A 55,806-nucleotide genomic window follows, 5' to 3' on the forward strand; every position below is an offset into this window, starting at 1 on the left:
AAAATCATTAAGTGCCTGGCCAGGCTAACTAAGAAAAAAAGACAGAGGACACAAATTACTAGTATCAGAAATGAAAGAGGGGCCATCACTATAGATCCCATGGAAATTAAAAGAATAAAGGAATACCATGAACAACTCTATGCCCACAAATTTGATAACCCAGAAGAAATAAACCAAATCTGCCAAAACTTACACAAGAAGAAAGAGATGATCTGAATAGGTCTACATCTACTAAAGAAATGCAATCAATAAATGATAACTTTCTAAAACACACATGGCCCAGATGGGTTCACTGAATTCTACCAAACATTTAAGGAAGAAACTATACCAACTCTCTCTATACAATCTCTTTCAGAGGACAGAACCAGAGGGAATACTTTGTAACTCATTCTATGAGGCTAGCATTATCCTAATACAAAAACAAAACAAAGACATTAGAAGGAAACAACAGACCAATATCACCCATGAACTAGCTGCAAAAATCCCCAACAAAATATTAGTAAATCAAATCCAAAAAAGTATAGGAAGAATTAAGCACCACAATCAAGTGGGATTTATTGCAGGTATTCAAGGTTGGTTCAACATTTGAAAATCAATTAATGTAATCTATCACATCAACAGACTAAAGAAAAATCACATGATCTATCAACAGATAGAAAAAAGCATTTGACAAAACCCAACACCCATTCATGATAAAAACTCAGTAAACTAGAAATAAAAGGGGACTTCCTCAATTTGATAAAGACCATCTACAAAAAACCTACAGCTAACATGATACTTAATGGTGAGAAACTCGAAGCTTTCCCACTAATATCAGGTATAAGGCAAGGAACGTTGCCTCTCACCACTTCTCAACACTGTACTGGAGGTCCTTGCTAATGCAGAAAAGCAAGAAACGGAAATAAAAGGTACAGATTAGGGAGGAAGACATAAAGAGATATTAAAAATAGCACTGTAAGTATGAGGAGAAATATTGAAATAAGTATCAGAATTAACAGTTAAAAGAGATCTGGTCACAGGGAAGGACACTGCCCTTTTTTTAAAAAGAAAAGTTCCCTTTGATATTGTTTGATTTCTAACTATTTACATTTATTACTGGGTAATTTTTTGAAGAGAAATGCAAAAGGAAAAATAATTGCAAGAACAAATGGAAATAATCATGGATATGTACATAAAAGCTTACTAAAAGGAACATATCTCAGCATTTTTAATGGGAAAAATGTCATAAATAACCAAATTGTCCAACAAGAGAGAACTTTGTGGGAAATTATGGTATAACCATGATAAATATAATACAGCCTTTAAAATGTAGAATTTTCAATGATATAGGAAAGTGTTTATGACATATTAAGGGGAGGAAAAGACTGTAAAACAGTAAAGACACAGAAGTAGTCAAGTGTACACACCAAAATAACAAAAAAAGTCAGAGAGCCCTTGATAGGGAATATACAACTTTTATTTTCCTTGTGCTTTTATATAATTTCCAAATCTACCAAAAGCATGTTGCTGTCGTAGTAAAATAACACAAGTTTTAAACACACACACTGAAAATCTTAGGATTTCATTATTTCCAAGTGATGGAATTGTGGATGAGCTTTATTTTCTAGTGATTTTTTTCATGCATGCATTCATTCATTCAATTGTCCATTTGTAGTAAAGACAATGCTGTGCGTTCAGCCAACCATTTGGACACTCTTCCTAGGTACATATGATGAATACATTTCACCACCTCCCTTACCATTGGCCTGGGGTTATATGGCTGGGCTCTGCCCAATGGAAATGGGGAGAAGTGTTGTGTGCCTGTCAGGGCTGGTCATAAAACTCCTGCAGTATCTACCACTCTAGCTCCTCTCCTTCCATGGCAAGTTTAAGGATTCAAAGATGGCATTCTTACAAGATGGAAAAGTCTGGGTCCCTGGGAGCCTGAAGCAATCCTGCCACATTGGAATATGATGTAATCAGACAAACACCCGCTGTCTGAAGCCACTGAGATGTTGGGGTTATTAGAGCCGTTCATCTATCCTAACGAATACAGCATTACTATTATCAGTGGGAAAACAGAAACTAAAATGCTCCTTCCAAAATACAAACCTTCAATAGCAGCCCATGGTTTATTGAATGAAGTCTTCAGGATGGCAGATAAAGTCCTCCATGCCCTGGTCCCATGCACTTCACATTCTAAAAATCTCACTGTCCCTCCGAATCACTCCCAAAGCTCTTGGAGCTATTCTTCCCCATTACAGTACTGATCACAACCGTACTGTAATTAGTAGGTTATTCATCAGTCCCTTTCACTAGATTGTGTGTCTCCTTTAAGGCAGCAGTTGTCTTTCTTCTTCACAGATGTATCTTCAACGCTTAATGCTATGTGCCAGGCAGATAAAAGATGCTCAGTAAGTATCAGTATTTGCTGAATAAACGAATAATGTGCTACTAAATGTTCAGCCCCCTGACAAATCATGAAATTTCAGAACCTGGAAGGTAGGGAAAAGCAATTCTCATTTTATCAGAATATATTCTCTTCTAAAATAAATCCTCAATCTCTGAATATCTGACTAGCTAGCCTAAAGCTCTTGAAGTCTTACTGAAATGAAACTAGAGCCAGGAATCTAATATATTTTTGGACTGGAATTGGTTCCTAGACTAAATCCTTTATGGGTCTGTGAAGCTTTAAAAATTCTGACTTCCTAAATTCGGAATTGAACTTTCTTTGTCTTAGGAATTTACAGTGAAATTACTCTTGGACATTTTAAAGGTGGTGGATTCTGAATTATTTCAGAAAGCAAGCAACCTTAGAAGTGTAAGAATCACCACTATAACTCAAAATGTTCCACTTGTGAGGGAGACATTCTCAGAAAGCACTCTATTTCATGCTCCCTGGAAACTTCAGGTTTAAGAATAGCCCTTCCATTAAATACAAAAGCATTATTTTAAAATGTAGTAAACAGCATCTTTCAAAGTTGAGTACTTTAATAGTATCCATGAAGAATGTAGTTCGTTATTTTAAAAGCTTACTTTTATTTTTTAAAAAAAATCTCTGATTTCACCCACAGTATATAAAGAACTGGACTTTCAAGAAATTGTTTCTTCTTTTACATAGATTATCTTTAGATATGAAGAACCAAATTATTCTTTGGTTTTATTATATGGGAAAAACAACACACAGTCCTTTAGTCAAACAACTTTGTGGCATTTATATTCCATTGCACAGATATGGGTTATACAAATTAGTAACACAAGTTATTTCTTAAATTCCAAACATTTTCTAAAATATTATTACAGCAGATGCCAAGGTTATTAAAACATCAAGGTGGAAATCATACTCTAAATAGTTAAATATGACACTGAAAATGCCGCACATTTTAATTAGAGGAAAATTAAAATGTGTGCTCAAATGCTCTAACAAACTAAGTAGCAGGGCAACTAACAACTACAAATAAGTCACTGTGGTCCATTTTTACGTATGCATATATGTGATTATTCTTTAGTAACCCCTTCTCTAGAAAATGCATAATTAAAACGTAAAAATCTGGTTAAATGATTTAAAGAAATTTAAGTTCTTCCTAATACCTAAGATCTATGGTGAAGTGTACTATTATTTAGGACTTCATACAACTACTAATTCAAGATAAAAGACACCACACTTAGAAAGAAGAAAAGATTTTTTTAAAGGTAATGGTTTTAATTGACTTAATGAGATGAAAAGATAGTGAAGCCCTGTTTGCTACTTACATGAAAGGAGATTTTAAAAAATAATCACTGCACAAAATACAAAGGGCGGGGTTATGCTGTGATATTTAACTTTTCTCTGTAATGTTTTTCTTGACTGTTCAAGAACAAATTAAAGTTTCCACGGCAAATTTGTTTTCAAAATGCCGAATCGTAACACAATTGCTGACTTCACGTTTCTGAATACCTGTTTGGGAGGGAAAAGTCTTTTAATTTCTGGTTCTTGAGCAATAAACATTCATATTAATCTTCACAGTTATTATTTAGACATATAGAAATATTTCACTCTATATTCCATGGACTTCTATAGTTTGATTTTTTAACACTGGAGAAAATAATTGTCTTCTCTTTTCTGAACTAAGTGTCTTAACGAATATTATTAACAATAACAATGCTATACATATAAATTTATGACCTATCGGAAATGTTCTATATCTTGACTGTGGTGGTGATTTGTTGAAACTCAGAACTACACATTTAAAAGGGTGAATTTTATTATATGTATAAGTCTGGCTTTTTAAAAAGTTACGAAGAATAAAGACAATTTTAAAATGTAAGAAATCAAGCAGTAGGTTTCAGGTGACTGATCACCCTGAGGTGAGAGAACAGCATTATTAAAAGTGCTAACAAAAAGCCAAGAAAGCACTTGTACTGGATGCCACAGTTCCAAAGAAATCACATCACAGTGTATTAGAATGGCACTTCTTACTTTCTACAGCTCTGTCACATGTACTTTCATTATTTGTACAGTAATCTGGAAAGGAAATGAAGAGATACCCTCATCCTTAATTTTTAGGTAAGAAAACAAAGGATAAGTGTTTTGGCAAAGCTACATTAGTTGTGTCAGTGCTCTTAATTCTTCAGCCAAATTCCTTTCTAACTAATCTGACTCTGATTATCTTCAACATGATCCTCAAGGCAAACTCTGCTTAGAATCCAGATCTCTAAGCATTCACCTGAAGAGCTCCTCTAGACACCCTCTGGATAAGAAGAACCCTTGCACAGTATGGCCAAACCAAGGTGCTAGGATGGAAAGTTGGACTGGGTGACTGTATGGAAAATGAGGGAACAGGATCCCCAGGCAATGCCATTTCACATTCACCTATTCTCTCTATCTGAAAAGAGTCGATTTAGAATTCAGATGATTGTTCAGAAATCTAGAGATATTACTGTGATAAAATATAGTTTTATTTTCTCACTCATGGCAAGCATACTGGCAACAATGACTAGCCTATATCTAAATCTAGTTTAACACAATGAAATGAAACAACAAACTTTTCTGCAACACTTTAACATTAAAAAGTATTACCTTTAATGGTTTCTCTGCGTTGCAGTTTGTAAGTTTCTTTGTCATGGCACAGTCGATAAATAAAGAAGCCCAGGTGATCAACGTTTTCAATGCGATCAGTGATAACCATGTGCTCATGAATCAGATATGACTGAGGCAAATAGGTCCCAGCCTACATTTGGAAAGGAATAGACATGAATATCTCAAAACATACATTAAACAGATGAAGAAAATAGACAAAACTCTTAGAGACTACAATGCAGAGCAGAGGTTGGTAAACTACTGCCCACCATCTGTTTTTATACATAAAGTTTTACTGGAAGAGTGTCATGCCATTTGTTTACCTACTGTCTGTAACATAGAATTGAATAAGTTGCAGCAGACATCTTATTTCTTGCAAGCCTACTATTTATTCTCTGGCCCTTTAGGAAAACAAATATAATTTAAGAAATTGTATTTTAATTTCAAAATATAGAATATTAAAAGGAAAAAACCCAAACTGCAAGTCTTAGTTTCTTCCTAAAATTTTTAGCTATATGTTCAGTAAGATGGGCTCCTATAAGGCTAATTTCTCAGCAGGGAATTCCAAGATGCTATAACAGCATTATTAATAAGAAATATTTGAAAATTTTATACCTTTATGTTAATAAGTAACTCCAGTAGGTTTCTGGGCGGCATAACAATGGAAGTGTTCAGAGGAATCACATAGCACTTATCCAGGTTAAGATCTAAATAGGCTGTGAGTTTCTGGGAAGAAAAAGATACATTTTCATTAGATTAATATTTGTAACACAGGCATCAACTGGATTTTTAAGAATAATTTGTACCATTAAAATGGGCTGGCTTTAGAATGTGTAACTCACTTGGCATTTCAACAAATCAAGAATTTGGTGGGATAGGAATGGAAGTAGTAATGCAACAGGAAAATTATTGCTACTAGTAAACAAAATTCTTATCAGGGGTTGTTTCTATAATAAATGACAATAATAAACTATTAAAATAAACTGCAAATAACCTATCATCCGATTAATAGATTTAGTTCCCTCACTTGTAAGCCCTAAAGCCCTCCAAGGCATCAATACATCTTATGTAAAAATTAACTTCTCTCCTGTGCATCTAGAATAGCACTAGTTACAACTATCCTTAGAGAATTGAAGTAACAGTCAATTATTAAATGATTTTCTGTGTTCTTGTGGTTCAGCTGAGAGACGCTGGTTGAGAAAGTCTGTCTCAGAGTTTTAAGGATTCAAATGAGTTAAACCAAACCATGTAAACACTCAGATTTCTAAGAGCTCAGTAAGTGTTAGCTATTATAATGTACTATTTGCTTTGGATGAGGTTTATTACCTTGAGGTAAGTAATTTTTCAAACAGGTTTATAAACACTCATCAGATGTGTATCAGGCATGAAATGTTTACAAAGCTAACTTCAATGATATGTCTGAATGTTCATCATGGCAAACTTATACACAGATGTAAAACCCAAAGGTAACATCTGAACTTCCAAATGTCTGAATCCCGATTGGAAGAAACAAAACCCTGGTTTGAAGGGACAAAAATTATTGGGAGAATTTAAATATCAACTAGATATTAAATAATACTATATTATCATGTTAATGTTCTTAGATGTGATAATGACCTGGTCATGTGGGTGAAGTCTTCGTTCTTAAGAGATAACAGCTTAAGTATCTAGGGATCAAGTGTCAAACAAGAGAAAAAGAGATGAAGAATGTAAAATTTTGGAACCAGGCAGAGGACTTGGAGTAGTCACTGTATTTTTACTTCAACTTTTCTGCATTGCGAACAATTTTCAAAAGCTGGGAGGAAATGTAGAATGAGAGCTTAAAAACAGATGAACAAAATGATGCAGAACTAAAATTACTGATTTCTGAGAATGCTACATAGAAATGGGAAAACAAATCACCTCTTATCTAAGGAAATGGGGGGCACAGAGGAAATAATAGCCATTTAGCAGCAAAGGGGGAATAGCCATAAGGTGGGCTTTAAGACATCCAAGGCAAGGGAAAAAGAGGTAAGATGGGGGAAGGCCAGGTTCACTGAGAGTCCACTTCAGATAAAGAGCCCTTCGAATGTGGACAGTTTATCTTGTAGGGCAGAAGAAACCCAAGTCCTTTTTTTCTTAAAGTAAAAACTAAACTATAAATAGAATAAATTAGCAAATACCGAAATTAAAACTACAAAAAGCATAAATTAAAGAGCTCGCATTCCTTTTACAGTTCGGGACACCTGGCTTACTTTGTTAAAGTCATGAACAATGTTGGCAGGATCACTATCTGCAAACTCTGGGACAGGCACGCTGATGAATTCAACCTCGTCTTCCTCAAAGATCTTGATGCTTTCTTCAATTGTCTGGTACTGAGCAGCTGGGGCATCTGCAGAAGGCTCATTTAAGATGACATCATCTTTGATGTACTTTATTCCACAGTAGTACACGTCATCTGGCTACAAAGAGTTTAAACACCATTTCAGCAAGTCAGCAGGAGACAGGTTTTTAAATGTAAGCATTACTTAAGCTGCCACCTCTATTTAAATAGCATTTTGCTTGCAAACTTTTACTTTTAGATGACAAGTCAGACAGTTTAATTACAGAGTTAATACATTCTTTAAGATCAGGTTTTGAAGTATTGTAAAAAAACAGCTTCAGAAGGAGAGAAGCAGTTGATTTTCTCTTTACTTTTGTGGTCGACAAGAATAGAATATAAAAGCAATTATCCATCTGGTGACAAGAAACACACAGGCCTATTCCTACCTGTAGGCATTATTTCTATAAAAGAATATATTCAGAAACTAATAATGTTTTTTCTGAAAGAACATACTTTTAAAACTTTTGATATGATTTACCGATTAAATGATTTTTCTCTTATTAGCCAAAAGAGGGACAGCTTTCCTGAAATTTCCACAGGCATAGAGGTAGTTATGATTTTTCCTTAAAATATATCATAACTAAGTAGAAAATATCAGATTACAGCAAATTATTATAAAAATTATTTTTAAGAAGTATACATATATAATAAAGACTAGGAGTAGAGAACAAAACCTTAAGGCAACAGTGGAACTGCAAATGATTTTTTCTGTATCAAATATATTTCTTGTAAAAAATTGTATTAAAAAACATGACTAGTATTTTAATAATGTCTATCAACATGCCATCATCTCAAAAAATATAGAAAATAAGCACAAAATTTATACATCTTCTGGTAGTGTTTCTTATTTTAATAAATCTATGTCAACAGTTTCTCCAAATGTCAAAATGTTAAAAAAATAAACCTACTGAATTATTGCCAAGAGAAATCTATCACAAAATAGAGACCATAAATCATAATTATAATCTGAAGAAAAATCTTATGTCTTAACCCACTGAGATTACTATTAAACACTCAAGTTATAAAGAACTTTCACCCTAAGAACTTCGACATTACTGCTGAAGTCATAGAGCTCTTAGGAGAAACCATGGACTGGGAAAGGGGCAGAGAGAAGTGGTGCCAGTATACTCTGGGCCCAGAAGCAAAAGGCTACTGTTGGGGAGCCCCACCTGGCCAGCAAGCTATAGTCTATCAACATGACATTTGTGGCTGATGTATTTATTCAACTGGCAATTGATAACACTATAGCTTAGCCACTAATTATGGTAGGAAAATGAAGGTTAGTCAACTTTGAAAAATCACCCAACAATCTATACCCTTAAGTAAGCATCATTCCAAAACTACATTATTCTGCTTTTTTGACTGTCTAATAGGCTCAGCAAACTTCTATTCAGAAGATTTTTAAACACAGCTTTAAAACAGGACCGCTAGTCTGGCTAAAGACCACAGACAAAAAGTGCAGGCTAGGACAAGTTGGGCCAATTTTCTAATACACACGAAGGCAAGGCAAAAAAGTTCTTAGCATTTTTCCACTTACTTGAAGTGCAAAGTATTTGTACAGGTAAGCCCCTCCAAGAATGACGCCTGCAAGCATAAATGCTAGCCCAAAGCACATGCACCAACACCAGGCTCTTCTCTGGCCAACTGGTACCACTTCATCTGGGTCCTAGAATATGAAAAAGACTGACGGTCAGTATCTATCTCCAGTCAAGATCACAGAAAGGTCAGGAGTGAAAGGAACTTTAAGGATTGTCATTTTATAAACAAAGAAATAAAGACCAAAGGAGTCAGGTCCCTAATAAAGATCAACTCAGGAATGATTGAGTGGTGGTGCCAGGACTCAGCACAATGCCTCTTAAGCTAAGACATCAGTCCCTTGGGAGAGTTCTGCCTTTTAATTCTCAACATCCCACCTGCTACCCATATCTCTGGGGCAATAACATATTCCATAATCTCTATTTTCTGTGCACAATTTTTGGTGATTAAAATTTCTTCTAACATTTAAAAATACAGAAAAGGCTACAACACAACTTTGTCATGCAGTATCATGGTGCTGAGCCTTGTATATTACAACTTCAGGGTATATTAGATTATTTGTAAAATTATCTGTTAGCCTGCTGCAGGTAGTTAATATTTCATACCAGGTATAAAGCCATTCCTAACAATACACAAAAAAAAGTTAAGAGGAAAATAAAGGACAGAACAAACAATATGAAACAAACTTTTTAAACAATTAGAATCTCAAAAAATAGGACAAACTTGGGGCCAGCCTAGGTGGCGCAGCAGTTAAGTTTGCAAGTTCTGCTTTGGTGGGGTGGGGTTCACCAGTGTGGATCCCAGGTGCGGACACGGCACTGCTTCACAAGCCATGCTGTGGTAGGCGTCCCACATATAAAGTAGAGGAAGTTGGGGATGGATGTGAGCTCAAGGTCAGTCTTCTTCAGCAAAAAGAGGAGGACTGGCAGTAGTTAGCTCAGGGGTAATCTTCCTCAAACAAACAAACAGGGCCTGGCCCGGTGGTCGAATGGTTAAGTTCGCGCACTCTGCTTCTGCGGGCCAGGGTTTCGCCGGTTTGAATCCTGGGTGCGGACAGGGCGCTGCTCATCAAGCCACAATGAGGCGGTGTCCCACATGCCACAGTTAGAAGGACCCACAACTAAGAATATACAACTATGTACTGGGGGGATTTGGGGAGAAAAAGGAAAAAAAATAAAATTAACAAACAAAACAGAACAAAACAAAAGCAAACAAACAGACAAAAAGTTAGGAGAAACTTATCCAGAAATAATCCTGTAAATCCACTGTCCCACCTCAAAGAATCCCAGTCTGACAAAGTTCTTCATTTTTGAGATAGAAGCAGTAGAAAAACATGAAGAAAGATTCAATATGAAAAACATTTATAAAGTCAGGAGACATACAACTTAACACAAAATTGGTAGAATTTTAATTTTGATCTCCTCAAAGAAATAATTGAGCATCAAGTGTCATCCGGGGTGATGACAGTCAGTCCTTGGGGACTGCCTTTGCCCTTCTAACTCAGTCCCTCTACTCTGTCACTTCTGAATTATAGCTCATTTCTGACTTGCGCCCAGGTTCATGTGAAAAGAGATATCAAACAAACGAGATTTGCTGCTGGTATTATATAACTAGTGGCTCAAGAAATTGTACACACAACAAAAGAAAGGTTCCAACTAACTTGAAACCAACATAATAAAATATATGCTCAAGTTAGCAGGATGCATTTACAGCCTCTCAAGTAAATGACTCTATCCTTTACTTGGAAAACTCAATATGGGATGGATTAGGGGAGAAAGTAGACTTGACCTATGCCTCCACAGATAAATAGGATATAAATAAAAAGGAAGAAAAACTGTATGAACAATGCTGGATATGAAGCAAGAATTCAGTTAGGAAAGAATGAAAGCTAACGTTATATTTTCAATTCTAAGCTGATGAATTTTAAATTGCTACTATTAGGGAAAAGCCCAATCCTAAATGTCCTAGCCAACCAAGAACAATTTAAAGCCAGAGAGTCTGTGCCTAGGTTGGCTGAGGTTTTAATGACAGAATTTAACACTGTAGAACAAACGCCTTTCAATCTGAGGACTAGCTCAAACGGGAGCCTCACACTCTGCTGTGGCAGGCGTCCCTGCCAATGCACTGAAGGTATAAATGAGGCGAGGAGCATACTGCAAGGAAGTAGTATGCAATGAGAATACACCTAGAGGAATTTATCAAGCCATACAAGATACCCCATCTGTGAGTAGAAAGTTACAGGAATTCCATGGAGACATAAGGTATTATGAAACTTGAATGACAAAGTATATAGTGTTTTGTTTGAGTCCTTGTCTGACATAAATATCTAAGGAGATAAGAAATAGTTCCTAGCATAATTATTTAGGGTGGAGGCAGGGTGGGGCGATGAAAGTGACAGATGGAATAGTCATTTCTAAACATTTGGTATCAGCTGCTGAGACAGTCAAATGTGCGTACAACACCCACTCTGTTTGGCAGGCTCTCCTCCTTAGTAGCACATAAATGAATAGCCAAAGAGCATGGGCAGGCACTTGTAAAAGAATATGCAGCCCCAACTGCCAAATTGAGGACAAGTTTCCAGGTCTTTTGATATATCATTTCTAACTGGTCAACAAACAATAATTTCTGAATAAATTATGAATGTCTACTGTGTGCCAAAAGCTGTGCTAGGCACTCAGTATATACACTCTCTGCCAAGAAAGAGGTCATTCGGATGAACCTGGAAAATAAATATACAAAAAGAACAAAAGTATGATATGGGCTTTAATAGGAGAACGAAAGAAGGGATGATAGCATCTGGGGAAGACTTCGCAGGGGAGAAAAGACCGGAGTGGAATGTTGAAGGACAAATACTCAGGCAGAAGACAGACTGAAACCACACGTGCCATGGCTGGAATACCCTGTGTGGTGGGGAGGGCATAAGAGATGCGATGGAGAGCTAACTGGGGCAGATCACAAAGGACCTTTGTATACCATGCCATGGAGTTCGAATTCTCATGTTCATTCAAAAATCACATTTCGGGACTATGACAATAAAACAAAAAATTAAAATTTCTCAAAGAATTCAACGTGTAAAATATTTCACTTAGCCAGAGGTCACTTGTTCAGCACCTTAATAACGTGAACCATGGCTTAAGAATCAGGAAATAAATGAATCTCTGAACAGCCATTATAGACTCAAAGTCCATGCACCACAGTCACGTACTTCATAAAAGAGCTATCAGGTCTTCAAAGTCCATCTAACCTCTTTTTTCTTTAAATTCCTAGTAATCACTTTCTACCTTGTGTTAAAATAATTCACATACAGATCTTCTCTCTCCCTACTAGGCTATAGGGTTTTTGTGAGTAACCATTCATTTTCATTTTGCATTACTGGTAGCTCAAGGACAATCTTGTCACTTAGTTGGCATTCAACAAACATTTGATGAATGAATGAAATTTAGATATTTTCTTAAAAAGCTTAGTTACTTATTTTTTTAATGACCCAGAAGAGTTACCTCAGCAGCCAGCATGATAATGAGGGGTGGGGGCAACATAAGAATTCTTGATGCACAACAGATTGAGGCCATCTAGCAAAGAACAGCGGCCCTACAAACTTAGCCCGGCGCAACATTCATTAAGGGCCTGTCATCTGCAATGTACTATGCTAGATCCCGTGGGAAATTCAAATATGACTAAGACATGGCTCACATGTTAAGCAATTTACAGTCAAAATTAACATTATGCCAGACAGACATAAATGATGTTCCATATCACAATCTGAGTCATGGAGAAGGGATTAAAGTATATTCAAGACAGAAAAGTTTTTTTGCTTTTTTTTGAGGAAGACAAGCCCTGAGCTAACATCTGCTGCCAATCCTCTTCTTTTTGCTGAGGAAGACAGGCCCTGAGCTAACATCCGCACCCATCTTCCTCTACTTTATATGTGGGACGCCTGCCACAGCATGGCTTGACAAGCGGTGCCATGTCCACACCCAGGATCTGAACCAGCGAACTCTGGGCCACCGAAGCAGAATGTGTGAACTTAACTGCTGCACCACCGGGCCAGCCCCAGAAAAGTTTTTAATTTAAGCGATTTATTAAAAGTCAATTTTAAATGATAAAATTTTAACAGTTGAAAGAACAAGCTTAAAAGAAAAAGCCATACATATAAGACTTAACAAGAAAAACCTCATGACATCTCAAAATATTTAGACAATGCATTTGACAAACTCCAACTCCCATTCATAATAAAATCTCTTTGCAAACTAGGAAGAGGTGAAATTCTTTAACATGAATAAGCCTAATCATCAAAAACCTACAGCAAACCTCATACTTAATGGTGAAACTTCAGACTTACACTATACCCTTTCAAGTCAGGAATATGAGGGATGCCCATTAAAACTAATTCTTTGTTTCCATTCAACATTGTACTAGAGATCCTAACTAGCACACAAATGACAAGGACAAGAACTGTCATTATGTGTAAACGATATAATGTCTATGTAGAAAATCTGAGAAAGTCAAATTATTCAAACTAATTACAGTTCAGCAAGACTGCTGAAGATAAAAAATCAACTGAGTCAAAGATTTATACACGAACAGTCATAGCATCATTATTCATACTAGCCTCAAACTAAAAACACCACAAACATCCACTAACTGAGGAATGAAAAAATAAATTGTGGTATATTCACACTGAATCTCCAAAACATGCTGGTGAAAGAAGTCCAACACAAAAGACGAGTTACTGCATGATTCCATTTTTATGAAATTCCAGAAAAAGCAAAAACACTAATGACAAGAAGCAGCTTGCCATAGCTAAGGACTGGCAAAAGGGAGAGGTAAGAGGCACGAGGAGACTTTTTAGGGTGATGGAAATATTTCATATCTTGATTGTGGTGGTACAAATACGATTTTATACAATTACCATAAATTCAATCAAATTATACACACAAAATGGATGAATATTATTGCATGTAAATTATATTTCAATATGGGGAGTGAGGGAAAAATCAACTGAGTTCCTATATACCAGGCAATAAAAGAAAGTCTAACAACATCAAGTGCTGGGGAAAGTGTGGGACAATGGGAATTGGGAACTTTCATACAGTTGACAGGAGTTAGTACAGTTGCTTTGCAGAACAATTTGGCAGTATCTGATAAAATTAAAGCTATATATATATCTTATGACCCAGCAATTCCACTCCTAGGAATATAACCCTAGATAAACTTTTGAACACGTACATAAAGAAATAGGTCCAATAATGATTACTGCAAAATTGTCAATAAGAAAAAAATTGGAAATAACCTAAATGTCCATCAAGTGGAGAACAAAGTATTACAGGTTCATGTAATAATAGTTAAAATGAAACCAACTGGTACTGTTGATTTTGAAATAAATCTCAGAAACATAACGTTGAACCAAAAACAAAAGCAAGTTGGATAATACAGTATGCAATGTTTAAGACTTTAAAAATATATAAAATGGTACTACAGATTCTGTGTTTTGTATGTTTGGTTTGTTTCATAAAGAACAACAACAAAAATGAACAAGAAAAACGAAAATCACTCATCAACAAGAGCTTCTTCACTGGGGTATATAACCTTACCTGGCCTAATTTGAAACAAGCCACAGAGACATTTCTTCCCCTTGTACTGCAATAAAACTGGTGCACCTTAAATTATGCTGATAAAGGAAAAGAACTCCCACAGGGGCTGCACAATTATCATCTCATTAATCTTGCTAAAACCTCAAGTCCGTACCCCAGTTTATAAATGAAGACACTGAGACACACTGGCCTTATAATCACTCAACGGTAGTGTAGAAAGATGGCTTTCAAAAGCTTTCTCGCTCCTGCACTGCACTAATTTCTGGTTCAAACAAATATTATCATCATCTGATAATGTAAAATTCCTTAACCAATTATATCTTAAGCAAAATGAAGGGTAAATTTTGGTACTTCAATTCGTCAAGAATTATTAGGTCACCTCAATCAGTTCCCTAAGAGGCTTCAGTAAATGAGGTTCAATTACAAACTTAACTCAGACAAAATGCAAGGGTTTTCACATAGCTTTTACTCTGTTCCCAACTAACACATCACCTCACATCCTCGGGTAGTTCTGTCTGAGCCGTCTTTATATGATGAAACACAAGAGACTTTTTTTCAAAGCTCTCAGATATACTATTTTGCATTATGATAACAAATGCAACAGCGACACTTTAGGAACCAGAATACTAAAGAGGAAAATCTCTCTTAGGGTTAAAAAATACATTACAAAAAAAAGAAAAGAAAAAAAAGCAATGACATAAAAACACTTTAAGTAGAAAAACAAGACAGAAATGCAGAAAAGAACCAATACAATTTATTCAACTCAGAGTAGTACAAAACACGTACATTTTAAAACAGTTTTTTCTAAGACCTCATCAAATGACCTAAAGAAGCTGAAAAAGAAAGATATAAACCCGTAAGAAAGAGAAGAAGGACAAAGATGGAAAGATGGATAGCAGAGAAGAAATGTCCACATTTTGGAGGATGGGAAACAGTTGGACAAGTGGTAGTTAACTTCTCTGTCTCAATTACCTCATCATAAATGTGGATTCACAATAGCACCTATCTCATAGGGTTGTTGTGGGGATTAAATGAGGAATATATGTGAAGCATTTAGATCATTGCTTGGTACAGAGTAAACAGTAAGTGCTTAATAAATGACAGCTATTATCCCCACCATCTGACAGCTGGGAAAGGTAGGCTGGAACAAGTATGTGCTGGGGTTGAAACCAATAGAAAGTCATCTACAGCAGAATACTGAAAAGGCCCACTGGAAACGACATTGCTGGAGAGGAAAATTAAATCACTTCCTGTTCCAATAAGAATTTTAAAATAACAAAAACAAACCTTGGTTATCATTTAAAACCTAATTTAAAAATTTTCAAAATGCTTTCCTAACTATATTCTCAGAACCACAAAAGTTATGTAGGTGGTGCTCCAACTGATTACTGTCATGTAAATACCAGTACTATTCATTTACCCTTGGTGCATGTTCTGTTCACCTGCCTTCCACATCAGCTTTCCTTCCCCAGTGTGGGAGCATCAAAAAGGCACGATCCAGCAATCTGTACGTTATTAACAACACTGATCACCAAATACATTCTGCTGTATGTAAAACACAAAAGCTACGGCTAAGAAGCAAAAACCTATCAAGGCACCAAACATTTGTTTCCCTTTTCTCTTGTTCATTTAAATCAGTATCTGAATTTTGCTATCTGATTTGACTTTTCAAATAAGATTGGTACTATCTCAACTATGGTGACAAAGTTCACGTGAGAAATGTTGTATCTGACACACAAAAAGGAAGCAGGTTTCCAAGTGACTGGCATTCCATGAATAACAAAGTTACTGCATTATTTTGTACTTGGAATAGGGAGAGGTTTAAAAAATGAGAAATTCATCTAAAATTACAATGTCTATAGAAGAGATTTCTTCTGAATGACTTTTTTTTTTGACAAATCCTATGACAATATATACAAGCAGTAATACAGGAACAAAAAAATTAAAATTTTAAAACCACTGCATAACAATTTAACTATTGCGAGAAATTTATGAAATCTGAACCAAATTACTGGCATTATATAATATTAAGCACAGGCCTAGATTAAAAAAAAATAGGTCAAAACTAAAAAGAAAAATCAGGCTGTAAAGGCTTTTAGTGCTGGATCATAGCTTAATCACTTTTATACCATTAGGGGCAAGGAGAGTATCTGGTGCAAAGCAGAATATGAATACAGGAATACGTTAAACTCTTCTATTCTTTTTTCTATATATTTTTAAAGATGACCATCATTTCTATACAATGTTTATTCAATCTACACTGAAGAGAACTGTACTAGTGATAATATTTTATGAAGTGAAATGTCAGATTTTCAAATTCAAATTGGTGATATTTAAAGTACTGGGAGTCAACAGAAAAGCCCAAACTAGCACTAACAGATGTTTGTAAACAACAGCATTATATACAAATGTTATTTATTGTTCATAACAGCCTTTAGCAAGGACAGATAAATTAGTTAATGTAGATTTCTTCTGCCACTGGCTGAATCACGACTTCATATTGTTCCCAATTAGAATATCAACTGTCTTCCTAAGAATTTTAAGTACAACAGGGATGTTCTCCTCTCTACAATTCATTATAAAACAAGTGTCAAGATTAGAGGGAAAAAAAAAGCAAACCTGTTCTGGACTCATTTTTGCATAAATCTTGGATTTTAATGTCACTCACTAAGATAATTACACATTCATATTCAAATATGAGTAATTCCATTTAAAATGCAGAACTTTGGTAAGAAAATTCCAAGTATATTTTTCTAAAAGCACAAAATAATTTAAATCTAGAAAATTATATTTTCTGTCTGACTTTAGAATTTTGAAAGTTATACAAAATGACAATAAAAAAATAACTCCAGGGGCTGGCCCGGTGGCATAGTGGCTAGGTTAGTGCGCTCTGCTTCGGCGGCCCGGGGTTCATGGATTCGGATCCTGGGCACGGACCTACACGACACTCATCAAGCCACGCTGTGGTGGTGAGAAAGAACAGAGGAAAACTGTCACAGATGTTAGCTCAGGGCCAATCTTCCTCACCAAAGAAAAATAATAAGAAGAATTATTATTATTCCAGTTCTTGAGATCAGAGATATTTGTGTCTCTATAGCAAACATATAAAGAGTGCTTTGAACCTATGCCTAACACCAATGCATGGACAAGAAATACTCTGGAGTCATGTGATCTTGCTCCCTTATTCCACCACTCTCCTAGCTCTTGGATCCAGGGCTGTTGTTTTCTTGTGAACATAGATACAGACATTTAAGTAGGTTGTGGTTAATTTGGTTTACATCATACTTGGTCTTCCTCAGCTACAGTAGGTACTTCTTGACGGTTCGGGTGCTTAGTAATTTTAAAATTCCTAGTATAGTGTCTGGCCATGCAATGATCATATATGTGATCAGTATAGTTTTCAGAAAGAAAAGATCCCCTGTGGAAGGACCACGAAAGGTCACTTAGTCCAATACATCATTTTACAGATAAATATAATGGGGCCCAGAGAAGTTAAGTAAAATTATGTGTGTAGTATCATAGAACTAATAAGGCCTAAATATCATCTGACTCCACATGCATCTTAGGGAAAGAAAAGCATGGAGCTATGAGATCAACCACCTGAATAAATGATAGCTTAGGCAAATTAACTCTGGTAGAAAGCGAAGTGACACCATGTCACAACTGGATAATACTCATACCCAACCAGAAATGACACAGTCTGAGTTTCTATAGAATTCTGCCATCTTAATGGGTTTACTTAAATTGAGCCACATTCATAATAAGCACCATATATTTTTTTTTAAAGATTTTATTTTTTTCCTTTTTCTCCCCAAAGCCCCCCAGTTCATAGTTGTATATTCTTCGTTGTGGGTCCTTCTAGTTGTGGCATGTGGGATGCTGCCTCAGTGTGGGTTGATGAGCAGTGCCGTGTCCACGCCCAGGATTCGAACCAACAAAATACTGGGCCGCCTGCAGCGGAGCACGCGAACTTAACCACTCGGCCACGGGGCCAGCCCCTAATAAGCACTATATATTAACCATTACAACAGTAGTGCAGCTATTATTAGCATGTTGACAAAACAGGATTTTTCTCTATTGTTCATCAACTTACAAAGGACAGTAAGAAAAAGTATTAAAATCATATGCACATGAAGCAAAAACAATAAAGGCAAGTAAGTCAGAGACATCAGCATATAAGCATTTCAAGATAAATGAGAAAGGCAAGATACTAAATATAAAAATGAAACCTAAGAAAAGTTAGAGTAATAAAGCTACAAGGCAAAATCATAAAGTTGGTTAGTGAGTAAGTTGTCTCTAAAATCACTCATGAAGGAGACAGTTCTGGAACATTAAAGAGGGAGAACAGAAGAGGCCTCATAGATCTTTCTAGGCCATACTGTCTGACCTTAAACTAGTGCTAATAATAATGCAGATGGTTACCATTTTTATCTATTAATAATCATTAAGTCCATTTTTAATGTTAAAGCAAATATTCTAATAAATCTTTAAAAAGCTATCAAGATAGCTGAGTTGAAAGTCGTACTATTGATTTCCAGTTAAACGGTTATCTTTACTTCCTCCTGAAAGTGCAACAGACAGTAAAGGGATAAACAAATAAATAAACCTTAAGTTAGAAAATGGAAATGAATGAGAACAGATAAATTGTCAATAAAAATTTTGAAAGCCAAAAACATAAGCAAAATACCTCAAGTTTCTAGAGGAATAAAACAAAACAAAACTAGTTATGTACAAAGAACCAGGAATCAGAATGGCATCAGACTGGAAGATAATGGAGCAATGCCATCAAAATGCTGAAAGAAAATTACTGCTAACTTAGAATTTTATACCCAGATAAATTAACAATTACATGTGAGGACAGAGTAAACATTCTCACACAGGCAAGCTTTTAAAAAAATTGATCTCAGATACTTTTTCTCAGATTTATAAAACTGCAAATCCAATGTGGGATGGAGGCCAAGGTAATTCAATTCCAGGATGGTAATTACTCTCAGGACATCTGTATAGCAACGTGCCTAGAATGCAACCAGTCTGGCTGGTAAGAATGAAGAATGACAAGTGGGATACTGCCAAGAAAAATATGAAACTTGATAAGTTATCTGGTAAGTCTGTAGATACAGAAGGGCTGTCAGAGAGTCTGAGGATGAATTAGCAATAAATATATAGAAAATTAAGCAACTCTCCCTCTCTGACCAAACAGCAATCATCAAATCCAGGCAAAATAAAATGGTTTTGTATGAGAAAGGAAGTAGAATAAAGTCATGCTATATTACTCAGGTGTAAATAATGTTTATGTCACTTATAATAAAAGCCTTATCAATTGAACCAGAAATTACTGTAACTATACCAGAAGAATAAGAGTGTAGGATGTAAATATATAGAAAAGGCTCAACATTCCCTTTCCATATTAGGAAGCCAGTAGGTAATCTAAAATTACAAAAAAACAAAACCACAAAACAGCAGTATAAGCAAGTATCTAGAGTAGAAGTTCTCCAAATATAGGTGTCCAGGGACACCCTTTCCGGTGGTCCACAAGGTCAAAACCATGCTCGTAATAAAACTAAGACACTTTTTTTTCATTCTCATTCTTTGACTGGTGTACGGTGGAGTTTTCTAGAAGCCAAATGTGTGACAGGACAACAGGCTGACTGCAGACGCTGACAGGAGAATCCAGCTGTCTTCTACCAAACTATTCAATAAAGAGTGTTGCAAAAATGTAAAACAATGTTACTCTTACTCTTCTTAAAAGTTTGTTATTCAGAAAATTTTATTTTTCATAAAAATGTTATTTATGTTAACATGTTATATATTTATTATCTTAATACGTTTGCATTTCTAATACAATAAATATTAATAGAGATAATCTACATAAATCAAAAGCTCTTTGGGATCCTCAACAATTTTTAAGAGTGCAAAGAGGTCCTAAGACCAAAATGTTTGAGAACCACTTATTTACAGAAATATGAAGCTAGGATCACCATGTACAGTTGGCCAGGTTGTTCTGAGTACAAGGATGCCAGACAAAGGGGATCAGTGGGGCCAGAATCCAGTTATGCTCTGCTCACCAAAACCGCACAGAAGGTACCTTTTTCTAATTTGCAGTAAGGCATGGCATAGCCTAGTGGTCACCCTAATAAAAAAAGACCAGAAGCTAAAGAGTGAATGCTATTGCCTCAAATTAATCTACAGGGATAGAAATTAGAATAAGTGGGTACCTCAAAGTGGAGAGGAGGACAGAATGCAAAAGGATATGAGAACTTCCTGAGTTGATGGCAATATTCTGTCTTGACTGGGTAGTTAGTGCAGGTGCATACATTTAAAATTATCTAACTGTACACTCAAAATCTGCGCATTTTACTATACATAAGTATAGTGCAATTTTTAAAAAGTGGGTTCCTCTGAGATAGGGCAGGACTATTTACATTTTAAGACTAAGTATTACTTTGGTAAAACCCAAAATTAAATTTACAAGATTCTAGCAACACCTATTATGTAATAGAGAAATACAGACTTTTACATGAAAATGGCTATAGCTACTGAATGCTAAGAGTCCTGCTGCTGCAGGAACGAACCCTCACCAGAAAACCTGGAGGGGGGTGATTTATCAACAATACTACTATGTAACTGACAGGTGAGGGAGGGCTAAGCAGTAATAATACCACAAGTAATATTCCAAAAGAAGAACGATGAGGGGGTGAAAATGGGGCTTTATAACAGATGAGGATAGAGGAAAAGCACTAACATTTAATGAGTTTCTATGTACTAGGGACATTAACTTTGTCACTCCAACACTATAGGTGTGGTACCACCATACTACTTCACAAACAAGGAAACTGAGGCTTGGGAGGTTTCCTGACTTGCCAAGTTATCAGGTCTAGCTTACAATATTATCTTTTGCCAGTGGGATCAAACACTATCTGAAAACGGCTTTAGGTTTGAGGCATTAGTCTATAAAAAACAAAACAAAAATGAAAAATTGCTCTGCTTCATTAATTTTCTACTTCTATCTTGAAGTCGTCTACTTCTAGAAATCTTTAAGAGAAATTTACTCAAAACAAGTAACATCTGCAAAGCTGAACCAAAGCAAAAAGGAAAACTAGATGATGCTCCATTTGGTCCCAGATCATCTAACTGTTTAACAATCTGATGAATGACAAACGCTGTGACAGAGTGGTGGTTGTAGTAATAGCAGTAGCAGCAATAATAATAGCAGCTAATATCTACTGAGTCTTACTCTTATCTGTTCCTGGCATTGTGATGAACTTCTTAGAGATTATCATATTTGCCATTTTGCTGACAGATGAATCGAGACACAGAGAGCTGAAGTAATTTACCCAAATGTCACAGTAAGTGCTATAGACAAGACTTAAACTCTAAAGGATAACCTCATAGTCTGGGCTCTGAATAAGCAGACAATTTTGCTTCCTGAACTGTACTCCTCTACTGAGTGAAGGGACGAGGACAACAGGGAGAAACTGATTGATTGCCCCCCAACCATTAAAAAATGTAAAAATCATCCTTAGCTACAGGCACATCTGGACAGCGTAGAGGCTGTATAACAGTGGCCCATGTCAGGCCTTCAGGGTTTTTGCCTGAAATTCCTGTATGAATTAGTTAATATTTAAAAATCAGGTTTTAAATAAAAACCCTGATTCTAGCTTGCCTTTAAAAATGAGAAGATCAAGCAACACTGGATCTACTTTCTTGAAATGAAAATGGAGACTTCTAACCTGTTAAATATGCGAAACGCCCAGCTTCACCAATTCATCTGCTTGGGCCCAGGAGGCAGTGTTCTCTGCTTAACACACCTCGTGCTGCCCTAGCTGAAAATGACAGGCCAGGAAGTGCTTTTCCTAGCACTAAGAGGAAAGCAAGGAAAAAATGAATTGAGGAGAAGGCTATTAAATGAAAGATAAAAACTGCTAAGAGTAGTATATACAGCAGAACAGAAATACTAGAGAGGTTGGCTTGAAAAGATGCATTTTAAGAAATGCAGACTTGGACTGCCTCTTAAAATCATGTTTCTCAGCATGAAGATGGGTCTTCTTTTGGATGCTGCAGTGATTCAAGTTATTTACTTAACAATGCAACTTACCTTTTGATTTTTAGATTAAACAATTTTAAACATTATAATCATATTTAAAGCAGAGAAAATTTAACATTTAAGCTTTACTCTTACCTTGGTCTGCAAAATAGACATATTTTAAAAAATAATTTTGGCATTAAAAGTTAAACATTCAAATATACAAAAATCCATCAAAACTTCTTGTTTTTTATTTTATTTACTCTTTTTGAGGAAGATTAGCCCTGAGCTTACTACTGCCAGTCCTCCTCTTTTGGCTGAGGAAGACTGGCCCTGAGCTAACATCCACACCCATCTTCCTCTACTTTATATGTGGGACGCCTACCACAGCATGGCTTGCCAAGTGGTGCCATGTCCGCACCCGGGATCCAAACTGGTGAACCCTGGGCTGCCAAAGCGGAACGTGCGCACTTAACTGCCTTGCCACCGGGCTGGGCCCTTTCTTGTTTTTTAAAGTATGAAATTCAACTGTGCCAAAAAAAGGCATATGCAAATGTTTTTAAATCTCAAAGTATTAAACACCTAACACCATACTTATTGTCAATTTCCCAAATAAATTCCCTAGATATTTAACTTGAAAATGTTTAGTATTTATAAATTATACAAATTTTATTTCAACATTAATTTCTCTTCTGACATACATACATTAGCTCTAAGTCATATAATTCCTGCTGGAAATTCATCAGCTTTTAAACATAAAGCATGAAATGAAAAATCAGAATATTCCTCTATCATAAAAACAAGAGAAACTTTTTTTATTTCTGTAACTCAAGAATGAAACTCTTCTGGTTAACAGTAAAAAGTCTATGTTCATTCTTACTTGATTTTTCCTCCAAATGGCCGAACTATAGAAATACTTCATAAAGTCCTTTTTTCCCTCTAATCAATTAAAGAGCTTAAAAAAAAGGTCGACTGTTTAAAATAATTTTGTTCATTCAATTGTCAGTAACACATTAAAGATTTTATGTGTTTAAAGATTTCCTTAAAGATATTAAGAATGTGTATCATAAATACTCATTAAAGGAGATAATCACAATTAAACGATTTTTTTATGAAGTTCTTAGGGTCATATTTGTAATAAAATTTCTAATTTTCAACTTTCATCTGTCTACCCTGTAAAAGATTTTCATTGTTAAGCTTTGTGCAAAGAAAATAAGAGAGCTGGGAAATAATTCTTTACACATAAGCTTCTTAAAAACATAGCTCCAGTGTTACTATTTTCTACATCATTTAGACAAAAACCACCTCATTCAGAAATTCAGAATTGTAAAATCCTTTAACAGGCATTAGCTATGGCCTGAAAACGTCCTTTCATGGCAAAATCTTTAACTCCTTCAGTCTAAGCTGTAATAAAAAGTGCCAAGTTTACCAAAAAGTTTAAGAGGACGAATTCATTAACGTCATATTTGAAGACACAATTTTTTTCAGTATTTTCCTCTACTGACACTACAATATACAAAGCAGTCCAAGAAGCTTTAGTTATATATGAATTCAGGAAGTATTGCTTTTAGGAAAAAGAAAATGTCTTTTAAATAGACACTCCAGATATTTAAATTATTGTATGACAGAACTTAAGAGAAATACAATGTCCCATAACTACTACTTTATAAAGCAAGTCAACCTGTAGCAATACATAATGAAAACTTCTTAAGTTAAATTCTAAATCAATTTAAATAGGCCTGTACCATGTGTTCCAAGAGATATTTCTGGTTAAAAAAGTACTTTTATTTACTTAAACCTCCTAAATGGCAGAGTCGAATTCTGTTAACATCTTACAGGCCAAGGATAGTATGCTTGCTTTTGTCTAGTCCGAAGAAAATATGTTTATTTTGACACTTGGAAGACCCCATGCAGGTAATTTATCATCCAAGTGCATAATAGGTAACCTTGTCCACCCTCTGCATCCCACCGGGCATGTGCACACAGGAGGTCCTGCCAACTCACTTGGTATGCACAGGGACAATTAATTCATCTCCCAGTACTAAGCCCTCATTTCAGATATCAACACCCTCGTGGAGAACCAAAATGTAATGACTGTAAAGTTTTTACTGACCAAACAGTAAATTACACAACTAGGTAATGATATGCACTTCCGTTAAAGAGAACCAAGCTCTCAATCTTTCTCTAAAGATCAACACATTTCAGTAAATGTCATCACATATTTTATCTTCCTCTTTCTCTCTGCCCCTCCAAAAAACCACCACCACCACCACCACCACCACTAAGCTAAATTCCAAACCCTTCAGTCCTGTTTGTGCAAACAGGAAATGCCAGAAAGTGTAAAGAACTAGGGTCCAAACAGCCATTTTGTGACGGGTAACTCAGAACTTAAACTGGGTTAGGGGTCCTTCACTTTCTCTCACTTCCATCCTGCCCCAGCTTCCCCCCTTACAAGCATCAGACTTTTCTCTCCCTTTTATGAACATCTACAACTACAACTTGGGATAGAGAAGAGGCAACACTACACATCAGCAAACAGCTTGTGGGGATATCTACGAAGCAAACTTAAGCTTTTTTGAGGCCTGATATTGGGAAAGGTGTTTCACAATTAGGCATTACAACAAAAAGAGTTGTTGACAACTACTGTTGTACAGTGAGGTAACCCAAAATGAAAATATGGCTTATTACATAATACCTCTATCCATCTCCTTTCTCTTTGACCCACTGCCACTTAATATGAGGAAGGAATGCAACATGCTAAACATGGGGAGGGAGAAAGGCAACGATCTGGTTAGGGTGAGGAGGTAGTTGTTATTTTTCACTATTAAGACAATTTAATTCCTGCCAAATACAATTATGCAATCCCAGCATCTTCACAGAATTTTAAAACTGGAAGAGCCCTTACAGACCATCTGGTCCTACCCTCTCATCTTACAGAGAAAGAAAACTCAAAACTTAAGCCCAAGATCAACCAGTTATGTAATGACAAAACTGGGACTTCCAACTCTGTCCATTAAGTATTTTCTTTGTCATTTGCACATATAAAACAATTTCCCAAAGTTCAAAGTTATAGACACAAACATAAGTGAATGAATTGCTGCCTATAACATAAAACGTGCACATAATTTCAAATTTGTTATACAAAACATAGGTCATACTCTTTGCTGTGTCTATACCTATAAGAGCTTTGTGCCAATTGGGACAGGTGGAGGAAGGCGAAAATAGTTAAGGGGAAAATGTAGGAAAAGAGTAATAAATAGCAAGCTAGGGGAGATAATACAATCAACAGACACGGCTGTTGGGATTAACAGTTACTGAAAAGACACGATTGAAAAATGGAGCAATGGAACTGCTTCCAGAGGGTTCTCACCCTGCAGTGAGAAAAGCGCTAAAGAAATAGCAAGACAGGAGCAGTGTAAAAGTGCTGGAATGCGTGTTACATAAGCCAGCTGACTGGAGTGATCAGAATTCTTGTGGCATAAGGTAGTAGTATCTGCATTTAAACCAGAATCCCAGATTATACCAGGGCAGGTGACCCTTAAGGGTACATTTTGAAAAACATTGGTCTTTGGGATATTGTGGTCTAGAGGCGTTAAAGGTATTAAAAATTCTTGTTCAGGAGTTCTGCTCTATAACTAGCTTTACTTGATTCTCTCAACCAACTAGGCAAGGAAATGCCCCAGGCAAACACACGAAGACTGATTCTGTGCAGAAGCCAGGCAAACTCGGTGGTTACCGTACATACAGTCACCCCAAGGAGACAGAGAACATTATGTAATCACTGCCTAAGCTCTAAGATGAAGAGATCAGTTGTTCTTTCAGAAACGTCTGTTATCGTTAAGTTTTTCATTTAGCGTTAAGTGACTAATTATAAGAATGCTACTTTTAATGTAGAGCAATATTTTGTCACTCACTGAAGAAAAGAAGTCTTTGAGCCTATAGCTCGAAAAAGAATTAGTTATTTTGTATCTGCCAATTCATCCATGACTGCTGTGTGGTTACAAAGGAAGACTCTGGCCCTCACAGCTTAGCTCCAGTATTTTTCTTTGGATATGGGGATCCAAGAAAATAGAAATGGAAAACAAAGCACAGAGCTATGAATGGTTACTTTTTAACCACTGCTATGAGCACAAAATTTGAATACAGTGAAAATAGGAGAAATCCTGAAAATCTGAAAACAGGGTCACCATTTCAGAAATGACAGAAAATGTCAAAAGTCAGCTTTAAAGCTGCTTAGCAAATTAATTGTTTTTTGTCTTGAGTTTCAAATCTCCTTCACTACAGTGGAACAGAGAAAAGCTGTCTGCAGTGACATCATCCGATGCTTTCTCCCTCTCTCTTTTTAACTGGGGGAGTTATATTTGCTCACCAGATTTTTAAAAAGATATATAAAAGGATTAAATCTCTCTCTCTATATATACATAAATGTATTTGAGATTGCTGTGACTGGGCACTTGACTAGCAATCTATTTTAGGTACAATGAATGTTAGATAAACACAGATCTAAGATAATAATTTGCTACTGGACTTATCATTTCTGCATTCCAAACATTTTCTTTTAAGACCAAGACTTTTGCAATGGATTCGGGAAAACAATACCAATACCCAAACTCTTCATCCCTTTAGGGAATCAGTTTACTGTTTCTCTTTCAAGACAAGGCAGTCATTTAAAAATCAACCCCTGATGTCTGTAAGGGTTTTTTTTCCCTTTATTTTTTTAATTGAGGTAAAACTGGAATACAACATTATGTAAGTTTCAGGTGTACAACATTATAATTCAACATCTGTATACATTACAAAGTGATGACCACCAAAAGTCTAGTTACCATCCATCACCATACGATTGACCCCCTTCACCCCTTTTGCCCAGCCCCAAGCTCTTTCCCCTCTGGTAACCACCAATCTGTTTTCTGTGTCTATAAATTTGTTTTTGGTTTGTTTGTATGTTTGTTTAGATTTGTCTGAAATCATTCGGTATTTGTCTTTCTCCCTCTGACTTATTTCACTTAGCGTAACGCCCTTAAGGGAACTAGAACATTTCCAAAAAATAAGTACAGGCACGTAGGTTAAGATTATACTCTCAAACATTTTTATAGTAGAATAGTGGCCTATTTTTCAGCAGTAATTTTCATTACACTATATAAAAAATAATGCTTATTTCTCATAGCTGCACACAAATTATTGGGTTTTTTTTAAGTTAAAACTAAGTTTACCCTACATAATAGGTCTTGAAAAATGCTAACGAAAAAGTAACTTAAGCAACGTAAATAACTTCTGCAGTTAATTTCTACAGGATTGAATTTGTGCAGCCTAAAAGATGAGGTAGAAAAAGGCTGTGAGGCTTTCCTTTTTAACTTGAGACAATTACAATCATATTTTAAACGAATATTATTGTAAGCCACTAAAGTTAGCACAATTATGGTTCCACTCCTGATTTTTACTTAGATCTAAAAGGAGGATTTTGCAAAATAAAAGAGAATTTTATAAGGGACAAGTTTCTTACGGTTAGTTTCACTTAGCGTTAGGCGGCCTCATAAAGATGTGATATAACTTAAAAGCCAATTGTCAGTTTTACACTAACTTCCACACAGTAATTACTGATCTTTACCGGGAATATTCGTTTTAATTATAAAATCAACAGCCAGAACCTACTCTGAAGGCACCGTCACCTCGCTTTCTCCCCTCACCCGCTCCCTCGCCTCCTCTCCAGACCCCACCGTGAAGTTCACCTGCCGAAACCGAAGGCCCGTGGAAAAAGGAGGTAAAGAAGAAAATGCTTTTAAAATTAAGAGGCTTACAGTAGCTGGACTTAGTCCAAGCGCTGTTCAGCCCAGAAACGAAAGTAGGAAGCGCAGAGGTTTAGGCTTGTAATGATGTCAGCCATTTTAGGCACATTATTTATACTGGGAAGGAAGTGCCAAAGTCTGTGGCGGTTTTCGTTGTTTTGCATGTTACCGCAGGTCCCCAGGGCGAACGAACCCAGTCTCGGTCCCCTGCACATTCCCTCGAACGCACCAGGGACCGTGAACTCGGCACAGTTCTTCAATCCTGCTCTCTCCGGGCTTCCCAAGCCCCCGATCCCGCGTTGGCACCGTTTCCTGCACACGCACTTCCTTACAAAGCAGCAGCTGAGGCCGGACAAGAAAGGGGAGCAGCCCGAGGGAAGGGAGAGCTCGGCTCTCTCGGGGGCCGTAGGCGCGCACAGCCGCCCCGCCCCGCGCAGCTGCCCCGGCCGGCCCGAGCGCCCCTCCCCGACCGCCCCGGCCCTCGGACCTTGCAGTCCACGGCGACGGCGTCGGGGGGGATGATGAGCGCCTCCTCGCCGCTCTTGGGGTCGTCCTTCTTGGCCTCCTTCTGGGCCAGAGCAGAGTTGAACGTAACCTTCACCATGGCGCGGCCTGGGGCGCCCTCGGGGAGCGGAGGCGGGCTGGAGGCGGGGGCTGCGGGGTCCTGGCTGCGGCGGCAGCCTCCTCGGCCGGGCTCCGGCGCGGCTCAGCGACGGTTGAGGAGGATCCGCAGCTCCGCAGCGGCTGAGGCAGCGACTGCGGTACCGCTCTCGCAGCCTCCCAGCTCCGGGGCGAGGGCGGAGGCGGCTCGCGCACCCTGAGGGCTGGGCGGGGCCGGAGGCGGACGGACAGGACTGGTGGAGCCGGGGGCGGGGGCGGAGCCGGAGGCGGGCAGACGGGACCGGAGGAGCCGGGAGGGGGCGGGGGAGGAGGCGGGGGAGGAGGCGGGGCCGGAGGCGGGCAGACGGGAGGGGCGGGGCCTGGCTCCGCGCTAGACCCTGCCTTCGCCCCAGGTCCGACGCCGGTCGGGCCGGGTAGGGAGGGGCACTTACGGGTGAGGGCCGGTCGGCCCCGTGAGCCACCTGGATTTTCCAGTTTGAATTCGCTTCCAACCACTTTACCTCCGGCCTCAATGTTGCAGGTGTAGCAAAATCAGGTGAACTTTCCTGGGTTCGCCGCCTACATTGTCTTATCCTCTGGCAGCACCAGGCCGGCCCATCCCTGCCCGTTGCCCCCACCGAGTCTAAAGGCCTTGAAATTTGGGGGCGTCCACACCTCCATTTTCTCACTTCATTATGGAACCGAGTTAGTGGAGCACAGGAAGGTTTCATGTGCTCTATCCTTGTGGTCTGACTTCTTTATCTTCCCTGGACCACAACCAAGGGCGTTACCTGGCTCAGACTTGCCTTGTCTTCTCACCCTCCCTTGGAAGGTCATTGCCCTGCCTAGTCCCAGAGCACTTCTGAGGAAACCTCTTGGCAGATTTGCATTTCATACATTTCACATTCCTAAAACAAAATGTTCCATTCTTGTGCAGATTTAGGCAAAACCCACACGCACACCAGGCAGATTTGTGATTTCAAAGCAAGGTACTCGATGATAAGTCCTTAGCAGTTTTGTGCAAAAATAAATAAATAAATAATAAAGGATAAAGTGAAATTCTCATATTTTGAAGAGATTTCACTTACAACCAATGGGAGAGAGGACACTGAGCCGCAGTGTTGCTGGGTTAATGACTGTCAATAGACAGCCCTTTGGACAAATAGTTGATTTTGTACCCTTCTCCCGCCCCACTCTGTCCTGGTTCAACCAGAGATGTGGACGTATTCTAGACTGTTTCAGCTGTGTCAGCTCTGCCCTGGGTGAATCCTGAAGAAAGCAGGTTGAGTCTGAGGTCCTTGGGGTCTTGGCTCTGCTCAAGGAGGGAGTTAGGTCTCTACGACTCTCCATAGAATCAGACCACAAATCCCTGAGGAACAGCTCAAGATCTCAGCATCTTTCAGATCGTATATTTGCAAGGGCCATCGTGGACTGAGATAGAATCCATGTCCAGACTTTGAGTCTCCTAAGGCATTCTGAAATTCCAATGAAAATGAGTTGTGTTCAGTTGAGAATAGGAAGAGTTGGATTCCAGTTCTCGTAAATTCTGACCCTAGCCAGTCATATGACTTGTAGCTAGCCAGCAACTTATTTAAACCCCCTGGGCCTTACTTGTCCAGGGGTCAACTCTGTGGGGTGGACTCTGAACTGGTATAGTTTCATAGATTTCCTGAGACACTACAATTGAACACTAAGGAATTCTGGACGCAAGATTATATAAATGATTATGCATCTATCCTTCCTGCTTCTCTTTTTGTTATGATGGAATGCTGGAAAAATACTCAAGGCATTTTGCACCAGATAGATTTAGGGAAGAAAAGAAAACAAATTCTTCTTGAACAAGACTATTAAACAACTTAGGAAACTGAGGCAAAGGAAGGATAAAGGAGTTTGACAGAACTGGAAATTACTACCCCCTGCCCCCCAGAATTTCTATTCTAAAAGACTCAGAATAAAAGACCATTCATTATTTTGTGTACCAGCAAAATCAGCTGGCAAACAGTCCGGGAATAACCTCCTGGTTTTGTTTCTCCATTTTATCTGGTGTGTCTACAGAACTGTGTCGTGCACAACAGCAGAGATAATAAAGAAGCTGGATCAAAACCAAACATAGCAAATCCAGTCTCGTGACTTATAAAAAGTTTCCCAATGACCCTTGAAACTAAGGAGTGGGGGAGGAGAGTCATGACTAAACAAAAGAAGTTAAAAACATAGTCTCAGTTACCATTAACTACTGGATGTAGAGGGAATCTTAGGAGACCTTTGCTTTGCTTTTTCACATTGATTTTGAGAGGAAGAAGACTATTTTTAAAGTGATCCTAAGCTTTACATTTCACCGTGATTTCTAATTTTATTTTTCTGCTTAACCAGGAGGGAGGAAAAAATGGAGTCAGGGAACTAAATTCAAGAATCTTAGATCTTTTAGATTTGTGTGATGTGCTTGAAGACGGACTTTTTTTCAGGTTCTTTACAGCTACATTCCTTCTGTTCATTCTCTCTCCTTCAGAGAAATTTCTTGAGGTTTAGCAGGATGATGGGAAAAACACTTTTGCAAATATGGGATCCTTGGTGAAACAATATCACTGAATATGTCCTTTGAAATGTACTTTTGATGCCTTCCCTCTTAACCCGATGTGTGGCTGAAGCTGGGCGTCTTGTGGCTTTGTCTCAGCTTTGTAAAAGAAGTGTTTCTTCTAGGCAAGAAGTGAAAGTTTCCACTTGCCTCTCTTTAGACTTAAGCAAGCACTGTTTTTCTCTCTTCTTCATAACTTTAGGTATCCTTTATTGTTTCTAAATTTCTTATCTCCCAAGTTTATATTTTTTACCTCCACCTTGATACCGTATGTGTTTTTCAATTATTTTGTTTTATACCATGTCATTATTACACTTTGTGAACTGGCTGAATGAATTTTTGGGTAGGTTTTCTTTTTCTCACAGGATCTTGGGGTATAATGTACCAACCCTTTGGGGATTGTCCTAATAATAAATGCAGTTCTTTTGATTTGACTGATTGTGGCATTTGGGATTTCTGTTTTGTTTTGCTTTGGTTGTGGAAAGACTGGATCTGCTCCACGTTGGTGCTTTAGTCTTGTGGTTGCCATCCATTGGTTTCCCTTGTCCAAAGCATGGCTTCCAAGTGCATCCATGCTTAGGATGTATCTCTTCATGTTTAAAAGAGAGGGAGAGAAAAAGAGAGAAAAGATGAGAAAAATTAAAAAAAAAAGAGTGAGAGAAATGGCAGAAAGACACAAAGAAAAGACAAAAGACAGTCCAGTGGACAGAGTCAGTTTAGAAGACCTGAACCCCAGTCTTGCTTAAACCTCACCATGGCTCATTTTTATCAGTAATAATAAATAAACCAATTGTTTATAGTATGATACTGGAGTCTAAGATGATCTGGAGTGGCCTGGTAAGGTATCATAGAGGAGGCAGGATTTTAGTTGAAGGAATGGAAAGGATTTGGATGAAGAGACAGGAAGAGGAAGAACAGCCTGAGTGGAGGAAACAGTGTGAAAAAGAACATCAAGACCTCAAGAGAGGACTAAGCAAGGAGAAGAGCAGCCTCCGGCGGAGGGTATACGCCGAATAATTGTGGGGAATAACAGCTGGATGGGGAGGACAGAGCCATAAATCTCCATGTTGAGTTAGAATAAGTAGTGCGGAATTTTTCCTGAGGGGATTGCTGAAAGTTTCTGCAAATAACTTGTTTAAAAAAAAAAAAAGAGTCGCTCTGTAAAGATTAATCTGGCATTCTGGGTGAATGAGAAACAAGAAAACACCAAAGACAGAGAATTTTCAGGACTGTTGAAACAGCTTCCCTCTTTTTTTAATGAGGATAATGAGAGCGGTTTCTAATGCTCTTTTATTTATGTTAGAAGAAAGGGTACCATATAAATCAACATTACTTATAATGTAGAATACAGAGAGAGTGTGTTTACAAGTCAAACAAGGTAAAAGATGTGTGCACAAAGGCTGACCAAATATCGTAAAAAGTCTGCCCTACTCCAGTTAAATCTCACCAAGTGTTGAACCATTCTTCATCCAGGGAGGCTCAGGACTCCTGGGCAAGTGGCGTAGAAGTGCTGCTGTTGTCATAACCATTATTTTGGCAACACGGATTGTGGGGGGAGACACTAACAATTCTCTCTCTTGACTGCATATATGCATGCCCTCTCACCCCAAAATGTATGTCAGGGTGTATACGTATAATCTCTATAATCTAAGCTTTTCAAGGCCCTCTATCATCAAGCAAACCTTGGGTCCGCAGTGCACTCTCTCCACTCTATCCTGGCCAGCCTTCAATATAAGAATTTGCCCTGCTTGAATCTTTATCAAAATCATTACTCTAATACAGAGAAAGCTGGTAGTTTGTCATTTCAAATCCAATTTTATTATAACAAAAGAAGAATATGAAGCTAGTACTAAGAAATTTCTTTCAGTGAGTTTCTTAGATGCTTGATTAAATTTCCAGATGGAGTTAGTACCATCTTCTTTTTTACACTTTTCTAAAATCAGATAAATCTAATACAAATAGTAGGACACAGATAGAGCAACTGAAGGCAGAGTCCATCTAACACTGATTTTTAAAAATGTGTTAATTACCTCAGGATCTAATTAAAAGTCTCCATGTCATTGCTAAATATTTTTTTCCTTACTTTTTTAAACTTTTCCCCACAGCTGGGACAAAAACCATGCTGACCTTATGTGAGTTCTGGTGAATTATTTAACTTTCTGACACTTTAATGGTATAAAAGAGTATCACCTAACCCTAATTCTAAAAATATTGTTTAAAGTGTAGATACATTCATTAATGGGACACAGTAACATACATTATCTCCTAGAAATATTTTCATAAACTTAACTGCCAAATAACTTTTAAATTAATTTGTTTAGACCTTTATGAGAATGACTGAGAGAGTTTAACCATGGTTTCATAAACCACATCTCCAAATATTTTCGTATACTATATCTTATCTTTCATATATACTCATTAATTACATCTAAGGCATAATGTGCAATTTAAATCTAAGTCAAATAGAAAAAAAAAGTGCTGGGCAGGAAATCAAAAACCAGACTTGGCTGGCTTGGGAAACTCACATTTTTGGAAACCATAAATGTGAAGTCTCATGTTCTCAGACTTAATAGCTGGAGGACTTTGCCTTGTGTTCAAACAATGTTCTAGCTAATGGAATCAAAGTCCTGGAAAAAGACTTCAAGAAGTCCTCTGATAGTTCATTTTCTGCCGAGTCCAAGAACAGATTGCAATTCAGTCTAATGAGAAGGTCATGCTTATTTAGACAGACTTATTTTTTAAAGCCACAACAAAATTACTTTTCTTATGCTGGCTAAGCAAAAATATTCAGAAATCAAAGAAAAACGAACTATTTTGGTCTCCTACAGAACTGTGGTCAAAGGTCACTAAAGTGACCTTCTCATCTGGAACCCCAAGACACATTGCATCTGGCAATAGTTATTAGGCAAGAAAAACATTTATAAAGCAGCATAATTAATGGAATAGAAACAGTAAGGGCTTTATTCCACACTTAGTCTTCATGACTTTTGGGGGGTAGACCAACCCAAACTCAGCTGTAGTACTGGTGGGAAGGCTATTTCCTATTGACTCAGAGATCATTTCCTAAATCACCATGACAGTCTATGGCTAGCTAAAACTGTCCCCCATATGCCAGCCCTTAGAGGATACAAAGACTTAGGAAAGGCCTTACAATGAATTATTGACAAGTAAACCCTTAGAACCAACCGGCACCTGTTTTGCCCAGATCAGACTCCTTGCTACCACTCTCAGGGCAAGCAGGGGGAGAGCACGTCCTTGAGAGCTATGCTTCTCAAACTTGGTGATAATTCCAAGATCTTTGGGCTGGTGAAATGAGCTAGCTCCTTCTCCTGGGTTCTGCTCCAATACTCTCTATTTACAAATTTTTTAAGATTGTCTTGATGCCAAAGAGGAGACTGTTAAAAATATGTCTCTCTTTAGTGAGATGTAGAGCAAATTGGGAGGTTATCAAAGGAACTCCAGGTGAAGTAAAAGTATAAGAAACGAACTATACTATGTGACCCGTGCCAGGGACTAAAAGACGTCTTAAAGAAGTGATTTAAGAGGCTCCACATTACAGACTGCTCCCTACAAAGCACTCAGATACAAAAGGAGTTATTTTATTCCCCAATCCATGCTGGGCAAATCTGCCTGGGTCCCAGACCACTTTAACCAAATTGCAAAAGAATATGGAAAATGCAAATAAGCCCACCAAAACAGGAGAAATCTACTTGGAATTTTACTTTGAATCTGCTGTAATCAACTTCCTTGTGATTTGAATCATTGCATAACAGAGAGAACTTAGACCCAAGAGAAAAATTGTTTGTACTTTGAGTCAGAAAGCATCTAAAGAGCCTGTTTCTGTATAATTTTTCATCTAGTTTTCTTCTGGCTTATTTTAAGAAAAGGGGGAGGGGGTAGGAGTTTGATTTATTAAAACTCCAGAGAACCAAGACCCAAATATTTATGTAAAAAACTCTTTTTTATTTTTGTAATTTCCCTTAAAGGATGTTTCAGACAGATAAAGTAAGAGCAGAGCCAGGATATACCTTTTGAAGACCAAGGGAAATTCAGGCATGTTAAGTATACTAAACATGGAAGTTTCTCCTTAGGATATTCTTGAGGCTGGTTGATCACACTACATAAAAGGCCTATAAAATCCATCTTGAGAAAGTACCTGACCTAAACCAGAAACAGCATGTTTAACTGCCGTTTGCTTTAAGAGACCACACAGAGAGAAAAAAATTTATGAAAGAAAATCTGATAAGATGCTAAAAGATATACCGAGGAAGTGGTCTCCCTTTGGTTTCATCAGTGAAAACAGCAATGAGATAAAAAGCACTATCTTCTTCCCTTTTCTAAGTGCTCACTCAGGGCCATTTCTTTAGGCATAGGAGAATTGAAGGAAAAAACACAATAAGATGTTCCCTGAAAGAACAAAATTGCGTGGAACTGCAAATAAACCTCTAGTCAATAGAAAAGAAACAAACATTGCTAGTAGTTCAAGAAATGCCCACACACTTAGGAACATCCCTAAAGTAGTCTAGCCTCAGTTAAAGCCCCTTCAGTCACTGAAAGGGGGGTGATATTTCAGTGAGGCTATGTACTATTCGGAAGAGGACCATTTGTCCTTGACTCTTTCAGGGCATCGTCTTTCATTACTGTGGGTCACATTACCTATGGAGCATGCTGTTCCGTGCACACGATAACTAGTTTTTTCCTTTCTTTGAGTTAGTCAATTGTTAAACTTTGAAATGCATTGCTTTCTGAAAGTAGACATTTTGCAGAGAAAGGTGATACTTTGGAGGCAAAATATCGCGTTATAGTCATTACCAAGAAATAGCATCATTCTGAGACACCAGAGTTAATTTTATGAAGAATTAGAGTGCATATAACAGAAACAAACATATGTATCCTGTAGACAAAGAGTCTTAAAGGCATTTAATCAAAGCAATTCAATTCAATTTTTAAAAAACTGTTTGCCACAGTAGCTACACACTTTATGAAAGTCACATCCAAAGTAATGGGGGTGAGAAAGGTCTCTTGTTAATAGCAAGTAGGTGGGTGGTTGCAGAAGACTGTAAAAATACAGAAATGAAGAGAGAATAGAGCAAAGAGGGGGAGGGGTATGAGAAGTGGAAGAAAGGACACATGTCATTAAGAACAAGTAGTTCTGTGAGGCAAGAACTTGAACTAATAAATCCCGTTGTCTAATGGAATGCGCCCAAAAAGAAAGTCAACAGCTCAGTTGGTTGAAGACAGATTTCCAAGAAGTTTTTCTTACAGAGTCACCAAGGAAATGCAATATTTCAGAAGCTCTGGTATCCATGATCAAGTGGTATTTTCAAACAACTGAGAAGGGAGGCAAGACGAGTACACTTGAAGTCATGATGTCAGGAGGAAGACAAGATGGTGGAGAATCCTTGCTAAACTGAAGTTAACCCCGTGCCCAAATGCACAGAACGGACAAGGTTATGTTCCTAAAGGGATGCTACTCTTATTTGGGGAAACTTTCCACTAAGCCAAACTGAAGAATATTACTTATAGCAGGCTCCCTCTGGGAGGAACCTCAGGAAAGTCACAAAAAAAAAAAGGAGAGGAAACCAAAAGAGTGTTTTTAGTCTTACACATCCTGTGCTTTTTTCAGCTGCTATTTTCGAAGGATAAACATTACATTTGTGGCTGAGTTTTTTCCTAGGTTAAAACAAAACAAAACAATATGGTCGTGAAAAGAAGAGACCTGAGAGGGAGCTAATGATCTTGGAAATGCAGACTACTTTCCTGGTTTTAAAAACAAAACAAAGAACACCCCTCCACCCCACCCCCGCTAAAAAAAGTGGTTGAAAACCAGTGAAGGTCTTGCATCTATCTCCAGTGCCCATGGGGCCTCCAGCTGGTTCTAAAGTAACCCAAACACAAAGACACTCTGTCAAGGGGGAATCTCTGTGGGCAGAGAAATGACATGCCTTACCTGTATAGCTGCATTCCAGTTTTAGATTGCGTTCAATTGGCATTTTATAGGCAGGACGTTTGTTCAACTCAGGTTTTATTGAAACTGGAGTGTTTCCATATTCTTCTCAACTACTTTATTAAAGACAATTTTATTTAGGAAGCTAGCAGAATTTTCTTGTGGGTTTGAAAGCATCCTACTTTACCTCTGGGTCACTTCCATACTGTCCTTTGGTTTCACATTAGATATCAAAGTTGGCTCTTACTACTATATCCAGGAACCCTGCTGTCATCACAGAGGACACCACTAAAGGCTATAGTCTCCTGATAGATCAGAGAATTTGAGAGGTGGACAGGTCCTTAGAGATCAACCTACATGAAACTGGTGGGGGCAGTGGGTGAAAATGCCTGCCCATCAATGTATTATTGAGCCTCCTTGAGAAATTACTCGATGTGGCTGATAAGATATGCATTGAAAGGTGTTGCAGAGTGATTTCCTTTACACAGTTTATAATGTGATTGACTGGTAATGGTGCCATTAGATCAGAATTGGAGGAAAAACAGGGCTCCAGGAGTCCCTAGATGTAGGATTCTTAAATCTCGCAATAATTGAAAACGTATTATTGATTGGCATTGTATTCATTTCATATGGTTGCTCAAACAAATTATCACAAATTTGATGGCTTAAAACAACAGAAATTTATTGTCTCACACATCTGGAGGACAGACATCCTAAACCAGTGTCACCAGACTGAAATCAAGGTGTTGGAAGGGCCACGCTACCTCCAGATACTGTAGGGTAGAATCCATCCATTGCCTCTTCCTGCTCCTGGTGGTTACTAACATTCCTTGGTTTGTGGCCTCATCACTCAATTCAAGGCCAACATTGTTAAATCTTTCTCTGTTCCTTCTCTTCTCTTCCTCCTCCTTCTTCTTCTTTCTCTCTCTCTCTGTCTGAAATCTCCTTCTGCCTCTCTCTTATAAAGACACTCGTGATGGCATTTAGGGCCCACCAGATAACCCCCTATCTTAAGACCCTTAGCTTAATCACGTCTACAAAGACCATTTTTCCAAATAAGGTTGTGTTTATAGGTTCTAGAGATTAGGACCTGATATCTTTGGGGCCATTATCCAGCATCCTATGGGCATACACTCCATTCTGTCTCACACACATGGTTATATGCAATACCCACGCCATTCTGGGAGTCATCTCTGGGCTCTTGGAGAGCTCTAATTAATAACTACTTACTGAGCACTCACTCTATGTATAGTTGCAGTAGCAAAAACAAGAAGTATGAAATAAGATCCCTGCCTTGGAGTCACAGACAAATATGGTTGGGAAGACAAGACTAACACACAAGTGAAACAAATAGAAACTCTACAAGACAGAGGATTTTCAAATGTTGTAGATTATAAATGCTATAAAAGTTTCAAATAAAGGAGATCTTTATTTTAAAAGGATTTAAAAGAAGTTTAAAAGTTTATAGTTGTTCAGAGGTAATCCATAGGTTTTTCACTTATTCACTTTTGCAAAAGCTTGAAGCAGTATCCTTATATCCAACTGGTCACCTTCATTCCTAGAAAATCTGATATTAACCAGGGACTGGCCCTGTGGCCAAGTGGTTAAGTTCACACACTCCGCTTTGGCAGCCCAACATTTGCCATTTCGGATCCTGGCCTCAGATCTAGCACCACTCATCAAGCCATGCTGAGGTGGCATCCCATGTAGAAGAACTAGAAGTACCTACAACTAGGATATACAACTATGTACTGGGGGGCTTTGGAAAGGAAAAACAAAAAAATGAGGAAGATAGGCAGCAGATGTCAGCTCAGGGCCAATCTTTAAAAAGGAAAAAAAAAAAGAAAATCTGATATTAACCATAACTATGTTGATGATACTCCATAATAAGTACAAATTAGTTTGTAAAAGATGAATTTTTTTAAAAATGCAAATTTCAAGGCCTCGTAGACCCTCAAATTTCCAGGAAATTAGAATAGCAATAAAAATATAATCAATAGCTATTTTTGTGCTTTTTCTACCTAACAGTTATTATTGCCATCATTATTATCAAAATGATAAATAAGAAGGCTATTAAGGAACGGTCTGAGTTTCAACATGTTTGTCCAAAAACAAAAGAAAAATAAATGAGAGAGAGTGAGAAGTAGAAGCAAAGTTACTGTTATGGTATTAGGCAAAATAGATTTGGAACCAAAACAGTACAAGTGAGAGATAAAATTCTATCTGATGGTAAAAACTGTATTACCATATAAAATATTAACAGCATTAAATCTAAATGTCCCAAGAAATAAAGCAAACAAATAGTTAAAACAAAAGCTAATACAGGAATACAGAAAGAAATAAATAGAAACATTTGTAATTGAAGACATTAAAATCCAGCTATCAAAATGGCAGATCAATTAATTAATTGCATAGCTTAACAATGACATAAAGTAGAATTAACAAACATAGAGAGACATGAATAGATTTTCTCCTTGAGAAAACTAGAACGAGATTTAAAGATGCATAATAAATATGAAAGACCATACAATTTCGTCACTTTTTCTGCAACACAATAACAAAAGTAGAGTTTAAAAGTAACCAATCACCTGGAAAGCATAGAACACCTGGGTCAGAGAAGAAATCAGAACTATTGATGAAACGGGATATATTACCAGAAACAAAATGTGTTCAATGAACATTGTGGTTGATGGTCCAACATCCATTCCACTGCAATCCTATTGCAAGGGATTTAGTTCTGAATGGGGTACATACCCAGGTTTTGCCAATGAACTTAAGTCTGTGAAGAAAAACTTTCTTGCTTCTATGAGATAATCGAAAGAGGAGACGGCCTGTCTTCTTCCTCTAGACTTTGCCATATCTGGATATAATGCTTGAGATTACTTAGCCACTTTGTTACCAATACTAGCAAATCTAAGAGCTGGATAGAACCTGTGTCTTTGATGACGTTCTTGAAATGACATAGTGACAAACTTCAGTTCCTGCCCTACTCAGAACTGTTAAGTTTGTTAAGCTAGTTCCTTTCTGAATCAATTTTTATTGAGTTTTTGTCATTGTACTGGAAAGAATCCTGAATGATACTAAGTATAAAAATAAAGAAAATGTGTATGTCTTAATGCAAAAAGAAAAGAAAAGAAAGCAACAAAATAGAGAATATGTGAAAATATGTAACTGCTAGGAATGGCTAACACTTAAACAGCATTTACTGTTGGCTGGGCACTGGGCTAAGTATTTTACATATGTTAGCTCATTTAACCCTCATAATACTTCTAACGAGGTGGTTACTATTATCACCCCCATTTAACAGATGACAAGTTGTCTGTTGGTAATTTGCTAGTAATTGGCAGAGCCAGGATTTGATCCCAGACAAACTAATCCCAGAATGGTCTTATACATTATGCTACATTGACTCTCTTATATTATAAGATAATATAAGAATATACTTCTTTTATTTCTCTCTGATTTTTTTTAAGTGGCTCTTCCAAATAAAGAGTTAAACCAATGTCAACATTCCAAATTGCACTTGATAAGTGATTAAAAGAGAGATGTATACTGTATCAGTTATCTATTTTTGGATAACAAAGCAGCCCAAAATATTGTGGTTTAAAACAATTATTTATTCTGGTCATAAATCTTTAATTTGGGCAGAGCTCAGCAGGGATGCTTTATCTCTGCCTCCCTACAGCATTAGCAGGGGTAGCTAGTTTTAGCACTAGTGAGTCAAGATGACTCACTCACATGGCTAGCAAGTTGGTGCCGGCTTTGCACTGAGCTCAGCCAGGACTGTGGGTTGAGGCCCTCATACTGCTGCATGTGGGCCTCTTCATAGCTGCTTGGCCTTTCTCACAGCAAGGTGGCTTTGTTCAAAGAGCAAGTGCATATTTTGATACACGTTTTTTTTTTTTTTGCTGAGGAAGATTCACCCTGAACTAACATCTGTGCCAATCTTCCTCTGTTTTATATGTGGGTCACTGCCACAGCATGGCAGACGAGTGATGTAGGCCCCTGCCTGGGATCCGAATCCATGAACCCAGGCAGCCTAAGCAGAGAGCGCAGGACTTAACCACTACATGACAGGGCTGGCCCCTTGATACAATTCTTTTGAACCCAAGCAGAAGCTGTATTGCATATTATAACCTAGCCTTCAAGGTTGCACAGTGTCACTTCTGCCAGAGTCACAAAACCACTCAAAATCAAGAGGAAGAGCACAGATCTCATCTCTCAATGGCAGGAGTGTCAAAGGTCTGGGATGGTTTGGTTGTCACAGACAAATTAGGAAAATACAATCTGCCGCAAACACTTTTATGCATGCGAGAATACAGATGGGAAGTCATTAAGTGGGAAAATTGCAGCCACAAATGTGAAAAAAGAAAAAAAGCCAATTTGAAAACTTCCAAAAGAATGAAAAATTTTGAACCCAATATTTGGCAGGACTGAAGGTGCGTTGTAAATTGGTTTAAGTTTTCTGAAAGCTGGTTGATAGTATTCATACTCTTTGATACAATATAAAAATATTCTCAATTCTTAATACTAAGAAGATGTCCATAAACATGATGATTCCATCCTGTTTAATAGTTATATGAGCAGTAAAAGTGCCAACTTCGTAGACTTGTAAATATAAGTCAACACACACACACACATACTGAGTAACGAAACAGCACAAAAATAGTACATATAAAATATTAGAACTATGCAATATGTATATATATATACTGACAGATTAAAAGTGAATATAGGGCAATAGAAATTGAATTTACTGGCCTTTGTGGTCGTCTTTCTACAAACTTGCTTAAACATATAGTACTGATAAATAGTTTTAATATACCAGATAAATTTAAATATATACAAGCTCCAACAAGCATAAACATAGTACCTTAAAGAAAGAACTCATAAAAATAGAACCATGCTGCTTTATTGTACATAGGCTAATATAAACTATTTGTTTAAAATGTTGAGTATTTAGTTAAGGATAAATTTGCTTGCCTTTTAGAATGTAGAAAAATTATTGTGCTGTCAGTTGGAGGACTGCTGATACAACTTAAAATAACAGTCTGTGGAAGTTCACTCCCACCCTCTCACCCACCGTTTTTTTTAAACCCGAGGAGAACTCTCTCCCTAGGAGATTGACTTGAGGTGGAGGACTGTGAAGACAGGCCTCCTTCCCCACCTGCCCTAGTTCCTCAAAATTATGAAAACTATAAAGACGAAGAGGAATTCATACTGTTAACTGAAAATAACAAAAGATGCTATCAGTAGATCTGAGTTTTTTAAAAAGTCCAGAAATATTGAAAGCTTGTATCATTAGATTAGCAGAGCAAACCTCAGTTTAAAACCTAGTGCAGGGGAGGCTGGCCCCATGGCCGAGTGGTTAAGTTCGCGTGCTCCGCTGCAGGCGGCCCAGTGTTTCATTGGTTCGAATCCTGGGCGCGGACATGACACTGCTCATCAAACCACGCTGAGGCAGCGTCCCACATGCCACAACTAGAAGGACCCACAACGAAGAATATACAACTATGTACTGGGGAGCTTTGGGGAGAAAAAGGAAAAAAATAAAATCTTTAAAAAACAAAAAACCTAGTGCAGGGGCCTGCCAGTGGCCCAGTGGTTAAAGTTCGTGAGGTCAGGGTTTCTCCAGTTGAGATTCTGGGCACCCACCTAGCACTGCTCATCGAGCCACACTGAGGCCGAGTTCCACATAGCACAACCAGAAGGACCTGCAACTAGAATATACAACTATGTAGTGGGGGGCTTTGGGGAGAAGAAGAAGAAGAAGAAGAAGAAAAAAAGAAGATTGGCAACAGATGATAGCTCAGGTGCCAATCTTTAAAAAAAAAAGCCAAAAAACCTAGCACGGATTGTAAGCGATGCCCACTGCTGCGGATGTTGACGGTGGGGGAGGCTGTATGTGGGGTGAGGAGGGAGTATGTGGGAACTAAGAACTTCCTGCTCGGTTTTGCTGTGAACCTGAAACTGCTCTGAAAAATAAAGTCTGTTAATTAAAAAAGGAACAACAAGAAACCCAGTGCGGCGGAGACTTTTGAGGTAGGCTCAGAGTGGCTCAGGGAGTGTTGTTCTAAGCTCAGAGCGTTGGATGGAGGAGCAGGAGAGTTCTCTGGGCAACTGCTTGCTAAGCATAAGGCAGTAAGGGCGTTTTCCTCCAGGATGCTTGGTGCAGAAAGGCAGGGACGTTCTTCAGAGCGTGTGTTTTTGGCTGGGGGGTGGGCAATATCTCTCCCACTGGAGCAAAAATTGTTTTTTGGGTGGAGGATGGGGGGAGGGGAAGCAAAAAGCCTTGGATATTGCAACAGTCTGTGGGCCTACAAAGGACCACAGGAAATAAACAAATATACAGCATGCGTGTGGTACTAAAATTTCCCTGGGTTTAGGCAGTGATGAGGGAAAGAAGTGTCTAGGAAGGCTTCTTAGGAGGACAATAATGCGAAAAAGGTTGAGAAACATTGCTCCAGAGACTAGTGAACTGCCGGAAGAATGGGAGAGGAGGGGAGGGCTCCCTTCAGTGCCCTGGCCCATCCAGAATGACCAGAGACAACCTCCGGGGAACAGAACCAGCTCCCACAGACACAGATGCTGTAACACAAAGACAAGCAGCAAATCAAGAATCACCAGGCTTGTGAGGAAGACCTGCACCATGAAAGACAGGCATCAAACCTAATAAATACAAGCATGGAAAGGAAACAGTTGTAAGCAAGGAAACAGTTACTACAGCACATCAGATTTTAAATTTACTGTAATCAACAACCTCAGAGATATGAGAGGAGACTGCAGCCATAACAGCAAGGAGTTTTTTTCTTAAAAAATCAATTGGTGATCTTGAAAACAAAAAGTACGATCATTGAAACAAGTGTTCTAGTAGATAATCCAAATAGCAAGATAAATATATCTAAGTAAAACTTAGTGAACTGTAAGAAATGAGCCAGAGTTCAGCCATAATAGAGAGCACCAGACGGAGACAGAACATGCTACACAAAGAAAGGGATAAAATAATAAAGTAATGCGTTTTAATCGCATTAATGTATGTTTTTCCCAAAAAGAAAACACTTTTACCTTTACAGAGATGTGGGAGGTAGTTTTCTAAAATGAGCCGTAGTGGTCCCTGCCAGTAATGTAATCTTGCACAGTTCTAGTTGGCTCCTCTGTAAGAGGGGAACTTCATAGGACAACTTTATAAAGTACTTACTTCATAGAGTTTTGGGGAGAATTGTTCTCACAAAATGCACCTTGGTTGCACATTTTACCAAGTAAGACACTTTTCCTTTCCTCTCCATTACAGTGCATTGCCTTACTCTGCGGCTAAGATTTTTTTGTTGTTGCCATTACACAGTGGGATCTTAGCATCGACAAGCAGGTTTGAAATGATTCAATAACTTTCTTTCATTTTATTGCACAACCATAGTGAGTAGAGCACTGAGTCAGTTGGAGAGAAAACAGCGTGTCTTAAGTCGGGTGAATAAGAACCACTTTCATAACAGTAAGCCTCAAAATGCATGTATATTGTACTTTACAATTAGTAGTTAATTAAAATAAGAAACTAATTGTCCACATATGGCTTAGCAAAGTAGAAAGGTAGAGGTTGCATGATCTTTGCACACCCGTCAGATGACAGGAATATTGGAATATCCTATAATTCCGAGCTCTCTGATACTTCCTAGGACTTCTACAATGGACTTGTGTCTCAGACTTAATTAGACCCTGATAAAGATAATAGCTAATATTTATTGAGCACTATTATATTCCAGGCACTGTGCTAAGTGCATTACATGTATTAACCTAGGTGATCCATCCACAGGACGTCTACACAAGGAAGTATTACTACTATCCCCATTTTGCAGATGAGAATACTGAGGCCCAAGATGTTTAAGCAATGTGCCAAGGCTGGTTAGCGGCAGAGTCCATCATGAACCAAACAGTCTGGCTCCACCCATGCTCTTAAACTTTGCGCACAGTGGAGCCACTTTGGGACTATGGACCTGTGGGGTTGGGGAGTTTGAAGAATTTTTATGGGGTGGGAGTTGAGAAATGACTTGTACTATTGGGCAGTCCAGTCCGGATGTTTCAAGAAGAGTTATTGCTGCCTGGCGGTAAATGCTGATTCTGCTTCCCACCAGTTACTTTCGTCTTACTCTATGACTCTTTCTCTTGACGTCTTCTTTTTTTTTCTTTGAATGGATATCACACCTGAGGAGGAGTGGCTACCAGTCACAAGCCAGCTGTCCTCATGTGCTGAACAGTGTGTACACAGGGAAGAGCAGTTTGGACATAGCAGAGAGAGGCTCACATACAGTGATCTTTCAAATTTCAAAGCACAATATGGGGAGCCTAGTTTCGTTCTTTCACCATATTGATGTTTTTCAAATTACATCTGTTATTGGTTTTTATTTTGGTCAAGATTTTCATAGAAAGATATATCTGCACTATACTAGCTACTGACCATATTTAAAAAAAATTATACTAATATATGCTCATTGTAACCAAAAAATTGAAGAGCATAGATTTGTATAGAGCAACAATTTTTCACTTGGATCAGAGATTTAAATGTAAAAGTGAACTCATAAAATGACTAGAAAAAATCATTAGTGGATTTAAACAATAATCTTGGAGTGAGAGAAGAACTCTAAGCATAAAACAACATCCTAAAATGATAAAGGAAAACATCAATATATTAGTGTGCATAAAACTTTCTCATGAAAAAAACACCATAAACAACTAAAATAATTAACAAAAGCAGGGGACAGAATTTATAACACCTCTAATAAATAGCTATTTTAAAAATATATACAAAGAGCGACTCCAAATCAATAAGAAAAATAAAAATAAATAGAAAAGTGGGCAAAGGACATGAATAGTTTGCAAAAAAAAAAAAGGAACCATAAAATCACTTTGACCTCACTCAGAAATAATGATATTAATACACTGATGATATTAATTTTCATCTGCTTACCAAAGGTTTGATTGGCAAGGGTGTGAAGAAATAAGTATGCCCACATATTCTTAGTAGGAATGTAAATTGATGTAACCTTTTGGAACGCAATACAGCAGTATTTATGAACATTTTAAATTCTCAGATTTATTGACCAAGCAATTCCAGTAGCAATTTATACTATGTACATATTAATATAGACACACCAACATATATGTCCTTGTGTCACTGTAATAGGTAAAAACTGCAAACAACTCAATTGTTCCTCTGTAGGGGAAAGGATAAATAAACTGTGAGGTTTCCCTTCAACAAAAGGCTATGCAGTATTTAAAATAAAGAAGCAGAGCTAAATGTGCTTGGCTGGAAAGATGTTCAGGATATATGATTTAGTGGAAAAAGCCATTTGTAGTACAATGTCTATGATATGATTCCATTTGGGTATGTGTGTTTTACAGTATATCCAAGTATTGGTTAGGATGCTTTTGTTGCAAGTAAACAGAAAGTCACGAAATTCGTCAGATTACGTAATTGGAAGTGTAGAGGCCAGTTGGGTTTAGGGGTCACTTAATCCAGTGGCCCAACTCTGTTTCCCGATTCTCCTGCCTCAGCCTCCTCTGCTGACTCCTCAAACTGGTTCCAGTAGTTTGGGGCCTCACCTCCGAGCTTGGTTCTCTTAAGAGGAAACCCCCCAGCAAATTTCGCCTTGCATCTCATTGGCAGGAGCTGGATCATAGCAGTGACTCACGAGCCCATTCTCAGCCCAACCCCCAGGACAGGGAAATACCCTGCACTGATGGCTTAGGCCTCAATTGCTGAACCAGTTACTGGCAAGGAAGAAGACTTTAATGTGATCGTCTGAGATCAATTAGGGCTCACCCAAGAGGTGAGGTCAAGGTCAATCCAACCCTCCCTCCCCCAAAAAACAACAACAAACAAAACGGCAATTGTAGGTGGAATGGAAGGGAGTCAAGGGCTATGGGGATAGACACAGATTTTTACATTTCACTTCTTAGCCTTCTACTCCATTAATTTTTTTTTTAGCTGCATGTGTCTGACTCAGGATCACAGCAGGAATCATATGAACAGATGGCATACTCAAAAGGGTTTAATGAGGAGACTTTAATAAAGAGACTGTTTACCAAGGGACGGGTGAGGATAAAGTAACAAAAAAAGGGATGGTGGAGCATACAGCGACTTAGAACAGCAGGAGGTTGTTCCTAGCCCCAGGCCTGAGGGAGCCAGGGGTGTGGGGTGGGGAGGAAGAACGGTGTTAAGCGAGCCCTGAGTGAGTCAGTGCTGAGCAAGAGAATGAAGAGCAGCCATGGCCTGCACAGTGCTGGGGCGGGAAAGGTGTGCTGTGTGAGGGAATAAGTAGATACCTCATGCCCTCCAGTCTCCTGATGGTGCTTTCCATTAGCCAAACCCAACCAGGAACCAGAGGGCAAAGGTGAGGCAGTCCGTAGAGGTTAGCCTCGCGGGACTCAGAGCAGAGAAAGAAGGATGGGGAATGGGTGAGTGGGAGAGGGGGGCAAACAACCAGCACAGCATATACTACCTAATTGAACATTAATACTTTTGTAAAGTTTTACAGAGTGGGAAATGCTGTCACATGTTATAATACAGATGAACCACGAAGACATTATGCTAAGGGAAATAAGCCAGACTCAGAAAGAAAAATACAGTATGATTCTACTTATAAGAGGTTACTAAAGTAGTCAAATTCACGGAAACAGAAAGCAAGATGCTGGTTGCCAGGGGCTTGGGGGAGGAAGGACTGCAGAGTTATTGTTGAATGAGTATATAGTTTCAGTTTTGCAAGATGAAAAGAATTCTAGAGAGAGGTTGCACAACAATGTGAATATACTTATTACTGAACTATACACTTAAAAATAGGATAGATTTTGGCCATCTTAATAAATGTATAGCGGTATCTCATTGTTTAAACTTGCAATTCCCTCGTGACATATGATGTGGAGCATCTTGTCATATGTGTATTTGCTATCTGTATATCTTGGTGAGATGTCTGTTCAGGTCTTTTGCCCCTTTTTTAATTGGGTTGTTTACTTTCTTTCTTATTGTTGAGTTGTAAGAGTTCTTTGTACATTTTGGATAACAGTCCTTTATCAGATATACCTTTTGCAAATATTTTCTCCTAATCTGTGGTTTTTCTTCTCATTCTCTTGATAGCATCTTTTGCAGAGCAGAAGTTTTTAAATTTTAATGAAATCCAGCTAACAGCACCAAATGCTGGCAAGGATGTGGAGCCATAGGAACTCTCATTCATTGCTGGTGGGAATGCAAAATGGTACAACCACTTTGGAAGACAGTTTGGCAGTTTCTTGTAAAATTACACATTCTCTTACCATACGATTCAACAATTGCACTCTGTGATTTTACCCAAATAAGTTGAAAACTTATGTTCACACAAAAACCTGAATACAGATGATTATAGCAGCTTTATTCATAATTGCCAAAATGTGGAAGCAACCAAGATGTCCTTCAGTAGGTAAATGGACATATAAATTGTGGTACATCCAGACAATCAGACAATGGAATACTGTTCAGTGATAACAAGAAATGAGCTATCAAGCCATGAAAAGACATGGAGGAAACTGAAATGCATATTACTAAGTGAAAGAAGCCAATCTGAAAGGGCTACATATTATATGATTCCAACTATATGACATTCTAGAAAAGGCAAAACTATGGAGACAGTAAAAAGATCAGTGGTTGCCAGGGGTTGGGAGGAAAAGAGGGATGAATATGGAGAGCACAGAGGACTTTTAGGGCAGTGGAACTACTTGGTATGATACTGTTACCCGGCCCACTGACCCCATAAGACATTAACCACAACTCTGCTCAGAACAGCCTAACACGTTATCTTCAGTTTACAGAAAACCACAGTGAGAGGAAGGAGCAGATGGCTGGGACATGTGGTCAAGGCCAGCCTAAACTGGTTGAAGGCAACATGGCTGTCCAATTTGACCTGACATAGACCCCACAGCTCATTATGTGCTCATTGTAATACACCACCATATTATAGAACTTGCTCACCAACGCGGTGGCAGTTTACAACTGCCGTGGCCATGGCAGGGTATAACCACCAACCATAAGGAAAGAAAAGAGGTGGCACCCTTACTTCCCAGAAAAGCCTGCCCATTTCCCCAAATATTCCTCCCCTTCATTACCTAGACCCCTTTTAACAGCTGCTTGATCACCCTGAGAGCTGAGAAGTTGATCTGTGAACTTAGTTCCCGCTTCTCCATTCTTTGACCATTGAATAAAGCTTGTGCTGTTGAACACTCATCTTTGACTTCATTTCAAATCCGTGACACAGAACAGGAAAGAACCCTCTGAGGGAGGGGTGAATTGTGGGTATGAAGTCCACCATGGGCCCCTCCCCAGTGCGCCTCTGAATGTGGATCAGAGTCCTACTGGAATGTGGATCAGAGTCCTACTGGAGTGAGGTAAAATTGGTAACAATACTATAAAGATGGATACATGTCATTGTACATTTGTCCAAACCTATGGAATGCACAACACCACTAGTGAATCCTAAGGTAAACTAGGGACTCTGGGTGATGATGTATCAGGTCATTGATTGTAACAAATGTAGCAGTCTGGTGGGGGATTTTGAAATGGGGGAAGCCACGCATATGCGGGATATATGGGAAATGTCTGTACTTTCCACTCATTTTGCTGTGACCCTAATACTGCTCTAAAAAACAAAGTGTAGTTTTTTAAATGGTTATGATGGTAAATTTTATGTTATATGTTTTTTACCATAATTTTTTTTAAATATGAAAGACTTCTCTTTCTTTCTCACTCCCCAATCCCATTCAATGGCAACAAAAACCGTTAATAGTGTCCATAATTTTAACCAAGTTTCAGACTTCACACTCTTTTATTTTGAAAAGGTGAAAGTTTAAAGGCAAATACTATGCTCAGAGAGAGGTCTTGACCAGAGAGACACAGATTTGTGAGTTACCAGCATGGATGTGATACTTCCATAATGGGAGTGGATGAAATCCTCAAGGACTGTGCAAAGAAAGCAGGAGAGCCTGGGGAGGAAGCCAGAGAAATCCATATCAAAGGAACCGAGAGAAGGAAGAGTCAACGGAGGAGAATGAAAAATAAACAAAGAAGCGATATAAAGGCAGGAACCAAGGACAGAGAGCATTTTAAGAAAAAATGCATGAATCAAAACCACGAGATACCACTTCACACTCATTAGGATGGCTGTTAGCAAAAAACAAATGTTTCCGCAAGGATGTGGAGAAAGGCATTGCTGGTGGGAATGTAAAATGGTGTAGCTTATGTGGAAAACAGTTTGACAATTCCTCAATAAGTTAAGCATAGAATTACCATATGATCCAGCAACTTCGTTCCTAGGTATAGATTCAAAAGAATTGCATACAGAGACTCAAACAGATACTTGTATATCAGTGTTCATACTGTTCTATTCACAATAAACACTTATGTAAGGTACCTAGAATAGGCAAATTCATAGAGACGGAAAGTATAATAGAGGTTACCGGGGACCAGAGTGGTGGAGAAAATGAGGCGTTATTGTTTAACGGGTATAGAGTTTCAGTTTGGGAAGATGAAAAGGTTCTGGAGATGGATGGTGGTGATGGTTGCACGACAACATGAATGTACTTAGCACCACCGAACTGTATACTTAAAATGGTTAAAGTGGTAAATTTTATGTTTTGCATATTTTACCACAATAAAAAAAAATAATAAATTCATAAAGAAAGTCAGACCCAAAAGAGTACACACTGTATGAGTCCATGTGCGAAGGTCAAGAACAGGCAAACCTAAGTGGACATGGGTATAGAGTCAGAGCGGCAGCCACTGTAGTCTATGTGTGTGGGAAGGAAGTTGGAGAAAAAAGAGAAACAAAGCGTACATTTCAAGGAGTTTGAAAAGGGGACAAATAGGGTAACGTTAGCTAAGAAAGCCTAGAATGAAGCTTTTTTTAGGAAAAGGAAAGTCGAACGTATTTTTAATTTGAGGAACAGATGGAGAGGGAAAGATGACAACACAAGAGCGAGAAGAGACAGTTGATTTCGGAGGTGTGAGGGGAGAGGATGAAGAGAAGGCAGGGGCAGGGTTTCCTTGGAAAAGCCTAGGACACCTGTTCCACCATGACTGTGAGACAAAGAGCAAGGATGGGTGAGGATTAGCTAAGTGAGGACACGGAAGGGAAGCAGAGTAAACAATTCAGTTCAATAACCTTTCCAGTATCATCAATATCCCTACAATTTCTAATTTTAGTCCTAGTCTATTTCTCTCTCTAAAATGAGCTCTGCCCCTAAACACCCCTTTAACCAATGTTTCTGTTGAAGTTTTCCCCATCTGAACATATAGATATTTGATTAGAAGACCTCCAAGTTTTATTTAAGGCACAACCATTTATTTTACTATAGATGTGAATTTTAGAATAAACCATTTGGAAAATATTTGTGTTTTTAATTTCCTCTGTGTCCTGAATTTAATAAATGCAGTGGAGAAATAGGCACTTTTATGCCAAAATTACATCGGAAGTTGAGAGCTATCTGCTTTCCTCACAAAAGTTCCATTGTATTTTGTTTTTGAAGTGAGAACTTTCTTTTCATTCCACAAAGAAAACTGATTTCAGACTTAGATAGCTAAATTAAATATATCCACATGCGCTTGATGTATCAAAATTTTGTTAGTAGGAGATGAGTGATTGGAACAAGTTTCTCTATCTATTCAGAGAAGTGAGGACTTCATGACTGCGCAGCAGCTCGTGATGAGGTTCTGGGACAGCTCTAGGACTGCAGTCTAATCAACGCAGAGCGGAGGCCTCTGTTGAAGGGCAGGCAGTATTGAAGTAGGGGCCTAGTTAGAAAACTACTTTCTAAAAAGCGTTCAGAAAAGCCGCTTTCAAAAGGCACACAGACAATTCAAAAGGCAAAATTATAAATGGCTAATGCATGGAGGAAAATGGAAAACTTCATTAATATTCAAAGGATGAAAATTTAAATGACACTCAGACGCCATTTTATCTGATCATATTTATTAACAAGATTTGTAAATATCATACTTAAGGGTAAAGAGAGTTGGAAAATCTCATGGGCTGCTTGTGGGAGTGTAAATTGGCTTCTCTTTTTCAAAAAGCAGTAGAAAAATGTGCATCCAAAGCCTTAACAATTGATTCAAATGCCCATACTCTTTGAATCAATAATTATAGAACTAAGATGCTATCCTTTAAAGAATTCAGAAAAGTGGATAAATGCTTCTGCAATGCTGATTATGATAGAAAAATTAGAAACATGAATGTCTAACGATGAGGATTTCAATTATGAAAGATGCACAAGATATTACAAATTTTATAGGTATTTAAAATGTTTATGAGGAATTTTTAATGATGTGAAGAAAATATGACATATGGTAAGTGATAGAGTGGTCTTCTTTTTTTTTAAAGATTGGCACCTGAGCTAACAACTGTTGCCAATCTTTTTTTTTTTTTTTTCTGCTTTATCTCCCCAAATCTCTCTGGTACATAGTTGTATATCTTAGTTGCAGGTCCTTCTAGTTGTGGCATATGGGACACCGTCTCAATGTGGCCTGACGAGTGGTGCCATGTCCGCGCCCAGGATCCAAACCCTCGAAACCCCCGGGCCACCAAAGCGGAGCACCCGAACTTAAACACTCGGCCATGGGGCCTGCCCCGAGTATTAATCTACTATGTTAAAATATGTATGTGTATGGAAAAAAAGACTGGAAAGCATCAAAATTTAGAGTAGTTAGCTCTAAGTGGCAGGGTTTTAAGTGATTGTTTTTTCCTTCTTTATTCTGCTATTTTTCACAGTCAACGGGCATCATTTTTAAAATCTGCATATAAAGCTATTTTTTGATAAAGAGAGAAAGTTCCTTTTGATCATTTTTGGTCATGGTCACATCCCTGTACTCCAGTAAAATGGGCCAAGACATCCAGCTGCAGTCAGCTATTCATTCAACAACGTTTATTAAGCATCTACTATGCACCAAACCCATAATATGTACTAGGGATACAAGGGAAGAGAAGACCCCTGGATACAGGCCAGCCCTCGCCGAGCTGACATTCTGGTGGAAGGTACAGGGCATCAGTTTGCTAAGGCTGCCAAAACAAAGTACCACAGACTGGGTGGCTTAAAAGAACAGAATTTTATTTTCTCATAATTCTGGAGGCTAGAAGTCCAAGATCAAGATGTCAGCAGGATTGGTGTCTTAAAAGGTCTTTCTCCTTGACTTGTAGATAGCCATCTGCTCCCTGTTGTCTTCATGTTATCAAACTGCGTCCGTGTCCGAATTTCCTCTTCTTATAATTCCTATAATAACTTCCTCTTCTATAATGATTCATATTGGATTAAGACTCACCCTAATGACCTCATTTCAATTTGATTATTTCTTCAAAGACCCCGTCTTCAAATACAGTCACCTTCTGAGGGGTCACAGGGACGAGGGTACGAACTTCATGTGAATGTGAGGGAGACACAACTCAGTCCATAGCAGACAGCAAGGTCACAAGCAATTGCGTCAGGAAGGAGCGGAAAAGCTGAGCTCAAACACTACACACCAGCACTACTGGTCATTCCTAGGGAACGGCGTTGGGTTTACCGTCCTGCAACCATTGTTGCTTTTAGTCTTCATTTTCAGCGTGTTTGTGCGTCTGGTAGCTTCTTTATTTAACAGGTTAACTAACAGGAACGAAACACATTTTCATCTAGTTATGATGAAACGCGACTGACATTTTAAATTTATTTTCTCGTCAGAGTGTCAGAAAATGAATATTTATTCTTTGATGCCTGATATTGCAAAGTCATTCATTATCTTTCAGGGAACAGATTGGGTTGTGAATTGATACCTGCTGAGTTCCCAGATGAGCATATGTCATGATTCCCAAGAAAGACTTGGCTGGTCCTAAGTCTCTAGAGCTGTAAAGAAACAGAGGTCTGGGGAATAAACTCTATCCAGTCCGTTAACTTCTCTGTGACTCATTTTCAAAATTCAGAAGAACGCTTTTTTGTGGTATCACATATAGAATCTACTTAATTCACAATCCACTTCCTATAAATCTGTTGTTTCTTTTGGTCTCAAATCCTTCACAGTATGTAGCAGGCTATAAGTAAATTCATTGTGAATTTATTAAAAATAAAACAGATTCTTGAGGCTGCATAGATTATAGTTGGAAAATGTTTGTTATTTTGCATTCATATATACAACTCACTGCCACTCCGTTCCAGGAACAGGCCATCATTTGAAAAGCAGTAGAAAGTTGGTGTGGCCTAGTGGTTAAGGACCTGGGCCCTGGTGACGGCAGCACCTCTTTCTCCCTCCTGGAGGTGAACCCTCAGAGAGCCCTTAGAATAGGCTCTGGTGCACCATGACGTGTGCAACGTGTGAGAGCTACTATCATTAGCCTTTGCAGGGCAGACTTTCCATTTTGGTGGGATCGTGCTCTCGCCCCTTTCCCACACTGCGTCCAGACTTAGCTCTAGTCAGTTACCCACCATCTCGTTCAGTTAAGAGCGAGTGCTGTACCACAGCTTTGAGCCTTCTGTTGATTACATTTTAATAAGGTGAATACTTGACCTGTTTGAAGTTCAGCCTTTGGCTAGCTGGGTACATACAATTCCTGTGATTCCCCTTTCTACAACTAGCAAAATTAAAATTTGTACAGCTTTGGAAGTATGTTTTTAGACATTCTTCCATGAACTTGTAAGTACTTCTCATTCTCCTGAATTCCTTCGGTCATCTGTGAATAGTCCTCTCTAGGACAGCCACCCTCCCTGCTCGCTTCTTCTTCAAGTTCTTGTGCGAGGCTTAAGGGGCTCACTTCGTTCCAATCTCCTGGGCTTTGCTGTTGGCTGTCCCAGTTTGCAATGCTCTCGCTCCTCTTCACCAGCATTATCCCGCCTTTATGCCCAAATTGGACCCCTAACCTCTGGGGGATCTTATTGTTTTTATTCCTCTGCCTGGTCCCTGATTAACACCTATATATCTTTTACATTATGTTGACTTGCCTTTATGAATTATTGCTCAAAAATTGTGTTTCTTATATGTGCCTTTTGTCTCTGTTAGATTGTAGGATCCTTTACAATAAAGCATATATCCAGGGCCAGCTAGGTGGCACAGAGGTAAAGTCTTCACGTTCCACTTTGGCGGCCTGGGGTTCGCCGGTTCCAATCCTGGGTGCGGACAAAAACAGCGCTTGGCTAAGCCATGCTGTGCAGGTGTCCCACATATAAAGTAGAGGAAGATGGGCATGCATGTTAGCTCAGGGCCAGCCTTCCACAGCGAAAAGAGGAGGATTGACAGCAGATGTTAGCTCAGGGCTAATCTTCCTCCAAAAAAAAGAGAGAAAGCATATATTCTTGAATTCTTTTGTAGTTTATCCTACT

The 55,806-nt window shown here is 38.3% G+C and overlaps 1 protein-coding gene across 2 annotated transcripts; it reads right to left on the bottom strand.

Moving 5' to 3' along the window:
* Window positions 1-1,438: 1,438 nt before the first annotated feature.
* ITM2B (integral membrane protein 2B) lies at window positions 1,439-29,704 on the bottom strand. Of its 2 annotated transcripts, none has more exons than XR_011527843.1 (6): window positions 28,566-29,682; window positions 8,938-9,066; window positions 7,273-7,479; window positions 5,654-5,764; window positions 5,039-5,189; window positions 1,439-3,916 (listed from the first exon to the last, which is right to left on the bottom strand). XR_011527843.1 is itself a non-coding variant. In XM_008517766.2 (6 exons), the coding sequence occupies exons 1-6, from the start codon at window positions 28,938-28,940 to the stop codon at window positions 3,831-3,833; spliced, it is 801 nt and encodes a 266-aa protein (XP_008515988.1). In that variant the 5' UTR covers window positions 28,941-29,704; the 3' UTR covers window positions 1,439-3,830. The 2 variants fall into 2 exon arrangements, 1 of the variants encoding a protein (XP_008515988.1); XM_008517766.2 differs by having other exon boundaries at window positions 28,824-29,704.
* Between the last annotated feature and the right edge of the window lie 26,102 nt (window positions 29,705-55,806).

This window comes from Equus przewalskii, chromosome 16 (genome assembly GCF_037783145.1).
Source record: "Equus przewalskii isolate Varuska chromosome 16, EquPr2, whole genome shotgun sequence".
In the NCBI taxonomy this organism is placed as follows: Eukaryota; Metazoa; Chordata; class Mammalia; order Perissodactyla; family Equidae; genus Equus; species Equus przewalskii.

What these genes read in the sequence shown, in the direction of transcription:
- ITM2B (XM_008517766.2), bottom strand. Translation starts at nt 28,940, where the DNA reads ATGGTGAAGGTTACGTTCAACTCTGCTCTGGCCCAGAAGGAGGCCAAG. An exon ending in TTGTTCATGACTTTAACAAA is followed by an intron (nt 5,765 to 7,272) that starts GTAAGCCAGGTG and finishes TTTTCTTCCCAG; the next exon opens with AAACTCACAGCCTATTTAGA. An exon ending in AGTTACTTATTAACATAAAG is followed by an intron (nt 5,190 to 5,653) that starts GTATAAAATTTT and finishes TTCCAAATGTAG; the next exon opens with GCTGGGACCTATTTGCCTCA.